Genomic DNA, 71,378 nt, shown 5'->3' with positions numbered 1-71,378 from the left:
GGTGCTGATAATGCTATGATTAATGATGAGAAGTAAGTGTATATACAGAAAAACAGGCTGAATGTTGTGCAAGACCATTTAAGCTTTGGTGGCTCCAAATGGCAACAACACAGTCTTTGACCTTTGACGTGGAATATGATATCATTAAACGAGAGGTGTGGTGAAGAGGTTTTCCCTGTATGGAATTTTTCATGCCTCTCTTGCAATCAAGAGCAAATCTTGTTTCTTGAGCAGGTTAATTTTATGACCGCATCATAAACAAAAACATGAAGCTTCTTTGAGAAACATCGGAGGGGCACTTGGAGGCTGCTGTGGACCCATGGAGTTCTTGAAGACAAAGAAGCAAGTGTTACATTTACGTCCACCATTTGATATTTTAAATCTTTAACAGGGGGGTTTAGGACACAATCACAGTACCACCAGAACACGGGTATATCGCTTGTATCAACTTTAATTTTAGACTTGGTAGAAACAGATAAGCAGCACAAGTTCAAAGTACCAAACACTAGTCACAGGCAAATTTCAATTTTTTTTTAAGTGTTTTGTGCCGCACACACCAAACAGTTACAGGCGAACAAAGATCCAGGAAGTGCAAGGTCGGACTCATGGTCGGGGACAAAAGGCTGAGATATTTACAGGAGAACAGGAAAACAGACTTGGTCAAAGGCAGGCAGGTTAAATACTGGACTGATTGGGAATGAATCTCATCATCATCTCATCAGGTGAGTGGGCAGGTGGGCGTGGCTGGCAGGGGAGTGAGGGTGGAAAAAAACTGACTGAGCAGGTGAACAGCAGATAAGAGACTCAATGTGCTGTGACAAAGTCCAGCATTATTTACATCCACATTTACTAGCCTGCAGTCTTGTCAACTGCCTTTGCTGGGGGACTGCAGCATATCTTAATGCCCTGTCTTCAGTGGTACACTACCACCACTTGAAGACGTGTGGAATAGTGCAACACCAATGATAGGACTGTGCACTGCATCAGTGTATGTGCATGTACGTCCACGGACATGTGTGCAGGACCCACTCATTTTATTAATTTCTAAGATTTAAAATCTTTTATCTTTTTCATGTTCTTTTGAAGGCAACCTCATAATCATGTGTCATACTTATAGATTACTTACAGATACAGATATCTGACAAAAATAACAACCAATTGTTAATTGACTGAGTCATTTGACTAAAAATATTACAACAATATTACTTACTAGTAGAGATAGTTAACTATCACAAGTGAAAGCAAACATTCTTTCAAGATAATATTTTCAGATAAGAAAGAAACTGAAAGACAGTTGCATCAAGTCATCAGGTCACTGTCAAGGATGAGAATCTCAATCGTGCACACAACATCACTCACAGTGTTACTGCATTCACTCATATTGACTGATTGTACATAAATGTGAACAACAGTGGAAACCAGTAACTCCTGCAAGTCCTATTTTAACTCGACCCTTTTCTTAACCACAGACAAGCTAGTCAGATGTTAAGTGAGTTAAATTAAAGGCCTAACAAAGTTTTATCGTTACAAGTCTGCCCGTCAAACCTAACCAGCTACTTTTTGGTGCCTAAACCTAACCACACAGGCTTCATGAACAGATCTCAGTGCAGTTTCTTAACCAGTATTATATCAGTTACACACTAAAAAAGGACAAGACATCGTGAACCACACACCAGATCCCTATTGGATATTTATATGTATATTGATAGAATATTAAAGGAAACTTCATGAAGCAGACACTATGAATCCTTGTAAAGATATCATGGTTATGGTTGAACACAATGTGTATTTTGAGGATTTTACTACCTTTCAGAAAGCACTTCCATGTCAATTCCATTTTGAGAAAGATTATAAGCAATAGGTTTTCTTTTCTTGTCATGGTGATGACACTGTCCCTCTAAACTAAACTTCTGTCAGTGTTTGTGTCAGCAGTGAATCATCTATTCACAAAAGCATGTGCAGGAGAAAACCAGGGATTTATTCTATTTCTCCTTTGAAAGGTTTTCTCAGGAACACAGTTTTCAATATTTGGGATGAAGCAGGTTTTTCACACCACATCCCCAAAATCAGTGGTTCCCTCAGTGGGGGCCTTAATGACATTGTTGATTTCATTGTTTATTGATTTGTGCATTTCTAATAACATTTCATCATTCATCAACAAGGCAAACTTTACATTAACCACGTTTTGTTGTATTTTATAGACACATCAAGACAGAAGAACTAAGCAATGCAAATGAAAGAAATACATTTAACCAATTAGCATACTTGATTTTATGCATTGTTATTTCTAAGCTGAATATCTGCAAAGCACCATATCTCCATCCAGCACCAAAGCCTAAAACTGCTAAATTCTGTCATTCTTAGTGATTAAGAATCCGCCTATATTAGTGGCTTTTGTACCGACATAATAGAATATTGAAACATTCTTATGAAGGGGTGATTGGGGAAAAAATGTTTCGGAACCACAAGTCCTGCAGAGCTGTAAAGTCCCACAAGTAGCTAATAAGTGTAACCATGGTTCTGTTTCTCACTGGAATTTAGCCATATTTACTGTTACAGGTGCTGCCTGTGTTTGACAAGCCAAAAGGTCTATATATGCAGTGACTGGAGTGAAATGGGTGCTGTGTTTGGACTGTGACTGGCAAAAAGTTGGTGAATGTGTTAAACCTTCAAAAGCATAACAGCCACAATGTCCTCTTCACAGCATTTCATTTACAGTATTTTGTCAGGCTAGAGGGGCTGGAAGTCCGCCAAGGGTAATAACAAGCCAGAAAAGAATGATCTGCTATTTTAAGTTGTGATGGAAACCTCTCCTCTGGCTATACTCTGTGTAGTGTCATTTTGTTCAAACTTTGTGGGAACACGGCTACCATACTCTTCCCCTCATCATTTATTTAGACTGGTTACTCTCCAAAATCCATCCTTTCACTGTAATCTTTTCACTTGAGACCACACCAATAAGATATGGAATTAGAATAGTTCATGTTATGCATATTATGCATTTATATTAAGCAGAGAGGATGAAGGTGGGGTGCATAAGAGTTGGGAGGTAGTGGGGTAGTGAAAAGTGGGGTTAAGGGATGATGGATGAAGGATGGAGGCATGAGGGTGGAAGGATGAAGGGGAAGAAGGGTGAGGGATGAGGGGGGAAATCTGTGTCGTGGACAGATGGATCAAGGAGTGCGATGATGGACAGGTGTCAGCTGGCAGCAGGGAGACAGTAGTTAAAGGGGAAGGGAATGGACCAGGTGAGCTTAAATACCTGAGATGTGTTCAAGGTGTGGTCTTTGCTCCTGAGCCTAGATATAAAACTTCATTTAACTTTTGTCCCAGTGTGACGTCCCCAACCTTGAAACTGTTCTGCCAGCCTTCCTCTTTTCTCTTCACTTCACATGTGTCATTGTGTAGATATTTATAGATATTTATCCAAATTGTTTTGAACACTCTAAACACTGAACAATTACCTTACCTCATGCGTCCATCGTACCTCTGATGTCCAAACCTTAAATAAAACACTTTGTCCTGGGCTGTGAGTTCTTTCCTTGTCCTCAATCCAGCCATGACTGGTAAGAGGTATCTGTCTCATTGTTTGGATTGTTTTCTGGCCTGTTTGTTGATGTCTGAATGAATTAGCATCATGTACCAGGGTTTCCAAACAAATGGTGATAGTACGTGAGACAGATGTGTCGTAGTCATGACTTTTGAGGACCAGCTGCAACTAACCAGAAAATAAACATTGAAAGAAACATTGCCTTTAGCATGCAATGCAATTTTTGTTTTCTTTCATGGTAGCCAAACTTGCCATGAATGTGACATAAGGAAAAACCACAATAATGATATGTAGTTTTATTTAACACATGCATTGCATGGCGATTTTGAGGTAGCCTATCCATGGTGCATCCCAGTCCTCCAGTTAAATGATTTGGAGTTGAATAAATCTTTTTACCAACTCATCAATTTCAGCCCCTGAGCTGTCCTCCCCACAAGCCCCCCGACACAGCTGGGATAGGTCATCTGTAAAAGTAACACAGGCATTCATGTAGTCTAATGCTGATCCAAACAGGACTTTTAAGTATATCAGGTAAAGTACTCTACACATGAATCATTCAGCAAGGATGCTGCCACGCTCTGCCTCAACCATCCCTCCTGCTCCACAGGGTACTGGACATCTTATTTGAGCAAGATCTGCTCTGCAGGCTAAAAAGTTTCTGATAAGTATATTCATGATGACTGATAATGCACGCCATTGTTTCCTTCACCTCTACTGGATTTTCTTTAATATTGTCTCTCTTAGACTGGCCAAGTGGACACTGAGCAATCTAAATAGACTAATATCATTTCATAATTATGGTGAATATTATGTTAAATGAATCCCCGTATTGAAATCTGATTAGTAGACAGTATCAGCAGGCATTATGAACATAAAATCACCCAGGACAGCTGCAGAACTTTATTGCACTGTCAATCTGCAGACATGTTTTCTTTCTTTTCTTTCTTTTCATGTTTTCAAAACTACACATTCCTCCCCTCTGTGCTCCACTATTGAACCTTAATGTGTATTCCACCTCATTATTTTGAAGATACCAACTCACCTACTTGCAAATGTCATGCTCCATGCCAGGCCAATAGTAATGATTTATAATGGCACTGTGGGTTTTCTCCACTCCTGCGTCCACCAAAAGAGCTGGAATGAATATTTTGAACTGGAATATTTTCTTTACTTCTTCTGCACTGGACACGACTTTTGCAAGCTATTCTGACTTGTTTCCTTTGCATCTGCAGATGTAGTGCATGTCGCCATCTGGGGTCAAACGTATAAACAATGCGAGCACATGAAAAGTGGACTTACTGCACTATTCATGCAGTTTTTTGAATGTCTAAAAATGCACCGGTGTGATTGTGCTCACTGGGCTGCATCTGTCACATCATGCGTACCGTTCAGTCTTTGGAGTCTGATTGGTATGATGTTGTGAGTTGGTGTGGTGTGAATTTGGGTGGCATTTTATTTAGATCATTTTCCACCACATTGCATTAGAATGTGAAAAAAAAAATCAATTTGATTCAAAAGTGATGCATGATAGTGGGTTTTTTTTTCCAAGCCTTAATTTTGTTTTATCTTGAGTAAATATGTTTGCCACTTAACATTAAATAATTAGAATGATCTTTGTATAAACATGTTAAGATCCTATTAGGAGTAAGAATTACTTTCACCTTCAGGTGTGACCATGTACATGTAACAGATTGTTAAAACACCACTATATGGCCCACATGCATAGTAATGCATTTCTTGGCCTCACGCTTGAAATCAGACCGCTTTTTTAATCTCTTCCAGGATCTGTGCCATTCAACTTGTTTCATTTTGTTGGTAATGCCAGAGCTCAGGCTTCCAAATACTATGATTCAAATCCAGATTACTTCTCTCAATCTGATCAGCCATTATTTCAAATGCACACTTCTTCTTCTTCTTCTTCTTCTTCTTCTTAAAAATAAACCAAATGTTGGCCAGTCATATGCAAATCGAGCAATTGGGGGTGTGTTCAAAGCCATTTATAGAAATTTGTGGGGACGGTCAGAAGGCTTCTGCACTGTGCACAATTTCAGGATGATTGAGAAAAAAAAACCACTTGTGAACAGATGTGCGTGGGGTTTTATAAACCCAACGAAAAGCCTGTGTATGCAGAGTTTTATCATTGCACATGAGTATGAGTTCATGTAGTATGCATGAGTGTCAGCTCTTAATTATGTTTATGTCTTTTCTGGTTAACCGCTCAGGACACCAGTCATGGAGTTTCAGGCCCAGAACCTCTAACACTATTTTGGGATCCATTGTTGAGCATCCAGCCTGTCCCCCTTTCTGCACCCACCTCTACCTGTCTGCTACAGTAGGAGACAGTCTCCTGTGATACCCTTATCTGCTTCTTTCTCTGTCTACCTGCTTACTTTCACCTGCTTACCTCTTTACAAACACAAACCACACTGCCAGAGGCAAAGAGACTCCCCAAGCCTCTGAATCACACTGAAAAATGCACATCAGCCTCTCTCACATACACACAAGAACACCTCAATTATTCACCCACTATCACTCAGAGGGAGAATCACTCTGTTGCAATCAACACTCGATCACTGCTAAGTATCTCTTACTATCACTGTGTAATCGCAGTCCAAACTCCTCAAAAATCAACAGACTTGTGACATGATAACCAAACTAGACTGGTCCACACCCCTAATAGTGTTTTTTTTCCACACATGTGCATCAGTGTCACCCAGTTTCCGTCCCTATTTATTGAGTGAGTTCACCTGTTGATTTACTATAAAGAAGGTTGGTATCTGCACACTTTGTGACATAATCAGCCACAACACAAACATATTGATTACCATCATCCGTTAGGGTGACCTTAATCAGGTCCAATAACCAATCCCAATCAATCTGTAAGCTGTAAGATTTGAGTGTGCATCCAGCATCTGAACTTGAAGCGTGTAGAGCTGAAAAGCAAGTCTGAAGACATATTGTTCTGCAGATTGGTGCATTCATTTTGGTACAATTAAGTTGTATTTTTACTTCATTATTTTGCTTCAATTCCTAAAATGCAGATGTAAACCTACATGAGAGAATACGATGTCAGCTACTATCAATAAACTTTCCTGTTTAGGGATGTATGCCTCTGTTCCAGGCCAGTAATAATGGCTGACCACCACATTCTGTGTATTCTCAACACCACAGTGTGTCCCAAAATGGCTGTAGTGAAACTGTTTTGCCTTCCTCTTCTTCCACGAGGTGTTGTTGCTTGCTGTGAATTCAACAAATGTAGTAAAGAACTCCATCTGGCCAAATAACACTTCATGAATTTAAAAGAATAAATGGGATTACCAATGGCAGTTTTACTTCAGTACAAATTTGAAGCTGTGCTCTACGGACCTAAAGGTGCTGCACTCCCCAACAGGTGTGTTCAGTTGTTCTTTTTGATTAGACTTGTGCTCAGGACAGGTTTAAGTTCAGCTGTGGAGAGAATTACATGTACTGATAAGTATGAAAAAGGGGTTCGTTGTCCAACCAAAAATAACAAAAACAAAAGAAGACAGCGACATATATGCAGCCTCAGTGTGTACCAGTGCCGAGATATTGAGCATGTGCACTTCGACAGCTGCAACAGTAAAGCATGTGAATATAGCAAATATATGTATGGCTGCAGTTTCACTCACAATCAGAAACAAAAAACTGATCTACAAAACAACTAGATGCAGTACCACTCCTGAACAAACCTAACTCATTTCCAATTTAAATTTGTGCTGCACACAAATGTGCTTTTTCTTTGTCACTTTGAATGAGCTCCTGGAAGTTTCAGTTAAACTACATTACTTCATTATGTTGCAAATAAATACCATACAAATGTAATTCCAAGGAGACGACAAAGGAGTAGTAAACATAACACTTACATAACATATTCTTCAGGTAATATTGTGAACTTTTTTGCAAACAGTTGCATATTTACACATGCAGCAGACACAGAGTAATGTTTGTTACTCATCTTGAGTCAGTTCATGAATGTTAAATCAAGATTCACTCTCCTTTTTGCCTTTACTTTGGTCTGCACCTGTACCTGAGGGAAATATTTGGTGCTTTAGCTGATAAATGCTTTAGTATGTTCACTAGCTGTCACTAAGTTAAAGTTGGGCACTGAAACAATGAACTGCTAAAATGCTTCAGAGAGCTGAGGGCACCTGCAGAAATGTGTTCTTAGGTCAGTGGCTTTCAACCTTTTCTGCCAACCATTATCCAGGTCCATTATATCATTAAAAAAGCATGCCATTGAATGCCAGATTACAGATTTGATTTATCTGGAGTTGGAATATTAGACTCATTAGTTTGCAAGGAGCAAAAATGCCATGTGAATACAAACTGTATTTCTGTTGCAGAGAAGTTAGTGTCAGCCCTAGTGCACCTCTGTGACATCACCCATAGTTTCCTGAAGAGCCACTGTAAAGCTCAGTGACAGTGGCTCTGGCCGGCGCCATCTTGGCAGTGCCTGACTGCGCCTACTTCCTGGCTAATCCAAAAATGGTCAAAGAGGTGATGCGTGGGTGGAGCTGAGGTGGGCTGAATGAAGCCTGCTTGCTGTCACCGAGCAGCTGTCTCTCAGAGTGACTATGCACATAATTATGCAGAACTTTAAGCCTTAATATGAAATAAGTGTGTTATATAATTTCCCCAAACAGTTATCATGATTGGGGAAATTAGCAATAGATATCAAAACTGATTTTATACCAGGGTGTAAACATGTTTATATCAATTGTAAGGTTATCTAGAAATAGATAATAAATAAATAAATACTTAATTGTAAATATCTTGTGTAAGTTTGTAGCCATGGCAAAAACAAGGCATTCATGGTGTTGAATTCAATGCTTTCGAGAAGTAGAAACTCAGGGAACACCAAGAAAGAGAGTGTCCATTTTCCTGAGCTGACACACTAAACGCTGTGTTGGTGAAATTTTATAGACTGTAGTCTGACATCTCGCTCCTGTGAGGACAGCAGGAACTGTACTACAGAAAGCTGGACCTGAACTGAAGAGTTGTTGCTATGGAAGCAATATACCATCTCGATTAATGGCTTTGGTGTAAACTAGCCGGTTTTAGATCACTGTAGAGCACATTCTTTTGCAATCAGGTGCACGTTTCAACTCATCTTGTTGTGAATCCTTGCTGTAAACTCACCTTAAACATCAACCCTCTTTCAAAAATATTGCTGTTGGTGCCCCCTGACCTTTTCTGAATGCCCCTGTAGAGAAGCCCTGATGAAGGTGATAAATCATCAGTGTAACTACCAACTTTAACATACCTGTAGTCATTTCCTCTTTCATTGGGTAGAGTACATGTCAGTCCAATGATATTTATGTAACTCAGAAACTAAATCAGAGTAACAGGACTCAAAAAATGAGTATAAACATCAATGAGATTCGTTAGGGACGTAATTATACATGGTGGCCCATCATGACTGTCCACCAGCAGAAGAGACGGGCGGTGCTGTAATGAAGTTGAAATGCCAAGCAAATGTCATAAAGCTGAAATATCACAGAGTTGAATTGGAGTTAATTATGAAAACAAACAGCCATGTGATCAAAGATGGAGTGTGATCTATTAGAGCGAGGGGAGGTACTGGTCCCGCGAGTGGAGTGAGGGACCTGCAGTTTATTAATATGGATGAGGCTCGTTCTCTCTGAAGTTCTAATTCAGTCTCATTTACACACTTATGCACACACACACACACACACACACACACACACACACACACACACGCACTCATAAACAGCCTCTCTCATCTCTTTGTCAGTTCAGTTCCTTTCAAAGATTTTTTTTCCTCTCTGTGTGTTCTCCCATGAGGAGCCGCAGAACAGCTGTACAACAGTTTATTATATCAACGATGAAGACTTTAATTTGCTCAAAGAGACACAACGAGAAAGAGTGGAGGAGGAAGGGGGACAGATTGTGGAATTCGTTAATGATTATCTCATTCATCACCTCTTCATCACCCCAGCCCTCTTTGTTTGTACTCTAAATTTTCAAAAATCTTCTGAGGTTCCCAAATGCAAAACATTAATTTGGAAAGTAAAGTGTTACATTGCCAAAAAAATCACGAAAAAGTTTTCGCTCAAGGTCCGCCGCTAGCTCTTTCCCTTCCACATCTCACGGTCTTCCCTCAGCAGATGGAGTTTGCTCAGTTGTCATCACAAGAAGATAATAAACAAATTATAACAACCTGATGTAAAAATAAACTGCATTTCTCAAATAAATAAATAGATCCATTGTAAATTTTAAAAATGCAATGTGCTCCTGGAGTGGTGGAGTGGTTAAAAATGTACGAAACATTAAAAGTTGCATTACCAGGCCTTTTCCACAGCTGACATTTTGCCTTGTCATAGTCGGGAAAGCAGGTTTTTAATGGCATTAACGATACGCCTTGTGTGTGATGTTTGTATTCATCCACCTCCACTGCAACAAACTGCCACACTCAGATCCTCTTTAATGCCTTCCTTCAGTTGCAGTCGCTTCAATTAAGTCATTTTGGATGCTGTTTGACATGCTGGAAAACACTGTAGATGATGCCTAGTGGGAGGTTAAATTAGCATCCTCGCTGGCAATTAGGTGCAACAGTTCAATGACATTCCCCCACTTTGAGGAACTTGCATACTCATTGCTAGCTAGCTCCTGTTTAACAAGGAAACATACAGCATCAATGAGACTTTTTAGGATTTCTCTGTTCTTCTGTACAGTATCATTGTGGATGATAATGCTCAGCCGCTGTTCATCCAAATCCAGGTCGATTCTGTCGTGTCCAAAAACATTTAATGTTTATCAGAGCCGTCTGGCCGTCAATATGGACCACAGTCTTTTCATGCTTGGTTATCACCAAAGCAAGTTGTTAAAGTCGCAATGTCCTGCATTAGTCCAGACCATGTCGGTGGTGCCGTCTAACAGCAAACATGGGAAACAGAACTGCCTGTTCAGTGTAGCACAAAGCCAATCCTTCCTTTTGTACCATTCAGTGCAAACAATTTTCCGTCCCTTCCTTTGTTGAAGATCCCTTAGGTCAGGTGTTGGCCTCCCATCACTTATTATTTGGATTCTTATTCTTCCAATTCTTCTGAAGGCTGTGAAAATTGTTTTAGCTGCAATAGCGGTGTCATCATGTTGATGAGCCTTAGAACAGCAGCACTAGCACAGTAACATTAAAAGGTAGAGTAGTGATTTAAGTAATTTCAAACTATATGGGAACTGACTATGCATGCACAGAAACACAATGTTAGCTGTCAAGATATTTCACTAAAAAACAAAACTCACAGTGTCGCTAGAGGAAAAATCTGAGAATTGCCAAAGTGCGTGAGTTTCACCCTGAATGTCTGTACAAAATTCATGGTAGTCCATCTATAAATGTTTGACCAACAGACCAATATTTCCACCCGTAGCCACATTGCTATGGCTAAAATATGTGGCTCTTTAGCAGCTAAATGCTCCACTAGTTGCAAACTTGTTTTTCATATATCCAAACACAATTTGTAACCATTAAAGTGAGTTTGCCCGACACTACATTAATGTATTTGTGTGTATATATGTGTGTGTGTGTGTGTGTGTGTGTGTGTGTGTGTGTGTGTGTGTGTGTGTGTGTGTGTGTGTGTGTGTGTGTGTGTGTGCGTGCATGTGTGTGTGAGTGCACTTTTTGTCTCACAGAGCAGAGTTGAGGAAGACAAATCACCTCTCTGGCCTTCCACAGCAGGAGACAGTTCTTTGACAGAGGAGCAGAAATTGTCACACACTAGCACTGTGACACACATACACAGATATACATACACAGGACCCTCACGAGACTCCCGGGTAGGGAGACAAGCGACAAGCTGTCATTGTGCACGCGTGTGTGTCGGTGTGAGAGACGCTCTTCTTAATTAGTGAGCTATCCTGATGACAACAGACTAGGGTCAAACTGTGCTGGGCTGCTCCGAGTGTGTGTGGGTGTTAAGGAGCGCCGTTTGACTTCTCTCCTTCATGACATGTCTCAGAGCTGAAAACACTCCCTAATCACTTCTGAGGCATGCACCCCCACCACCATCACCAGGAAATCTGTGCGCACACACACACAGTTCATGATGCATGTTGATGGATTGCACCCAGGCCAGGCAGAGTATAGCCGCTCTCCCCTTTGTTTCTTGTTTGTTGAACAGATGCTTCACAATGACACAAACACGAAACCTGGAGCTGCTCCACTTAAAATCAACAGGAAATAACCTTTGTGGATACATTGAAAATTGCCACAAATGATGACTTGTTGTGACAAGTCTTTTAATTGCAGGAAAATTAGAGTTTCTTGAAACCAATCAATGTATGATAGATTTGTTTTTACACCAGAAATAACCCGTCTAACCTTGAAGGCATTAGCTCTGTCCACTCAGCTGTCTGGCACTGTGCTCTTTTTCCATCCCATCAACCGAGGCCGCTACATTTGGCCATAAAAATCTGGGGGCTGCAGACAGCCCACATGTAGATCTTTCAATTAATAACCATAAGGCTGCTGGCTGCACAGGAGGCCACTTCCAGCTGTGTATCATGTTTTAAGTGGTTAAGTGCACATGATTTAATGATATCATTTTGTGCCTTCAGTGGTGGTGACTGCAGAAGAGGTCGGTTCAGTGAGTGAATCAACTTGATTAGGGGGTGTAGCTGGGAGTACTGGAATTAGATTGACTTGATGCAACAGTTTATTTAGATTAGGTTTGATGTGTGAAATAATGCCAGGCTGAAAAGTAGTGTGATCCTCGAGTTATGTTTTTAGTGGATTATTCCTTTAATGTTAATTTTGAATATAGATAGATAGATAGATAGATAGATAGATAGATAGATAGATAGATAGATAGATAGATAGATAGATAGATAGATAGATAGATAGATAGATAGATAGATAGATAGATAACACTCAGTGTTACGTTTCCATCATGGATGCATGGCATTCTAAAAGTCTTTTTCCCTCTCGTCTTTAGACAGCATGAAATATAACGATAGCTGTCACTAAGGTGTGAAAACAACTTGACCAACACTAATCAATTCTTCAAAGAGTTTTCCATTTTCTGTCAGTCACAGCCCACAATATTTCAGGCAGCTTATTTATCTGTATCAGACAAATGGGTGGAAGCAAACCTAATTGTGACATTTCAAAAGTTTGAGGTTGGACAGCTTGATAGTCAGGTGGAAACGCAGCTCAGGTGGTGTAGGCTGTCTCTCCTGCCAAAAACTTCCTGCCTGTGTCTTTGAGTGTGCAGCAGCCCTGCTTGTACTGCTGCCCCTTCTGCTATCATTATTTAGCTACTTAACACCATAAAGAGATACAGAATATAAAGAAGAGAATGAGGCCATGAGGCTGCAGTAATGGGCTTGTAATGGACTATAAAACAGCAGTAAAATCCACACACTTATCCTCACAGGCCAAATAACACACACACACACACACACAACCCACATCTTCCACTCACCCTGCTCGACTGTCATAGATCAAACGATAATGACAAATAATACAAACATCCAGTTTGACAATTGCTCTTAAATATATTACAGGCAGAACCGGTTATGTTTGCTTTCTATAACATCTACCATTGTGTGTCAAAGTGTTTTGTAAAAGTGATTTTCAGTCTGCAGGAAAATGTCAATAACCATAATGCAGAAGAATAGAATGGAATAGGAATAGATATAGAAGCAGACAGCAATCACACACACACACACACACACACACAGGCAGAGGGAGAGAGCGCTCACCAGCCCTGATAAAAGAGTCTTTGAGGCTGTAGCCTGAGGATTCGTTTTGAGGATTGCCCTGGGTTGTTTCTCCCCTGTGCTCCTCACTACCCTGTGCTGCCCTCTCCACCACAGTCTGCTGTGCGGATGTCCATTTAACTGGTCCTTTAGATACATATTCATTTTTCAAATTGAACTCAAAACTGGTGCTACAGCTAGATCCAGGTTTTAACATGCTGAAAGATTAAATGATTCCCATAGGAAAATCATTTGCATTGAAAATGTAACAGTGCTTTGTTTAGCTTTTAATGAAGAAGTGGATTTAAGATTTAATGTTGGAGCAAATGACAGTTTAGGCATATATTTATTCACACCAGACAACTGCTTCTGTTTCTAATCTCTTCTGATGAAAAATCAATTAACCACAATAACATTTGCAGTGGGAGAGAAGAGGCTAAAGAGAGCAGTGGGACCAAGATGCTGTTCATTTATTCAAGATTTCCCACTTCTCACACTATCTGGAAATCCAAGATTACAATGAGTCTCTTCAGTGTGCAGAGATGAATTTGATTTCCTGTTTAAAACGAGTCAGCAGGCCAAAATCTGCCGGGCTTAGACATTTGTCACACAGATATGGAAATAAGGCTAAAGCTGTGTCCCAATTCCACACCTCACACTAATTCTAAGAAAGGTTGAAAGAATAGGTTCACATGTTTTAGATGTCTGTCTTAAAACAATACTCACGTGTATGAGCCTTGAACGAGGGTTCAGCAGCTCAGTCCTCCTGCTCGTACTTCCCTCTTTATGTTTTCTTAGACAGGCTATTATTTTAAGACCAGCTGTCATTTAACTATGTTATGTGTTATGTGTGACAAAATAAAGTCAGTATGCATAAAAAAAAAACACTTTAATGCATTACAGAAGGGGAATGGAGTGTGGATGGCTGTACAACAGATTTGTGAGCACAACAGAAAAGAAAAGTTAACAATTAAATCTTTAGATTTTTACATTTGGACTTTAATTGTTGCAGTCAGATTGACACACAGTGGAGCAGATTTTGTATGATTTCCTGCCAGTATAAAATGATTAAGTTGGGTTGGTTTTGTATACTAATCTGCATAAAAAGTCGGACATTCAGTATAGTCTGTATAATTAATACATAGCTGAAAGCTAAATGATAATGTTGGCATGCTAACATGCTCACATCACAATGTTAACATGCTGATGTTTAGCCAGCCATGTTTACCATGTGTATTATCTTTGTCTCCCATGTTGGCATGCTATCCTTTGACATCTGACACTAAACAGCACAACAAACAAGCAGCCGTATCAGAAGGATGCTGCAGTGTCATTAGTTTTGTAGGTATCTGGTCATCAAGATCATTAGGATTCATCCTCTGGGCACCATGAATGTCTGTACCAAATGGGATTTCTCTTGATAGTTGTAAAAATATTTCACTCCAAATTTACTTGTGAGCAGGCTGACTGATTGATAATGCCTTGCTTAGAGCCATACTGCTTGCTTGGGTAAAAGCTGTTTGGTAACAGACAGAGTGTAGGCGAATCACCGTCTCACACTGAGCTACTAAAGAGGGAAATGGCATGAAGTAGACTTTGGACATCATCACTGACCATCTCTTTAACCATAGGAAAGAAAGCCAATGATCCTAATAGGTCCACTGATAATCCACCAGTCAGGGGCAATAATAGTGCATGATGTAACAAACAGTGTAATGGCTCATGGCTTCCAGGAACCACAAGGACACAAAAAACTTGTCTTTCCTGTTTCCGGGCTCGGCGGACTGAAACGTGTCGCATATCATCCTGTCACATAACTGTCCCATCAATCTCTTTTTTCACCACTAAAATAATCTTAAAGCAACCCTTGCAGGGAAGTTGTAAGAGGAGAGGAATGTCTTTGGTGATTCAGGCTGCAGGCAAGACATCAGAAACTAGACACTCAATTTTAGTTTCACAGTAATCTCTGTGCGTCTACCTGTAATCTGTACAGCGAGACACAAGCTTGAACTAAATCTCTCCCTTGTTTCTGGAGGGCAGAACACAATTTGTATGCCTTCAACAACATGCTTGTTTGAAGGCATACAAATTGAATTCAATGCTTGTGTGTTGTGTTGTGTTGTGTTGTGTTGTGTTGTGTTGTGTTGTGTTGTGTTGTGTTGTGTTGTGTTTAGAGCTAATAAAGCTGATGGCTCTTTGAGCTACTGGTTTGATTAAAGAGACTTACTCTGTCTTCTTGTGCGTCTTTGTTCCCTCATTCTCATTCCGAGTCTCTCTTTCTCATTTCCTCTTTCCCTCCGCTACAAACGTTCAGCAAGAAAGGATCAGAGAGGAGAGAGAGCAAAGGGAGGAGAGGCAGAGGAAAGAAGGTGGGTGGTTGTTAACCTTTATAGAGATGCCACTTTGTTGATTTTCCTCTGTGTTTCATCTTACTCTTCAACTAATTAAAACCATCAAACACACACACATGCACACACGCAGAGCTACGGGCATTTCTCAGTCTGCTAATTAAAGCATCTGTTTCTACCTGATCTCAGCTGCTTTGGCCTCGACTGCTCTCCTCTTTCACTCCATCCCTCCATCGCAACAACCTTTAATTAGACGAGAACTGGTCTATCACTTGTATGTCTTGATCATTTATGAGTCCGCTCTGCTTTTGCTGCTTACATTATTTTCTGCGACGATGCAGATTGATTCGGGTTTGTAGATACACTGATTTACTCCTTTCACCTCTCCCTATAATCTTTCCTCTGGCTCTTTTTTTTCACCATCACCTCAACAAACTTATCCTGTGATCCTTTCCGCCCCTGTTGGTGAAGAGGCTCAGTCATCATGAATGAACCCAGCACTAAATTGCCACAGTTTTGCAGAGACTTTGGAAGTTTGAAGACTAAAATTTAATCTTTGCAAGGAGAGGTGAATCTCAGTTCAGCAGAATGGAAAACTCTTCTCTGACGATGGAAGCCTTTAGCATTTTAGCAGTTTTAAAACAAGACATTAACCTGTGATAAGTGACAAGAACGTCAGGCAGAGCTACTAAATACACTTAGAGGTAAATCCTGTTAAATTATCAGCAATAAAATAGGGGGTTTCCCAACATCCATTCCACTGGAAATGCCCTTCTTCTGGGTTTCACACAGACAAAACAAGAGTGTGATATCAGCCAAGGTCTTATATACCATCTTATTTTAACAGTAGCTGAAAATGTATACCACTTGTGTGATCATGTTGAGGAAGCACAATGACATTCCTGTAGTCTGTAAACCAAGTCTGAAATTATTCAGCTCCTGCTAAGATACACTAACGCTTGTCTGGAGACCTTGCAGGGAAGGGTGTTATGGGTAAGGGTCGGTCACAGAAGCTTGCAGAGGAACCAGTGTGGACAAAGCATTGTGTGGAATCACATCAAGCATGCTCAGTGGTTGACCTGATTTCTGTCAGGAGATGAATTTAACAGAGAGAAGAAAAACAAAGCTAATCATGATACTTTTGAAATGCAGAACTTAGCATGGTCTAGCTCTAAAAGCAAGAGCCAATGCAGACTGCAAGCTTTGAAACTACAAAACCTTCACAACTCATCTTAGACAACATGTATTCTTTGAAAGATTGTTGTAGTTGGAGGGAACTGTGAGTGGTGTGAGTAACTGCAATGTTCAGCAAAAACAAGCAGTAAGTGTCCTCTGCCTCTGGCTTCCTGTTAAGAGCTCAATGGATACTCCCATTTCAAGGTGCTGAAACTACAAACACATCTCATTTCTGACTATGATACAGTCAGACTCTTAAGTATGGGGGCCGACCACCTATAAGGCTCAGCCCAAGGGTTGGACATGTTGCGAGTGGAGCAGCAGGTGAAGGCTATCATCATGGCGTACTGACCCTGGGTTGCACATCCTGGGTCAGTAATTCAGAAGTTCTACCACACTGTTGATTTCCCTACTACCCTAAGAATGAGATTGTGGACAGGGATGTGAGACACCCAGAAGGAGATTAGAGTAGAACCAGTGCTCCTTTCAGTAAAAGGAAGAAATAAATGTGCTTTGGCCACCTGATTTTGATGCCTTCAGGACTGAGCAGGTGTGTCATGCCCGTCTAACTGGGAGGACACCCGTCTTCTGATGATATTGTCAAGATGTGTCACGGAACCACTCCACCCAAGCTCTGATTTGAGCCTTATCTCATTCCCAGAGTGTAAAATACAGACACTTTGTCACGCCCCTTAGCATTAAAGGTGGGTACCTATGTGCCACACTGGGCTTTCAACTAACTCCAATATAAACCCATCCGGGTCAATATTAGACACTCAGAGCAAGGTGACGTAGTATATAGAGCAAGAATGTCCATAAATGGAGGAAGGTAGGGTGGATGAATGGGTCAAATAAACACATGAATTTCACCCACCTAGTTTTGCGTTGCTATGGTGAGAACGTGTTGGATGGCAGGAGCAGTTGCTGGTGGTGTTTAATATTGCCGCGAATGGGCTTACATTGGAGGTGGGTAGTGCTTCTTATGCAGATGCTAAAGGGTACCTCATGCATCTGCATGAGATGTTGAGGGGTATGACAGTGTGTTGGTATATGACACTCTGGGCTGCTGGGTCCATGCTAACTTTCTCAAATCTCTAAAATTAGTCTCTGAGAGGAGAATGTGGGTAAGTTACATTGTCTGCTTTAGGCTTAAAAATGCTTAAGTATGTTTGTATGCCTTAAATTAACTAGATACCAGCCAGCTGTTGCCAATAAGACTGATATCTTAAACTAAAGGTCTTGTCTTTTGCCCCCCTCCTCCTTATCCTTAGCTTCCCCTACTCCTTCTTCTCCTTTCATGTGTTGCTGTTTTCATCTGTTCCTGTGCCCCACTGGGAAAATCCATAAATGGCCAAATAACAGATTTTCCCAACACAAATACTTGGTTTGTACTTGGAAAGAAAGAAAATAAGCGGTTTTTCATAGTCTACTGAGCAACATGGTCGAAGCAAACTATCTTTTCTGTCAAAAATCCATAACTCTGCAGGATGTTCATGTCAACCAATCAGAAAGCAAGAATCTTGCCAACGCTCCCCTCCTTCTCCCTGTGTCCCTCAACGATTTTTTTTCTCCAGCAACACACACATATGTACAGTACACACACTCACACACACACACCCTGCCAAGCAAGAGACTCGGGGCTGGCAGCCGACTAGCGCTGTCATTTGTCAGCTACATCCCAGAGGAAACATAAGGGATAGGCCGCACAAGTGTGTGTCAGTGTGTGTTGGTGTGTGTTTGTGTGTCAGCTAAATCGGGCGTAGCAGTGATGTTGTATGGAATGATCAAACAATTGATCCAAAATTTAGTTTGATGTTTCCTGGCTTGTTATTGAGGAAGGGGGGGTGGCGGGAGGGGGGAAAGACAGGGTGGGTCAGAAGAAAAAAGGGGAAGAGGACAGGAGAGGCAAAGAAACAAAGAAGTTGTAGAGATCTTGGAGTAGACACTGAGTTTGAAACACTGCGAGCAGAGATCATAGTCCCAGTCTGAATACATTAAAATGCATTCTTTCTGTTCTTTTTAATCATAGTCACTGTGGCGACTGAAACAAGCCCTGCCTGCCTCATTTGTGAATATCTTATCGCACTGTCTGAAGTTTATTGTTTGGAGAGGGACTTTTCAACTATGGTACAGGTAGTCCTGTGTGATACACTACTGCCATCCAATGGTGAGACTAAAGAATTACTCATTCCCACTGGTGTCACAAACACTACCTAAGGATTAAAAACTTCTCAATGACATAGCACAAAATTAAAAAGACATAATATTTTTCTTTGTTCAGTTTCAGTGAACTTTGGACATTTTCTGTGCTTTATTAGAACTGCATTCCCCTCAAACACACAAAAATAGCTGCACAAAGACACTTAACTCATTAAAAAACACTCAGATACACAAAGTCATTCATACACACACACACATACACACACACACACACACAAACTATAGTGGGCAGTGCAGCCTTAATACCATCCATTACGCTGTGATCTCCTCTAATAGGCCGCTCCAGTGGCAGGCTAATTCAAGAGACTGATTAGCATAAGTGAGCTATGGCGTTCATTAGCCTTATCAAGGATTCATAACGCTGACCAAAATGAATGGGATCCTCGACACACTGTCCAAGACAAGCACTGAAGTCATTTACATAGACTGTGTTTTCTCTCCACTGATACTGATACACACATAAACACTCAGACACAGTACAGTGGTTACATGTATGTCACGGTAATTTTTGAGGCAATGGAGGGCAGAATTACCTTCAGTGGGTAAATGGAGGGGAAATTTGAACAAAATTAATGAATGCTAACAAAACATTCAGCTAAAGTATAAAGTGCAACCAGCATAGAGGGCTGTAAATCCGCTAACGCCTGTGTCTTTCTGCTAACACGGTGGCTCATAAGGAACTGAAACATAAAATATTCAACTTTTTCAGTACAATATTGACACATTAAAGAGATATACACAACCAGCTAAGTCCATACACATAAATTCAGGCAATAAAAAGCTAAGCTAGTGCTCTCTGTGTCCCAAAATATGTATTTTTGGTCAGATTGTTGGTCTAAAAACTAATTTGATCACTATCTTAAAGCTGTGAGTGCTTTGAAAGAAAAAGTTCTGATAAACTACACTGCAGTTTTTAGTGCTGGGAAGATAAAGTTAGCAGCTCAAGAGCCAGATACACTGTATGACCAAAGGTTAGTGGACACCTGATGATCACACTTTAATGAACTTGTTAGACATCCCATTCTAAAACCAGAGGCATTAATATGGAGTGTCTGTGACAATTTGTGCATGTTCAGCCAAAAGAGCATTTGTGAGGTCGGGCACTGCATGATGGACAAGAGGACCTGCCTTCCAGTCGATAATTGCTTTGTGCAGGCCATCAAGTTCCTCCACACCAAACTAACCATGTTTTCATGGACCTGGCTTTGTGCACAGGGGCACAGGCATACTGGAACAGCAGAGGGCCATCTCCACACACAAAGTTGGAAACACCCAAGTGGTCAAAATGTCTTTGTTTTCTGTCGCATTAAGAAGACTCTTCAGTCAATCAAAGGGGCCTAGTCCAAACCCTGAAACAGCCCCAGAACAATATCCCTCCTCTTCTAACCTTTACAGTTGGCACTATACATTCTGGAAGATCGTGTTCTCCTGGCATCCTCCAAACCCAGGTTCGTCCATCAGACTGCCTCACAGTGTAGCGATTCGTCACTCCAACTCGTTTCCACTGCTCCACGGCCTAGTTGCAGTGTGCTTTACACCACTCACTGCTGCTTGGCATTGCACATGGCAATGTGAGGCTTGCATGCAGCTGCTCAACCATGGAAGCCCATTTAATGAAGGTCTTGACACAAAGTACTTGTGTTAGTGTTAGTTAGTGAATAATGCCACAGCTGCTAGGTGATTTTATGCACTTTGTCTGTGGAGATTTCATGGCTGTGTGCTGGATTTTATGCACCTGCTAGCAATGAATGTGGCTGAAACACCTGAACTCAATAATTAGCTGAGGTGTCCACTGACTTTTGCTAAGTTTATTTCCCACAGGACACCAAAACAGAGCTGAGAGGAGAGTGATTTGTTTGTTGGCCAGAAACACAAAATGAATAGCATGTTTAATAGCATGTTATGTTTAAGTAACATGTCAGTGTTGTGTATAAAGGGTGTTGCACTGCTCCTAAGTGGCTGAAAAGAAGGATTCCATGAGGAAGCCTCTTTTACAAGGACATGCCCTTGAGTGGTACTAGTAGCATTATCACTTGAGCTAATATTGTTCCACCACCAAGAACAGGAACTTGCAATTAACAAGTTAAGTGGCCTGAATGTGTAGAAGTCAGTGCAGTCTGACATTTTTGGATGCCTGCTCACATTATTACAAGCATGAAAAGTGAGAGCTTAATTTGGCTGGGTCCTGCTTACAGGGAAGATGAAGCAAAAGGCTTCCTGTTCCCCTCTTGTTTTGGGCTGGCCTGAAGGAAAGTTAAAAACCATAAAATTAGTTTGGAGCAATAAATTTAACCAGCTGAGGGTTTGGTTTTTTGACAATCAATTTTTGGATGAAGTTGCTAGCCATGCTATGCTGCTGTGGCCTGTTCTGAGTCAGTGTAATGCTGAGTGGGATGCAGTGTGTGTGTGTGTATGTGTGTGTAGGTATATTGACACTGGTGTGTCTGGTTGAGTAATGGGGGCATAGCAGAGTTTAGATGGCTTCTATCCTCCTTCCTATCCAATGCTGGAGAAGGTCATCACTCATACAGACAGAGAGAGAGAGAGAGAGTGAGCAAGCGACAGTGCTCATCCAGGCAGGAAAGGGAGTGTGAACAAGACAGAGTGTGTGTGTGTGTGTGTGTGTGTGTGTGTGTGTGTGTGTGTGTGTGTGTGTGTGTGTGTGTGTGTGTGTGTGTGTCCACACAAGCAAGAGAGCATGAATGAGAGAACAGAGTGATGGTACTGAGAGAGACAAAGACAATGGAAGGAGAATGAGATACGATTGGTAGACAGACAGAGATGGAAAATGTGTGTGTGTGTGTGTGTGTGTGTGTGTGTGTGTGTGTGTGTGTGTGTGTGTGTGTGTGTGTGTGTGTGTGTGTGTAGTGTGCAAGTACAACAAGTGTTCTCTCTTTTAGGATACAATAACCATGCCCTCAAACCTTCTGTCATTCTTTTATTTTCACATTTTTCCAATGCAATTTTCATATGCTGACCTGCTTCCCAGCACTGCAGAAGATGTTTATACGTGAGGACTGTTGATAGCCACTAGCTCAACCACTACAAAGCTCTAAACCCTCATTAAGTACAGCAAACACTCCAGTCTGTACCATCCCTGCATCAAACCTAGACTCCATCACCTCATCATACAGTTGTCATACTTGTTAGTTGCTGTCTAAATAAAAATGCATTGGTTTTGGTAGACAGATCATCAGATATTCTCTCTGGTAGGTGGTAATCCACGTCTTGGGTTTCTGCCATTACTCCAGTTTTGCTTATAGGCTTACTTGTTATGCAGCATTTATGTTGTAGTGGGGGAATCCAACATCAGAAATGTGATGGTAAACAGCTCTGCTTTCATGTAGTATGCAGAAAATCAGACCCAGGGGACAAATGATAAATGACCGCAGGCTCTGCAGCTTTTCGTTTTCTTGTTCTCACTTGTTCAGGTTTGGTGGATGATGCTGAAAACAAGCTCCCATGGGTTTTCTAGACACAGGCAAAATTCAGCTTCAAATGGTTTCACATATGTTATTTGAGTAATTCTTAGTTTTAATTGAAACAGGGTTCTCTGCACATCTTCCTGGAACATACAGCTGAATCAGGTGCTTTGATGACAGCACACTTCCAGAGGACAAAAGGGACTGGTGCACACCAATTAACTTAAAGCCTTTAATTGTGCAAGCAGACTTTTGACATTGCTGTGTCTTCATCAGAGTCAAAGTGGATGAACAAGTAAGACTAACGGCATTCAGAGTACAGTCAAGCTAGACCAGGTGTTCAATAGTCATGGGACAATTGTTTGAAAAGGGCTTCAAATCTCTTGGATGATAAATCCAAGGGTGGGAGTTGCCATATTAAGTGGGTCTGCTCCATGACCATGCCGGCATATGCCTGTGGTGCAAGTGGAGTCTGCTCACCTTTTAAAATGCATCTCAGAAAGCGCATACACCAGATGCCCTACTCAGTTCAAATGGCAAAGGCAGTGTGTATCCCAACCTCAACCACCTGTTTATATATATGTATACTGTATATAAATATACACAAGCCTGTACACAAATCTACCACATGACTGCATTTGGAGGCTTTACACTTCTGTCTCCAGAGCTGGGACCACACAGCCGTTCTGCCCGATCAGTTTAGCATTGATCTACCTACTTTGGTCATGAAAAAACACTATTTGTGTGCCCAATTATAACAATCTAGTCTATTCTTTTTTCTTTTCTTTTTTTTTTCAAGAGAGAAATTTTGTTTTGAACCCTGACAAAGACACACATTTGCCCAATCTTGAAGTCAAGTTTAATGAGTTTAACAAGTTAATAGTAATCTGAAAGTTACAAGAAGAGAATGTAGCACCAAAGACGTTATGGAAAAAACGAAGGACATGAAATTCAGATTTGTCCAGTGAGGGTACCCTCCTGAATGGACTGAGAGGGTTTATGAGATTGCACTGAGATAACCCTGCTTGGAATAGTTGAAAAAAAAAAATGATACAAAAAAGGAAAAACCACTGATTCTCCTCACTCACATGTCATAAAATCTGTATTTAAAATGAGATCCCGAACTAGCCCCGATTTTCAAAGATTTGTTTGTAAACTGAGGGGGGAAAAGACCAGAAAGTTGTAGCAACATTTAAGTGAACATAAAAGTGTTACATGTAAAAATGACTGATATTATCCTGTAGTTGTGTATTTTAATGTTTAAAATCATGACACCTCTACAGTTTTGTTGTACTGAAAAGGTCATCCAAGAGGTGGCGATCTTGAATTGCTGTTAAAAGAGACATGAACCTTTTGGAGCTTCACTGTACAGACCTTGAGGTTTAAATGACACTGTTTGAATGTGCACTGGAACAGTGCTCTGAGGGCAGTGAATTATACTATTCCAACTGAATGAATGAATACCAGAAAATATACATAACATACAGCTGAGCAGCCAACAGGTGATTGCTGGTATAACTTTTTTTCTGTGTGACGTCATCATCCTGTCAGCGATTAATGGAGCAATAAACTCTGATGGCTCTAAAAGATCATGCTTTGTTTAAGGTGACGCCTCCTCCCTCGCTGCTTGTCATCACTTCTCTCTGGATGGCGCCCCGGCTGAAGGAGAAGGAGTGCACTAAATGTCCAACTGCTACACCCCAAACACCAGCGTAAACATCCATCAAATGTGACACATTAGAGGAAACATGACAAATTCACTTCTTCATTGATGCCAAAGGGCTTCACTGTGTTCAGAGTGTGAATCCAATGTGCCTCTCTGTGGAGCAGGGAGGTGATGATGTCCCCACCTCGAGGAGAAGGATGAAGAAGAAGCTGATTTGGTTTCCATTCCCCAGAACTTTGATGATGCTGCGAAGCCGTGGTGAGCCTGTGCATAGTGTCAAGCAGTAGCATAATCCTTGTTTTGTGTACACATTGCAGTCTTATGTTAATCTTTAAATCTCTTTTTGTTGGTCCAACATAAACCAGACCACAGGAACATTTCAGTATATAGACACGCGTGCTGCTGTGGTTGATGTAGGATTTAATGGAGTATTTTTTACCAGTACATGTGTAAAGAACTCGAGCAATCTCAAGAATTGGCCAACAGGAATATTGCAAATTGTTGTTCTGGATGGTTACTCTCAGCTTTAGTCTCAATAATGCTGCTGTTTCCTTTGTAAGGTCTAGAAAGTGGTCAGAGGTTTCATGTTGTTCCATAGTGAAAGAAAGACAGTTAGTAATAGCATTTATATATTTCAGAAAATCAGACATCTATCAGACATCACCTCTACATATAACCACAACATCATCAACATGTTTTCCACAAAGCAGTCTTGGACAGAACTATGTTTTTGAATGGGTTATCAATGAATTCTCTTCCCATAGACCCGAAACAAGACAAGCAACAGGATGTGACAGAAGCACTGCTCATCGCTGTGCCACAGGACTGCAGTATAGGAATACTTCAAGAAGTATGTGGTAAGAATCATTTCTGACTGTGAAAGAAGGAACTCATTATGAGGCAAAATAGAAATTTGATGACTAAATATTGTGGTCAGTTACTCAAAGATCTATTGAAGTAAGAGATTTTTTTTTAATGTGATTTGAAAATTGTTAAAGTAGGTTGATGACTTCAAATGTGGATTTAGTGAATTCCAGAGATAAGGGCCTCTAAATTTGATGGAAAAATGATGATTTGAAGTGCGACAGTCAGGTCGAATGAAAGCCCTTTGAATGTCTTGCTGAATATGAATGAAAGTGTGATAATAAAATGAAGAAATTATGAAATGTATCTGGAAGGTTATGCCTATGATACATGAATTTAAACATAAACACACACGTTAGATAAGTATTTACAGAATGAAAGGACAAGATGTTAAAGTTCCTAAACAAAGGTGCTGAAGGCTCTTGAGGACTTGAGTTTGAATTCATTCCAAGAAATTTTTTGGGGATAAAATATGTCTGATTAAGATGTGAAGTATATGTCCCATCTTAAACAACATTGCAGTAATTAATATATGGATATATAAAACTATAATACAGAATTACATGCACAGAAGGCTGAATCAGAGAGCAAACCTTCCTCAATATTCCATCATTTTCGCTGAACTTTTGCAAACATATTCGATGTGTTTATTGTGGGGTTCATAACATATTACATACATATATATTTTAACATATAACAATAACTCTGCATTTATTTTGTAATTTCGATCATTCATTAATATGTTGTCAAGTGTTGTCTAGTTGATTCAACTGATCTTCATTCTAGAATTGGCATGATAAATTAGCATTTTTTAAAATAATCACGATTATTGTCAGGATTTAAAAAAAAATTCCTCATAGATGCCTGCATCATCATCATTTCAAAGGGGTTGGTAATCCAGTTTAGGAGTCAGCTCATTAGTGGATGTTTAGTAAGATGAGAAAGCCTGTGTTATGGTTTTCATGTCATCCATGCTTTTCTCCTTATTGGCTTTTAAGTCATCCAAGTCAGCTTGGGAATACTGGAAACGGGCTTTTAGGCCCTGAATATCCTCAGACATGCTTGTAATGATCTTTTGATGATGTGAATTATAAATGAAGAGCTTGCTCTGAAGAGATAGTCAATGAGAGGAGGTAGGATGAAGGTGATTCCGGTAGGCCCGGGCTGCTAATCCATCAAAAATCTCTTAGTGCGTTGACCATCCACACATTAGGAACTCATCACCTTATATTATTTAGATATTTAAGTCAAAACTGTTCATATGATCTCAAAATATATTTAAATTGTCCTGAAAAAAAAAAAAAAAAAAAACTAGATATGATCAGAGTGGCTTGTGGTCAAAGATCATGCTGCTGACAGGAAACAGGAAGTTCCAACTCAGAACATACAGTAGCTTAATAAGATACTCAACCTGTGTTAAAAGGTCAAAAGGTGTTTGAGATGCAGCTGTATAAAACATGTGAATGCAGAGACTCTGAGATGTTAATCTCTGTGTTTTCCTGTTGCACTCGTGTGCCAGAAGAATCCCATTTCTTTCATTTGGAGGTCTTTGATGCATCTGATGAGACTGAGTAGATTCCTCCGATTGGTTGTAAAATGTTATTAAAAGGGAAGTATGGAGCCATGATGTTTTGTTCCCTGTTCAACCAATTAGCCAATGACAACTGTAGATCTGTCTTTGGTTGACTGATCACTGTATGTTGTTTGCCTTATGTCTTCATCCACTTTGACTCTGATGAAGACACAGTTATGTTGAACCGGACTCTGTTTGCACAATTAAAGGTGATGAATGCACTCCAGTCCCTTCTGTCCACTGGAAGCTTAGTTTTAATTTGTGTCTTTGCTTTCAGACAGTGAATAATGTAACGGCTGCTTTGAGACTGACTCTGCAAGATTTCATTGATATTTCATGAGAGTATTTAATAGCAGCAAGCCCCAAAAACTGTAAAACCTGTGATACAGTGATACAAAGAGTCTGCAGCCACACAATTAGCTCTGTGAGACTATACTTAGATCTCAAAAATGAAATGTAACTGCAGGTTCAGCATTTTCTGTCTCAGTGCCTTGACTCAAACAAAGCAGCATAAAGTTGATCACTTCATAGAATTTCTTCTGGATGGTATCGTGTCAACCCAACAGCAGATGGGAAAGTCTTGTTGCTTCAAGGAAAGAATGATTTTCTGTGGACTACTTTCCCTGACTAGACATTAATGCAGTGCTATTGGCAGATGATGTATGGCCTGGAGGACAAAGGTCCGATCTGTAATGGCATTTCATCTGTATTTGATACAATATGAAAATCTGGAGAATGAGATTTTTAAGTTTCTAGGTCAAAAGTTAATAGTGAAAAATGACCAGTAGGATTCAGGTATAGACTGTAAAATTACTGTTTCTTCATATTCTTTTTACAATATGTCTTCCATAGTTGAGTGTTCACACTTCATGTTTGACAATCGTTAACCGCAGCCATCTGTTTCAGGAATAAGTTAACATTTTGGGAAGTATACTGTTCACCACAACTTTTCAGACAAGAAATAGTGCAAAGATTTTGTCACATTTGAACAGAACAAGGCAACAGTTGTAGTTTTTCCCCATTTCCAGTCTTTATGCTAAACTAAGAGACAACACTGGCAGCTGGCGATGGCTTCTTACTGAACAGGCAGACATAAGAGTGGTATTAATCTGATAATGTCTTTGACTTGGCAAGAAAGCATAAATGCATTTCCAAAAATAACAACCTACAATATAGTTAACATGAAGTACATGTCAGTGAAACTTCAATGGAGGCACTAATCTCTATGTAAACGGTTGTTAATCCCACAGGAAGTGTGGCACACTTCCTGCTGATGGAGTTCTATCTAGGATTAAACACAATGTGTTGGAGAACATCTGGTTTGTAAATTTGAGGCTGTGATGCAAAGAAAATACACAGTTCATATAATAAAAATAGAATTTATTTAAGAATAACTTAGTCATTAATAGATAGATAATAGTCATTAATAAAATAGTCAATTCCTATCAAAAAAGAACACCTAGTTCTCAGCATGATATCAGATATCGAGGTTCTCTGATGTAAACAATAGTTTAAAGGTCCAGTGTGGAGGATTTAGAGGCATGTAGTGGTGAGGTTTGCAGCTAACTGAACCCTCGCCTCACCCTCTGCCACTGTGGCTGCGAACTCTCTGCAGATATGAAGAACTCATTCTTAGTTAACGAAAACAATGTTTGCTATTTTCAGGTAATTATATGCTAATGAAAACATGTGTGAATATTATTGTGAACATTATATTCCATTTATGCCATATTCTGTCCAGAGATGCCCCTAAATCTTCCACCCTCACCTATCATGATTCAGATGTTCCTATTCACATTATTTATTTGTCACAAAAGCCATGAGCCTCCTCATGGTCACTCCAAACATTTCAGAGCGTCCGATGTTCCCGGCTGCATCCAGGGATCTGTGGCGACAGTTTCTACAGAGCTCTGATGGTTAGGATTGTGAAGAGAAAAGCGAGGAGGGGAGGAGTCGTCATCAGACAGATCCAGCAGTCCTGCAGAAGACGAGCAAAGAGACGGAGTGAAACATTCAAAGAGCTGAAAACCAAACTTTACATACCCACTTTGTCTTTGTCGTGAAACAAGTGATTGCGACAGCAAGGTGTCTCGAATATACTAAATAAATATTTGCTGAGGAAATATTGTTATTATTATTCTTTATTAGGGATGTAACAATATATCGAATCTCACAATATCACGACAGATATATGGATCGATGACTGTGACACGATCTATTGTGACATTACATGGTCATTCACTATCTCTCCTTGTCAAAAATTGTATTGTTTTTGCTTGAACAGCAGAGGGTGCAATCACAGTAGTCAAGAAGACAGACTCCCACCATCCTTTTCATGCAATCCAAGCGGCTAAAAATAAAGCCAATGAGAAAATGACTGATGAACATGCCAATAACAAAAAGAAATTGAAGATGCTCCACTGACTTTTAGAGTGGATGTGTGCCAACATTTTTTAATATTGCGATAAATATCGTATTGTCAACTTTATATCGAGGGATTATTGTACCGTGAGTTTTTGGTATTCCTACATCCCTCTTCTTTATCCAACTAACATCAACAGTCTCATGCTTATTTGAATATTGGCTGAATTTAATGGCTTCTGGGCACAAATGTTACAATTCTGAATCACTTAATTCCTGAAAATTTCTTTCATGTGTGAATATGTCCAAAAAAACTGAAATAATTACATAAAACCTAACAAGCGGCAGAACTCAATCTGTCAAGTGATACCGGCTGTGTTGCCATGGCGACTGAGCGCCATCAGACGACCCGTCCTGTCCTGGCTCTTCGCCTCACCGCCGGCCTCTGCTTCCTGCTGCAGTCTGTTACCCGTGTAGTCATCATGCTGGTCAAAGTGCTGGCTGGAAGCAGCTCGACCCTGAAGCAACCAGAGGACATGAAAGTAACGTTGTGGCTTACTTGGTGAATTCTTGAGCTCCACAACAACACATCCATCAGACACCTGTGAGGTGTAGTACCTGGTGGTGCTGTGACTCTTTGGCCAGCCTCCTCCTCTCCCTGGCTGACAGCAGAGGGGTTTTCTCAAGTTCTGGAGTACGCGGCACTGGCAAGGCATCGCCTAGGGGGTCTTAACAAGCCAAACACACAACAAGCCGAAAAGCCAAATAAGCCCCAGGCATCTCAAATACACTGACTTAGAGAGGATACACTGTGCTGTAGCAGCTCAGTCATTATCAAACGCCTGCACCTCAGTGATGCCAGACGAAAAATGCTGCACATCTTGATTCAAATAAAGACAGTAAATATGCCTCCATTAAAATAATTGTATCATGGCAGTCTTACCAATGAAAGCACTCTCTGACTCCAGCAGACAACCTCTTGCAGACCCCGCCATCACACTCTTCTGCAACACAGACAACTCGTTTCAGAATTCCACTCCAACAGTTACAAGTTAGTTGTTACATTACATATAAAGCAGGTGGATTTTATAGCTGGAGCACAGGTGCTTCAAGCCAAACCAGTATTTCTTTTCAGCTCACCAGATAATTACTTTGCTGTGGTGGGGACAGGTCAAAATAATCTGCAACACAAGGACATTATTTAGTTTCTCTCTTTTTACTGCTGTGTACAGCTGCATTTACACAGCATTAACATGTGATCTGCATATCTGGATATCCCATCTCAATAAGGAAAGAAGCATGTTGACGCAGATCACAACAGCGAGGCTACATCTGCAGGTGGTCTGGTTCACACAATGCAATCCATTGAGCATCAGCACATTTTTAAGAAAAATATCTGCTAAAAGTTCTCTAAAAGTTCAAAGGTCACTAGCTCTGTCTCTTCCTGCTAGCTTAATTAAGCATGGTAAAAAATACATATAGCAGCAGGAGCTAGCAAGTCTTTCCTTGCATAAATGATGCCTTTCCATGACTTCAACAAAAGCAGTGAGCTCTAACCATCCTGGGCTGTTGACCTCTGGGTGCCCAACTGGTGACATGGATCTCTGTAGTCCCTCCTTCTCCTGCTGGCCATACCCACTTCCTCCATTTTTGGAACCTCACTGAAGCAAAGCCTGGACTCACCATCTGTCTCATTAACACACACACACACACACACACACACACACACACACACACACACACACACACACACACACACACACAAAACAGTCACAGCTAATAATCTCTTAATAATTAGAGTGCAGCGAAGACTGGAAGGCTCGTGTATTACCTGAGTATTTGAGCTGAAGGGAGTCGTGGATTTGCAGCAGGTTTCTGGGCCCCATGTTTCTGGAGTTAGGTCTTCGGACCGGAGCCTGGAGCCGCAGCCTAGCCATATCAAACACGTCCACAAGGGGGCGCTCCCGATGTCTGGACAAATACAGGCAAAGACACACAATAAAACTTAGTAACTGCTATCAGTCTCTCACACATCACAGCAGAATGCTTCCACTCATTGTTAACATAAAGTCTGAAAGTAAAGGGCCAATCATCATGGCTGTCCAGGCTCTCTGATCTCACAGTATTAAATAAATAAAACTCCCCCAAAATCTTTCCATGTATACCCAAGCAGCCGCACAGGTACCCCCTGGGGTACAAGTACCACTGGACAGGATTCAAAGTGTAATGCACAGCAACAGATCCACAACTACCAGTATATCCTTTTGTAGTCGGATTCATGTGTCAACACCGAAGGTAAGGAATCAGTACATTTCCAAACATGTCCACCAAAAACTGCATTTATGAGACTAAATATAATCAGTCTACAGTAAGAGTGGTGCATCTGCCGGGGTTTGACCTGTCGCTCAGAGGAGAGTCGAATTCCTCCCAGTCGCCTTGCTGCAGTCGACCCTCCAGACGCTTTTGTTCACTGCGAAGCTGCCGACGCAGCGCTGACAGCTCACTGAACACATCATGCTGGTCACCTGAAACACACACAGACTACATCTGATACAGTCTTTTCACCACCAATACTAATTATCAGCGCTAAGCTTCAACTACAGGATAATCAGCATATGTGTGGGACAGACTGCTAAAGCTGCAGTGTCTTACTGTTTGGTTCAAACAACTAACTGCATAACTTCTACAGTACCTGCAGCTCGGAGCTGATTCCTACGAGCAGGGACTGGAGGGGACTGGAGACCAGACAAGGAGCGCTCCTGAAAGACAAATTTAACAGTATGAAAACAGAGACACACAGAGGGGGAGAGAACACAGCGCTAACCTTTACTTATTCAGGGAAGAAGATGCTGAGAAAAAATCCTCTTTTAAACAAAGACAAAGTTTGTGTCAAGTGTGTGTGACTCACAGACAGGGGGGCAGAGTGCTGGCTGTCAACAGTGGGGGGCCTGGGGATGTACTGGTGTTGCCCATGTTTCTTCTGCAGAGTGGGGATTGGAGGCGATGGCTCCCTGCAGACCTAAGAACACACAGCCGCCCGTTCTCTACATGAAAGTTTCAAAAACTATGGTTCAATTAAATTCAACTTGATGGTTGTCGCCCACTATGTGTGTTTTGGTGTCAGTGAAGACGACCAAATGGGAAATGCTAAGACTGGCTACAGGGGACATATAAAGCATTTATCAAATGTTTATATACAGCTCATCAATATTAAATAGGGTAATTGACAGTGTTGCCGGTTACTGCAAAAAGTGATTTCAGCCAATCTACTTCACCACATGATTTCTGCTACAAATTATCTTTAGAAAAACATTCAACTCGTGCTCAAGTGAAGCAACACTGCTGCCACAGGCTAATCCTTCATCCAAAACAGGTTCAAAAGAGAATTTCCCCTTTGGGTGATCAATGAAGAACGTCAAAGCAGAAGAAATATTACCATTTCCTACTTCTTAAAGAACCTGTCACCTACTACTGCATGTTGAAACTGGAGAGCTCTGTGGCTGGTCAGCTTCACGCCTTACACAGATTCATACTGTGGCAGTAACAGTCGGCTGCTCTCTGTTGTTTTTCAAATTGTCAATACAAACAACTGACCAGGGTTTTTTGGCCTCACTCATATGAAGAACATACATGTCAGCTGGCTGTCAGCTGAGAGAAAAGAGAGAATACCACTCAAACTATTCCTGAACAGGTCCAGGTAAGGTTACACATCTAGTCCTGGAAACTTGCTGATTATCACTGGATGCTCTTTGTTGTATAGTGAAATATTTAATAATAATTACATCATTTACATTACAAGAGTATTGACATTTTCAATACTTGCCAACTTGTAATTTCATGTCTGCTGTTGGAACTTTCAGTGTCACTAAATTGCAGTGTGATGGTGTTTGTTTTGGAGCTGTCTGACCTCCTCCATCCGAGCCTGCCTTTCCCTCTCATACTGCCTTCTCAGGACAGCGCTCTCCTTCTCTTCTGCCTCCTTCTTCTTCCTCTCCGCTTCCTTCCTCCTCTGTTCAGCCAGAAGAATCAGCTCTTCATTCTTGGCTTTTTGCTGAGGAGCCGAGGCAGTGACGGATGAGCAAGGAAAGAAAGAGGATGGCGGAGGCAATGGGGAAAGAATTGGAGGTTCAAATTTAACTTCTCGTTTAACTTCAAACACAAGAGTAAATGTTTGTTTAACTACTCACCTCCATTTCCTTCCGCTTCTTCCTCTCTTGCTCTTCCTCATACTCCCTCTGGATGCGAGCCCTCTGCTCTGCCAGCCTCTTCTCCTCTTTCTCCTCCTCCAGTCTCGTCCGTTCCTTCTCCTCTGCCTTTTTACGCATTTTCTCCTCAATCTGTAACCAAACCCAGGTTAATGAGACAACATAAACCCATTGACATGATCCCAAAACCCAGAGCAGCTCTTTACTCGCAGGCAGGAAGGCTGAGGCAAAATGTTAGCAAGGCACGAAGCAAACCTCTTTCTGGTTTGTGCCGGTAAACTCACTCTACAAGCAGGTAGCTACACTTCTAGAGAACGGGATGGTCGACAAGACAAGCCACCATAAGACACAGCCAGCAGGCAGCAGCTGTTTAAAGCAGTACCTGCTGTTTGAGGTAAGCTTTGTACTTGTCCTGCTCCTGCAGCTGTTGTTGGGTGGGCTGGTTTGCAAACACATTGCCTCTGGCAAACTGGGGGGTTTGGACATGGGTGAAACCTACAAAAGAACCAGGAAGAAATTCTATTGTGAGTTGGACCAAAACACATTCTTTTCAAAATAAACTTTCCTCAAAGTCTAGGAGAGATCTCTCTGGGCAGGAGCCAAAGCTGGGACAACATTAGAAGATGACTTTATGCTGTGGTGCTACAGTGTATCAGAGCTCCATCCATAAGACCAGCTGTTGTACGTATTCTACTCCGTGTTTTATACTTAATTTAAGCTGTCTGTTCTTTTTCTTTCTGTATTATTTTAGTGCAGGCTGCAGTGCTAGTAGTGCTAAATACACTGAGAATGAAGATGGTTCTGGTACCAGAGAGCCTGTCACTACTGTCATGCATACTGCACTCTGCTACAGTACCAGAGACCCTCTCGTTGGGGTCAGGGAACTCTGGTCGGCGGGCCGTCACGGCAGCCGTGGCTCTCCTCTGCCACTGCTCCGGGTTGCTGTAGGCCTCCTCATTCAGCTTGTGCATCTGGTTGAGATCAGCTGGGTACAAGAATAGGAGATAAGACTTTCTCATCCATGAAGAGGATGTGTGTATGTGTTATTATCTTGCATAGAAAAAAGTTTTATGGTGCCTTTGTCAGCAGTGTGGGACATACCGATGAGATTCCCAGTGCTGTCTCTGAGTGGGGCTCCTCCTCCGCCTCGACCCCAGGGCTGGTGCTTCTTCATGTCGGCCTCCAGCTGGGCCTCGTAACGTGCCGTCTCCTCCCTCTCCAGGAGCCTCCGTTCCTGTTGCTCCTGGATCTACATTACAAGTGTTTTACAGGTTACATCAGATTTCTCTAAAGTCAATTGTTATTCTCTAAAACACTAGGAAATATTCTTTATCAGCAGCCAGTTTTCTTCACAACATCCGAGCTTGCATCAAAATGCAAGCACAGGCAGCAGTAGAACAGACTTTTGCAGTTTCACTATCATACAACAACCAGAGGAGTAAGAGGGAGGACTGGGATGGGACTAAGGTGGTACTGGGGTATGAAGTAACACCTGACTAGAGGGAGATCTTGCAAACACTTCTACTGCCAATGCTATCAACACATTAATGAGGAAATAAGGGTGTAGCTTCACTTGCACTGGAGTCTAAACTGGATCACCTTTACCTTGTTGTAACGTTCGCTGCTCCCTCTCCTGGAAGCTTCCTGCCAACATATCACAGACTAGGATGCAGTGAAAGTTAAAAGTTACCTGCAGCCACTTTATTTCTGTTACTCCCTAATAATAAACTGGATCCAAGCCAAGGTGATGCTGTTCATACACAGCCATTATGGTCTGTTTACCCCACGATAAAGGCTGCAATGTGTTTCAGGCAGCCAACGACATGAACGTAAACCTTTTACCATTTTTAACTTTCAACATTCAGACCCTTCATTTTTAAAAGCATCTGCATTTAACGCTCAACAACAGAACTGACTCAGCAGCATCCTCTGAAAATGTTCAGACATATAGATCCATATCTGTTCCCTCTGCTTTTATGCAGTAATCCATTTTGATTAAATTGACATTCATCAACCTTTTGTTGTACTTGTACCTTGAGTGTCAATCATTGTTTGGGTTTGGTGATTTCATCCATACACTTATTAGGTACAGTCAATAGAACTAAAAAGCAGGAGTGGAGTCACTTGTGTTTAGGAAAATTATAATTATAATGAATGATGATGGCAGCGTGGAGGCCCATCTGTTGAACCAATCTGAGAAAAGACAGCACTTAAATAGAGAGTGAAAATGAGTTTAACCCACCTGTTGATTCAGAGCCTCCCTGTAGCTCAGAATCCTGTCCCTGGTTGATCTGGATCTCTCTGGAGGGAAAACCCTGACTTGCGAGTTCACAGCAGCAGTCTCATTGTTAGGCCTGTCAAAAAAGATTCAGGCCCACACTGTCATATTCATATCCACTGCAACAATCTGTTTCACTGAAATCACTAAATGATAAGTAAGATGCCTGTGTGCTGGCAAAGCAGATAAATTCACTGCCACTTTCATTTGGCTGCTAATAATATTCTGAACCTGCTTTCCAAAAGTGAAGAGGATATATTTACTGTAATAGGGGCTCAGGGAAGCTGCTTCCACTGTGCTGGCTGTGAGGACTGTGATTACCAAACTGGCTGGGCACACCTCCCCCTGGTGGTATGCTCCAGTAGGACATGGGAGGGCCAGCACCAGCAGCAGAGAAGTGACCATCTGGACAGAAAAATGAAATGAGTTCAAATCATGATGATGATGCTGAATGTGGCAGATTGATATAGCCTACAGCCAACACCACAGTTAAGACAGTTGTTTTACTCCCATTTAACAGAGGAGAGCAGCACTTACAGTAGGCCATGTTTGGGTCAAGCAGGTTTCTGGTGCCATAGTAGTGATTAGGCTCTCCATACGGGCTCCTGTAGGCTTCACTGAGAGTTGAAGGAGGATGAGGAGGGAACAAGGGGATTCTGGAGATGCAAAGTAGGACATTGAATAATTAATGAAGTAATGTAACCCTTCAAATTTTCATGAATGAGTCTGCCATCCCCATGATGGATTCAAGTTACTATCATACTCACAAGAGATCAACAGGAAATGATGCATGCATGCATGCAGCATCAACTGTGTCTAATCTCACCTCACTGATTGTTACCATCACTATTCAGTATTGACTCTGCTACGGCCATATCAGAGCTGTGACAAGTGTAACAATACCCTTCTGCTTCACATTAACAGTGTTCAATCAGCAAACACAGGGGGGGCTTTTATTGTGAAGGTGTCACCGGAAACACAATGTATTTGTCACTGAGGGTGCTGCTAACTGCAGTCGTTCAGCAGCATGAGTCTACAAAACAAGACATGAGCCATTTGTGGAGCTATCATTTGAAATATTTCAGGAAGGAGAAGCCACAGTGAGCTGTTAAATGAAGCGCTGCACACCTCCAACTCTCAATCAAATTAACTGCACTGTACTGTGTATAAAGACAGTTTCCAGTCCCTTTATCGACCTCTTTATCAAATAATGTGAGTTTGTTTGGCTGCACTGTAGGGTTGGGCGATAAAACAATCTCAATCCTATGATAAAATTGTGTCATTGTGTTATGTTGATAACGATGACAAACTTTGCAGTCAATGAACACAATGCTCATTATCCATAAGAGCAAGAAAGCGAGACAGTATGATCACTGTATCAAAGACCTGTTGAAACTGATCAGTGCTCTGATTTCTTCAGGCTTCAGTCATCAGGATACGCTTCAAAATAGCACTGCACTTGCAGTTAGCACAGTGACCACCTGTGTACCCAAATTAACCAGGACTGACATCTTGAGGATTATAACTTCCATGTGGTTTATGTTTAAGGATACCTGGGTGTGTCCAGGGCTCTGGGAAAGGACGGGGCTGCAGACTGGCTGTTGGGAGACAGACCACCTCCCCCCAGGGCAGGGCTGTACTCCAGCAGAGGGGACTGGAAGGCCACGTGGGGCTGCTCAGGAGGAGGCGTCTCTCTGCCTCTAACACCTATCTTCTCATTGTTAGGTAGACTTCTGGATGATGTTTCGCTCGCTCCTGTTGCAGAGGGCTCCAAAACCCAAAGGTCTTTTCTCCTGTGCAGTCCAAACTGTCTGATTCTGTCTGGCTGGTTTGTGGATAGAGACAAAATTGAAAGGTAAACAAATACACTGGAAGTAGTAACACACTGAAAATCCCTTTGATATCTCCCTTTTGGTGATCAAAACTGATATAATCAACAGTCTTCTTGAGGGTTGCTTGTCAGTTGCCAGCTGACCTGTTTCTCTGGATCATTGGCCCCTGTCGCTGCGACTTTCAGCTCCAAATCTTTCTCCCTGTAACAAGGACACACACATATACACAGCTGTTTTGCAGTTACACACATAATAAGCATGACACTGATCTGCATGGATGTTCAACAAGTCAGCAAGAAGTACTTCAGGATTTTGCTTTAGGCCCTTGACAGGCACATTAGCTGCTGTCAGGATGGTAGCTGGCTGTATCTTATAATGCAGCCTTTCAGAGGCAAGTTACTCTAAATATGTGTCATCTACATGACTAAAACGTATTATTTAGGTATTAAATTGTACATAAAAAGACAAGGATTATGACAACGTACCTCTTCTTGTTCCTGTGCTGTTCAGCGATCTGCTCCTGCAGCTCCTGTCTGTAGCGCTCCTTCCTCCTCTGTAAGGCATCCTCTGTGTCTGCCGCTCCTGAACAGATGAGAAACAAAGAGACCACGTCGATGCAGTAGTTTAGTTTGAGTCTCTTAAACTAGTCATGCCATCAAATGGGTAATCTATCATTTCAGAAAACCTTTTTCTTTTTTTAAACCAACAAATAGCTCTGACAGGGACTATGTTTTCAGGAGTAACAACACTTCTTGTAAGCCTTGTAAAGGTTCATCCAATGCTGGAGCTTTTAAAATAAAGTGTTGCAAAAGGTGAAATGTCTAACCTATTACAAGGCCAGTGGCAAATTCAGCATCCACATTTCTGACCAGTGCTTTTGATCTCCTGCCTTCTCTGACTACATCTGCTGGGCTCTCCCTCTTCTCTCTGGGAAACACATAGATAAGGACAAACAACAAGTCAACTATTTTACAACATGCTTTTAACATACACACATAAATAAAGAAAATAATGGACAATTCCCCTCAGGTACCTGCCATCTGTCTTATTGGCTCGTCTTTTCTCATGATCGGCTTCAACCCCTGTAAGCCTGTGCCTTCTGGCTTCCGTCAGATCCAGCTCCTCCCTAAAGTATTCCTCCTCCTCTGACTCCTGGTCCACCGGCCTCCCAAGCCTGTCGCGATGCCTGGGAAACCGTGGTGACGGCTCCTCATCCTCCTCAGGGCACAGTCTCTTCACTTCAGCGAGGCGCAAAGCTCTGTGCAACCCTCTACTGTCCTCTGTCAGAGTGGCTGCATCCCTCCGAAGGGCGGGCCGCTGCTTGGGAAGAGCACCTGCCTGGTCTTCAAGCAGGTGCTGCAAAAGGAAACATGATTGTAGAGGGCAGCAAATGTTAAAAAAAGAGGGTATGAAGCTATCATCATGTCAACATCAACCATCTGAAGTATGAAGTTGGGTACAATCACAGCACTTCATTTCAAAGCAACAGTTTCTTTTGTCTGATGGAAATCAGTGATTCCTGAACTTTTTTGTACCAACACAGTTCTGTCACATGAGCTCAAGCACCCCATCATCAACAGTTTCCATCATGTTCCCAATGCATTCATTTGAACCATTTATACATAACCGTTAACTATTTCAACTTCCCTGCTCACTTCGTAACTAGATTTCACCATGTGACACTTGTCATTTCTATTTTTCCATTTTGAACATGTTTTGGGAAACAAAGAGAGGCTCTTTGGATCTTCTTCTTTTACAAAGAATGAATGCGGAAGTTTGTGCTGGGTCTCTGCATCACTCATTCCTTTCAAGTCTGCTCTTCTACAGATTTTGGCAGCCATCCAGGAAAAAGGAGGAAGTTCACTTACTTTCCTTCATTAAAAATAGGTTGCTCATAAAACAGAAGAGGTTATTAGTTAGACTTTTGTGTAGAGTCAGATTTTTAGAAAAACATAATTAACCTGTCCAATTAAAGACATCATTTTCAAATCATTAAGTCATTAAAGAGAGACATTTACCTTGACACACCTCCTGTTATCAAGGTGAATTAATGGTCCAGGCTCTGCAAAGTGTTTTTTCTGGAACATAAAATATCACCATCATGATTCTAAAATTAGCAGTGTTAACCAAAGCACCAAGCTAGAGCTGAAATCTAAAGCTGAAAGGAGTTAATAGCTGTGCCCCAGCATGACCACTGGAGACTCAAATGAACCCACCTCTATCATATTGGTAAATGGAATACCTTAGTTTACAGAGTAATTAGTGTTAGTATGCAACTTGAATACAATCAGTATACCAGGTTAATGGTAAATATATTTATATATCACAGCTTTTTCCAGAACATTTTGTGATTAACAACATATCCACAACAAGGAGTGGTATTTATGCTGGGTTTCCACATTCAATCACATCATGCAGAAGCTTTTTCATGGGTCAAACTGCCTGGTTAACACAGCTTGGTCATGTGATACTTCCAGACTGTACACGTCGCTGAGGATACCTGACCACTATGCCGACGATAGGATACTGACCTCATTTGGAGGAGCCTTACAAAATAGAAAGACACGGACACAGTGTAATGGACAGCAAACACCAAACATGCACAGATGCACACACTTCAGTGGACCTCTGCAGAAGTGATCTCTTCCTTCTATATAGAACTAGTATCAAGTATTGAGCATGAGTAAACAAGTAAGTCTGTGACAGTCACCTGAGCCATGTAGCGCCTGTAGTCCATGCGGAGCTCATGCTGCAGCCTCTGTTTCTTCCTCTCATACTCCACACCAAGGGGTAGACCCACGTTGCAACTCTCCTCTGACAAAACACATCCATCCATTTTTAATGTAGACACAACCCAACATCTACCCTGTCAGACATTGCTCACATGACATGGGTTAATAACAGTGATAGACTTAAGGTATTTGCTATGTCCTAATGAAAAAACTTAATTAAAAGGGGGTAATGTGGTCAGGTACTGTACCTTTCACCTGTGCTATAGACTTGGGAGGGATGTTCTCCTTAACAGTGGACCCATAGGCTCTGTGGGGTTTTGCCTGTCAGTCAATTAGAGAGAAATTAGGGGGGGTAAGTGAAAATGTCACATGCATCACAATTTAATAAAATGCCTATGTCTGTGTAATATGTATTATTCATCCACAACCCCGACTCTGAACCAGATCAAAACCAATAACCAAACAACCATCATTCCAACACACCTTTATTTCCATATAAGGAGGGTCTTGCTCTAAACTGGCTTTATCCTCAGCCACCCTCGCCTTTCGCTCCCTGATGAAGTTCTCCAGCTCTTCATCCATCTCCAAACTGACAACGCAAAATGCCCCGATTGCTTATATTCATCACTACTGCAGAGAAAGCATAAAGTAAGACAGTGTAAAATTATGACATTTATTTACGCTTTTATCTGGAGAAGATTAGAAATAATATTTGACAGGCCTAATTATCCTTTGTAAAGGGTGTTCAACTGTGTGCCATAGAGGGCCAAATGTATATTAGTTTTAACAAAATCAAAGACTACAGCAGGTGATTTCAATGATTAGTTCCTCATTTGTGGTCTAATGAGTGGTAATAAATTCAGTCACTTGCTAACTGGATTGCCTATCGTTTTCAACTGTTGAGGCGGTGGGCAAAACAGTGATCACGCGCACCAGATTATATGGTAGAATGACCATAATCATTGTCATCATCATATTACGGAATTACGTTAGTTACATGTCACGTCGACTCTGTATTTGATAGTAACTACAGCAATTAACACATACTGATTAACGACCGAGTAGGTAACGTTACTGTCTCTTTAATTTTCAGTTGTCAGGCAACCACAATGAACGCGATAGCGTTACATTCCATACAGATAGCCTTAACCCGCTTAGCTAACACTAATAGCTTAGCGACTATCATTATGTCAATACAAACATTATGCGTATGACGAATAACTTCAACACTTTATATGGGCTGAATGTTAAGTTAGTTTAGCGTAGTCTGTATGTTACGTTAAGTAGCTAGTTAGCTTTATCTAAAGGAAAAGCAAACCCACATTAAAACCAATAAGAATGACAAAAAACAATAGGAAAGCTAACTTTGGCTAATGACGAGCTTCTCGCCCAGCTAGCGTTAGTTTTCCATGGTAAATTATTAGTATCATTATCGTTAGCATGAAAACTTACCATTGAGCGACGTTTGAATATGACGTTACCGGATAAGGCAATGTTTGCTAGCTTGCAAATGTTTATGGCGCCTTGGTATCTTCGTTGAGTCCAGCATCACGTTGCATCCATAACACAACATTGTAGTACTTCCGGTTTCAAGTGTCAAAATAAACCCGTTGAAAAAAACAGCTGCAACAAGTGTTTCCTTAGGCTTACAATTGTTAATATTGTTTTATCTCAGCTGGTTACACAATTGTGCAACATTGAAAGCACTTGATGACCTACATACATAGTTTTCATCTCATTTGTCTGGAATCCACTTCTTTCAAAATGCTGTTTTGTGACAGTGGACCAGAGGCCAACCAAGACATTACTGCAGTTATCCATGCTAAAGGGATTGACTAGTAGCAAAACCAGCATCCATCAAATAATGAGCATGCATATACAAAATTGTGTAGATTGTCGTATGACAAAATCTATTTGCTGCTACGGCTATGTCCATTTCAGAAACATGAGTACATGTTACTTTATATATCCTTTCAGACACACATTAAGGTTTACCACCTCTTTTCTACTACACAAGGTTGTCATGACCATACTTTCCCTCAACTGGGTTGGGCAGGTTTAGGTACGAGGAGTGATGACTGGTTAGGATTAGGCTGAGAATATCAGGGTGAGCCCATCAGAGGCACAGTGGAGTGTGTCATTCTTATCCTACAGGACAGCACGAGTTATTCTTTCCAACTGACTTTGATTCTGCTTCCATTCTGAACATTTTGACACAATTGAGTAACATTATTGCAATCTCCTACCTTGTGGAATTGGCAACCATTAACAGTCACAAGCACAAGATGTGAGAGCCACTCAGTTGCATTATTTGAAAATTATCAATACATTTGGTGCAGGCCTATAATTGCTTAATGCAATTTTGGAGATTATGGAATTTTACCCAGGCATGTTATGCTCTTATTTTGAAAGCATACGCTACACTTCCTGTTACGTGACCTAGTCTCTATACCTTGACGATCTATTACCAAGGCGTTATGGCAGCGCTCGCGCCCACTTCCCCTACCGTCTCAGCTCAGTCTGTGGGGAACACATGGTGCATTCACGTCTTTGGGGGGGGGGGCAAACAAAAAACTGTTACACCGTTTTGGAATCACGCTATTCTGTTGTTTGAGGGGGAAAACGGTGCCTTTTTCTTTTGTGTGATGAATGCATTTTAACTTTTTCAAGTACATCTTTTCATGACACCTGATCAGTGGGCAAGCTGTGTCAGTAATATTCATATTTTAAAGAAAGAAAGAAAATCAAAATGCCACATCAAACTTTTGTTTGCAATTTATTGCTTATATAAATGTTCTCTAAACAATTTTTGGTAAAAATAAAATCTATCAATAATAATCATAAATAAAATCATCACAATGACTCTTACATGACATTATATTGCACAATTATAAGCCTTAACAAGAATCACAGAACACAAGTGTTGTTGCTCAGGTTGTGTGTAGAAGGAATGTTCAGAGGTCCATGGGCACTGACAGACACTGATAATCTGAACTTTGACTGTCTTTGCGGCATTTACTTGAGGTCTTTAGTTTATCAGATCTAGAAACTGGTGACCAATCAAATTAAATCAAATTGTTCACTTGCACGAATTGTTAACCTGTCCTTTAACCTATAGACTGTCATCATTTACACAGGAACAGATTTCATCTCTGTTGTGGTACAGATCTGGTTCAGTACTACTGACATAAAAAAAGAAACAGCAAACATGGGTCACATAATGTCAAAAATACAATTTGTTCTCATGTGAATTTGGACTTTCAGTTGGAGATGTGATCTGTCAAGTGAGACGGCTGCCGAAATAGGAAGAAGTCACGCTCCGTGTGGTTTCTCCCTGTTCAAGTTTAGACCTGTACCACATCAAAGTCAAACATCAGCCCCTTTCTGTCTGGTGTCAGCCCACCTTTCCATCATTTCACAGCAAAGTTCAACCAAGAGAGTCAGCGTGCGTCTCAGTTCTGACCAGCACAGCTGCTTCCTGTTGGAGGTTTCACCAGACGGCCATCTCCCTGTCTCTTAGCTTGGCAGTTTATGATTTGGTCAGCTACAGAGAGACTGCGTGTGGTCAGTGATATGTGTGTGTGTTCAGATGTTGTCCACCTCCGCGTTGAGTTCAGGGCACATTTCCTTGAGTAGCATTTCCATCAATACCTAATGGAGACAGTGAGACAAAATAATTTGATGAAATGTATTTTTTATGACAAAGATGCTGTTTGATATAATATGTATTTTTCTTACATAGAGGAGATGTTTGTTGGCACTAGCCTCCTGCAGGGCATTGAAGATCTTGATGATTCCATAGCGGGCATTCTGTTGGCCAACTAGATTTGCTAGTGCATCTGAGAGAAAAGATCAGATTGAAACAAATAGTAGAAGTCAGATGATACACATTTCAGGTACTCTGAGGATCTACAGGTCATGTTCGTGTTGCTACCTGGGATATTGTCAAGTAGTTTCTGTTGAGCCCGCTCCTTGGTTTCACTGCGTTCACTGTCAGTTCGGACCTTGACTTGTGGTGCCAACTTCCCATTGGGCCAGAAGGTGTCCCTGAACACACTGATGTAACACACCAACATCTGTTCACAGAAGATCCAGTTTACTGTGTCCCGGATCTGTCTAAAATAAAGCAGAGGGGAGGACGTTAGTCTCGTAGATCCAATCTCAAATCTCAAATCTGTCAATAAAACAACAGCAGGAGGTCTCTCATGCACTGCAGCTGTCAGGCTGTTACCTGCAGGAACATTACCACAGCAACAAATCTGAGGTCACCTGGTAGCTTCTTACTCAAATCAGGTAGCAAAGGCTGCTTCAAATTGATTCAAACGAATTACGTGTTCATTGTTATTCATTAAAACTTGCCAATTTGCTCGAACTTACTTGTTGATAGTTCGTCCAAATGTCACCTGGACTAGTGCAATTAGAGTCTTCCTCACCCACTTAAACACTGAGACAGACAGACAGATAGGCGGGTAGTGAGAGAAGGGAAATGATTAAATAAATTCACCCAGAAGCAGTTAGAATTCAGTCTTTGGTCCCAAAAAGTCAGGACCTAGCTAACCACCTAAACCACAAACAACAAAGATATGCCCTCATGTTTTAAAATGGACAATGCAACAGCAATCAAAAAGTCAACAGTGTACGACTCACTTCCTCTGAGTTCAAAGATCTCTCCTATGAGCATGAAGCAGGGCTCAGCCAGGGCATCTCTCCTCCCGTCTGCCTCATCCCCGTAGTCTGACAAGTCACTGTCATCGTCAGCTTCCTCCTGTAAACAGCAGTCACACACAACACACAAGATCCAAATGAGGATTAGCTCGAGTGCTGAGACAGTCCACAGTTTACTGTTGCTTTAGTCATGAATGAGTGTGTACCTCAGTGTGGGAAAAGAAATCTCCAGGAAGCCTCTCCAGGAAGGAGGCCAGAGAGAAAGACGATTTCTTCTGGATTGACATCACCTTCAAACATCGAACAAGACATAATCACTAAACAATATAGTGTTTACAACACACCAATGTACCCACACAATAAAATATCACTATTGGTTTACATCTGGTGTGACTCATTAACACTCAGTTAGTCCTTTATTTTAATAAATAACAGGACAACACACCTTATGTGGTAGCTCTGAGGCGGCAAAAAGGTTTTTCTATATGATGCATGTTTGCATGACACAAGACAATAACATATAAATCGTCTTGTCTTATTTGAAATCCAAATACGAGATGTGAATTACCTTGAGATGCTCTGGGGACGGGCTGAGGAACGCGTAGAGAGCCTCTGACTGGCACAATCGCTCATCTGTCAGCAGACGCTACACACACACACACACACACACACAGACACACACACAAAGCTGAAGTTGTCATCAACATTACTTAGCTGGAATCAACAATTAGAAAGAGGCAGTGTGAACTTGTTCCAGCCAGAGACCTATTTCAATATCTTTTCAAAAACATGTCCATTACTTTTAGCAAATTCAACCAATTATCCAATATTCTAACTAACTATGTCAACCATTTATTCTACCCTGAATATCAGCTCTAGTGTTTTCAAATTTGTTTGTCTTCATGTTCAAATGAACACAGGTTTACTTGCAAGTATAAAGAGAAGCACTTTTAAGTCTAACAGACTGTGGAAAAGGCACGAAGCACTGATATTATCCTCCTGTCAAGTTAGCAGTGATATCCGCCAAGTGTGATATAACTTGCATATTTACATGTTTACCTGGAGAAAGGCATTGAGCTGAGTTTTGCTCTTGTCTAAGAATTTTTGGTCGATGGATTTGAAGGGGAGTTTACTGAGTGATGGTAACTGGAGTTTCTTCAGTGATGGAAAACACTGAAAAAGACAGACACACAGAGATTGAACTGTTATTTCACAGGCATGAGAGATACAGCCCACAAACTGAGGTATTTTGGAGTACATTTCCGTTTGTCTTCCTTCATTCTAGATAAGATAGTTTTGAGTATTAAATGTATGCTATAAAAGCTGCAAACAGACTCCAGTCTCCGGTTTGTATGATGTGCAATTTGCAATAAATTTACCATCAAATCAACAGAGACTGTGACATTTCTTTGTTTAAAAACAAAAAGTCTTTCTGCTGCAGTGCTGCATATGGAGTTTGCTTCTCAACGCTGCAGTGAAATACAATTTGCTCTCATGTGGAGGAGGGGGTGAAGCATTGGAGCAGCAAGGCCAACAGTTAGATATTTCTCTACTAATACACAGTGAGAACTGCTTACTGATGTTCAGAAAGGATTAATATCCACACGGGTTTGGGGTTTGGCGTTACCTCAGTAAGTTTGCGGTGCAGCATCTGGAACTCGGTGAGTTTCCTCTGCACGCTCCAGCGACTGTTCGCCATCTCCTCTGCTTCTACCAGGCTAACACACACACTGTAACAAGCTACTGTCTCACCACCTTCTTCTGTAGCCTGGAACACACACATAATTTCACACACAAATGACTACATATTCACATTAGCTTCATATACCAGATCTGACAACAACCATGAATACATATCTATATAATGCCTGCAACATCAGGTGTAGAGAGGTTAAAGGTCAGTGGTATTAAATGTACATTTGTCTGCTCATCTGTTCCTTTTTTCACAACTTATACTGACTTGAGCATTTCCTGCTACGTGATAGCTGTGTGTTTACATGTGTGGTGTACTTAATGTTGCCAGGAAATCATACAAATCAGCAGGTAACCCAATGATGGGAAATTTATGGCTAGCTTGTTTCTTCAGCATTAGAATTAGAATCAGGTGTTTATTATTTGTGATCAAGGAAAATGGATTTTAAAGTAAAACAAAGGCACATTACCTCGGCAGTGGTGATAGTGGCCCTCCAGTGGCCCAGGTTTTCACACCACCAGTCAGTCCTGGTGATATGTTGCTGGAGTTCACTGTGTTCTCTCTCCATGGCTCCGATCTCTTCCTTTAGTTTGCTCACAATCTACAAACAGACAAAGGCAGATTTTAACAGTATGTAAATCATAGAAATAAAGAAATGGCATTCAGATGACTAACTGTGTAAGGTGGTTTTCAATTCAAAGATTCTTGAAATCTAATCAGATCATCATGTGCCATCAGTGCTGTGGATATTCTTTCATGTGACTGACATCCAAGAACACAAAGTATACAAATGCACATGAGCATCCCGCACACGGACCGATTTTAAAAAATGGCAGCCTGCAAAACCACACCATGGTCACCTGACGGAGGGCAGATATTCTTGTTTGGCTGCTTATGAAAGGATGTTCAAAGGAAAGGATGTCCTCTATTGTTCCTGTATTTGTGTCACACTGAAGATCATGTCATGGCAGTTTCGACCAGCATCACTGTAATTAAAGAATCTGGCCTACACCACAAGGGTACCAGCTGCAGAGGAACAAAATCTTGAAAAGCACCTAGTGCTAAAAGCACGCTGAGCTGAGTTGAGCTGATGCAGTGGAATGAAGAAAAAATAAGTTTATGCTACCCTTGTGAATTTTTGGATTGAGTTTTTGACATTTTGTCACATTTGCTTGCATTTTCTTACCTTTTTGTCTGGTTTGGGTGCATTCTGGATAGAGCCCAGGGCCTGTCGCTTGTACTCCAGTTTGTCGTACAGTTGGCGGAGTTTCGTAGCAGCGTAGCTGGCCTGCTCATTGATTCCTTTACTGCCTTCATCACCCCCATCCTCTCCTGCATCTAGACCCTGACACTGCAGAGTAAAATCATAGATTTATTAAAAGAAGCAACAGCAGAGATATACAAACATACACATGATTAAAAGATGAACAATTTTTACAACATTGTATATGTCTGACCCCTTCCTCCTTTTCCTCAGTGCTACACTGTGATTGGCTATGCTGCTCGTCTCGTCTGATCAGCCTGTCGTAGAGGTCAGAAACCAGGAAAGAGGGGTAGTAACGCTCTCTCATCGTCTCAGCCACCTAGAAGATGTATGACAGTAACAGAGGTGCTTTATTGTCCTTGCAGAACATTTTGAGACTGTGAATAACTACAGTTGTAACTCAAGCTCCCAGTTCTTTTGACATTTCTGAAGAAGACATTCTCCACTACAGCTGCAGTCAGTTAGTTGCAAAAGTGGCAGTTACCTGTTCCTGTAGTCTAACAAAGACCTGTGTTCCTCTGTTCCCCACCAGGCTCTGCTGGATCTCCTTAAGGAGAAACTTTTCCACTGGAATCTCTCTGCTCTCCACAAAGAACTTCTGGTAGATTTCCCCAACAATTTGGGGCACCTCATTCTGTCACACACAAATACCCAGTTACTCGTATGCTTTTTCCACCTCCTTAATGCGCTTTACTATAGAACTGATGTCAAAGTACAGGGATATCTTCATTTCAATGGCAATACTACAAGTGTAAATAACACCTGACACAATGTGTATTCTGATGGAAAGGAACAGTGTCAATATTTGCAATGTGTGGAAACAACACCCCGGTTCAGCACCGGCATACAGCTCACTACCTCAGCAACAGGAAAACATCATCACTCATTACCATATCACTGTTCCCCTAATACCATATACTATGAGCAGTGTCGGGCTAAGCCCTGTGGAATGTGCATACACGTTACCTTGTTGGCAGTTTTCAGTGTTTCCACCAGTTCCCAGAAGCTTATCAGAGCCCTCTTATCAACTCTCTCCATGTAAACTCTGAAATGCTCCCTGTACCCTGGATTACACATGATGTCATCAAACTGCAAAATCTGGAATTGAGGGAGGAGAGAGACAGAATGACAAAACATCAGAGATGTGGAACATGCTTTAATCCAAAGCACACAACATCGAACAAGAAATACATAATCAAAACTTTCAACATCAGAAATAATATTCTAAACAATCCCTCAAATATAGTATTGGGATTTTTAATCATTTGGCAACTTGACAAAAGCTTCTTTTCAATCAAAGCCCACACCAGCTGTATCACAGTCCACATAATATGAATCTTACCCTCTGACTCTGAGGCTCGTCGCTGTCTTCAGCCCCTCCTTCCTCATTATTCTCATAATTTGGTCCACCGAGTAGGCGGATCCGTTTCTCACACTGTTTCTTTGCAACAGTCAGCTGATTGATGTATCGTTTCATATCTCTGGCCCTGAGCAGGTCTGCCTTCATGGCTGCTGACTCCTTACCTTTTCGCTCTAAGAGAAAGTGAAAGCAGTGGTTGAGAGAAACGTGTGGAATCAGAGTTGCAGAACAACTGGTTTTCTCGCGTATCAACAGCAGATCAGCTCAGTTGTTTAGATGCAAGGGATTTTTAATTGTTCTGGCTAACACCACAATGCTTAAGTGTCCACACTGTTTTGATGAATCACTTTTGGGCCTTTCTGTCAAATGGGTAAACTGTAGTGTCTCTGTACCTTTCTGCTTCTTGAGCTGAGGCAGGCTGCTGATGGTGGTGGCATGAATAATCTCTACCACTATCTGATACCTACAAAGAGACAGAGACACGTTCAGTTTCAATCCACTGTTGGAATCACTCAATAAAATGCAAAACGGGCTGTCTTAGGATGAAGTAAATAAGATGTGAATACAGGATGACATGACACAATGGAAACATTTTACATGCACAGTTATACTAAAGCAAGTACAACATATGCAAACATGGAGGTGACTGACATGTTTACAGAAAAGCAACACGTCAGTGTTGAGCCATTATTTCTCAGACTAATAAGACAATACAGCTGTAACATGCCTACCCCACAATTAGATATGTCTGTTCCCATGGTAACTCCACAGCAGCAAATAGACTAGTGGTTAATACTGTCTAGCTAACGTGTGTGTATCTATGCAAATCTATATGTATTTAAATCTACATATCTACATATATAGTGTGGTTCATTAAAGGAAGTCTACGCAAGTACAGGGTAGTCTCAGATTAACAAAGCAGTGTGTGTGTGTGTGTGTGCGCGCGCGCGCGTGCGTGCCGTTCGTGTCATGCCTGAGTTGTTTGAGGAAATTGACATCAGCAGAAGTTGATATTAGTTTGATGAAGTCTTCATAGGAGGCAGCGTAGGTGTAGGCTTTCTTCTGCTGCTCAGCCTGCTGCTCCCTCTGCTCCAGCTGAGACAACAGCATCCTGTTTATGGAGTCTGGATCGCTCAGCACTTCTACCAAAGGCTTCAACACTGGAGCACACAGACACAAAGATATAAAGGTACTGTATTTATAAATAGAGAAGGCGAGACTTCTATGAAATGCTGTCACCTTTCAAGCTTAACCGGTTAGGTACAGTACAGAGAAATGGATCCACATGCCACTGATATGAGATGAATCCATCTCCATGATACCTAAAGACCACTAACACTCCCACCTCACAGTTCTCTAAGATCATTGCTATATCAGTCTGTCTTGTGCCAAAGTCTTTACCCCATCAAATAGTCTTATATAATCTTATGTCTTATATAATTATATAATAGTTGCCTTGTAGTTTTGGGGTGTCGTGTTGCAGGAAACGTCATTCTAACGCTTCTTTGGGGGTCAAGAGGACAGACTTACTGGATTTTCTCTGGACAAAGGAAAATGACTTTTGTTGTAATGAATACTATAGAATAGGAAGGGGATCAAGTGATAGTGCAGTAAATTGACTCTATACGGAATTTAAAAATTCAAAAAAGTGGCTGTTTAAGCATTCAGAGGGCTAAATTTGTGGGAAATGTAGTTGTAGAGACAGATTCTCAGCTAGATATCAAGATAATGGATAATGGATTTTTACTCCCATATAATGTAATATACAAACACTGCCAGGAAGACAGCTGATTTACTCTATTACCAAACCACAGCAGGAAAAGTACCAGTGTAATGAATGACACTAATAAAGACAGTTGCATCCAATTCAGGTTTTTCTACTTCAGGTATTGTCCTGGCTTATTGGGATGTGACAATGAAACAGAGCCACTGCCGACTTAGCTGAATCAATATTGGTACTATACAGGAGGAAAGGACAGACGCACAAAAAAGCAGCAAACAGACGTTCAGACACTATAAACACAATAAAAGTCATAGGTATCAGACATATTTGTCAGAGTGGTTTCTAATGAGAATGTCTAACTTTATCACAAAATAGCTGAAGACACTGCAAGCATTATGATGTTACCTACATGCAGTATTACATCTGTCATTGTCAGCCGTTACATGGTAAAAATGCACCTTTTTCTTTGCAGACATTATCACTTGTCCTTGCAGGTACAACAACTGGTCGAGCGCCAAAGTGAAATGCAGCCTTTGTTAATGTCAATAATTACACCTGTGCTTCTCCTGCTGTCATGTAAAAACATCTGCCATGAAAAAGGTTTATTAACACACGCACGCACGCACGCACACACACGCACACACACGCACACACACACAGTACCTTTAGTAGTGATGACTTCTGTGAGGCAGCAGCGTAGTGTGTGTGACTTGGCATCCTTTTGTGGCAGCAGACATAGCAGCAGTATTCTGGCTACACAGCGGAGGAAGGCCAGCTCTGAGTCCGGACTGACCAAACAGGGATGGAGAGGAAAAGGCCGAGCACACTCCTCTGGTCTGGAAACACACATGAAAGAGAAGCAGATTAAGAGTGAGATATAAACAGAACAGACAGAGTGAATTTGAATTGTTATTCTGGCAGAGCTAGATGTCAGATGATATTATAGGGGATAGAAGAACTTCACTGGCAAAGCTAACACTGTCATCGTTATTCATACTTCAGCTGTGCCGCATCTCACTGGCTGTGCTTCTAAAACTTGACTAAACAAGACACACTGCTGCTCCATTGTTCCCAAACTACTGAAGACAAGGTAGGCCAGACATCTCAGCAGTATGATCAAATCATACGTCTCGCCTGACTTGCCAGGAGAATGAAAGCACATGATGTGTGAACCATCCTTCTGTTCCCTCCCTCCCTCAGGTGCTGCATGGAGACAAAGGAAGTGACTGAGGAGGATTTTAATGTCATCTAAGCTGTGGTGAATTGCCATAATTACACCCCATCTGTGCGCATAAAATGATGGTACTGGTTATGGACACTGGTGGGAGGGGAAAGTTTTCAAAGCTGAAACACAATTTCTATTAAACATCAGTGTCAGAACACTGTAAAACGGAAACTGTACTCAGAAGTGAACATCTATTACTAGCTTTCCCTTCTATATGGTTGATAAACACATTGGGACACACAAGCATTAATGAAGCAAATGTGAATTCAACTATTTACAATTATAAGTGAGTGTGTGCGTGTGTTTGTGTACCTTGCAGACGCAGCCTTGAGATCAGTGAAGTGTGTGTGGAGGATTCGGATGGTGTCATAACACACCACATTGACGAGGTCAATGTCAGCAAGCCTCGATCTTAACTGGCCAATCATCTGCCACCAGTCCTCTGACAGCATGGAGTACAACTGGCCCTCATCGCGACTCAGAGGGATGTACCAGGACAGGATGTAGTCTCTGTAGGCATAGTCAAACACTGGGGAAAGGCAGAGAGAGAGAGGAACATCATTTTTAGCTGCATCAAGCTAAAGACTGTAGCAGAACTGGCCTCTAACTGACCTTCTCTTCTCCTCTCTGCATTTCTCAGGACAAATGCAGTTGTAAAACAGATTAACTTTTAAGGATTATTTACCATCTGGAATGTCCACAAGTAGAGGTTATCCCATAAAAGGAAACAGGATGTCTGGGTCAGAGACATCTTACCAACGCTATTACCAAGAAGGGAAATTACCAACGCCTTCACATCAAAGACTACCTTGCTCACAATGTTTGTCATGAGGATCCTAAGGCTCCCTCATGATGGCCAATAGGAAATACGGACAATAAAACTGGCCAGCAGAACAAAGGCCAGGCCTCAGAGAAATCCACAAACCAGATCATGCTGATGGGTTGTAAATTGGATAGGCCTGAAACAAACTGTTTGTAGATCTGGGTGCCTTGTCTTCTAGCATACCAGAATAACTGAATCTCTATATTTGACTTGACTTTGGATGTTTTCACATTACTAAGCTCATGATATCAGCATAATATCAATGCTTTTCCCGTGTTTGTAGCTTATAAAATGACAAAGCTGTGATTTTTACTTTCTTACAAAATTTGTCTGAGGTTCCACCATGGAGCCATCCTGCCATCTTAGGGTTCATAGGGTTTAAGTTGATTGTGCTTTATGAGACATGTCTTAAGGAGTAGTCATAATGGTGATAATCATTTCAGGCAAATGTAGTCTGCCTTTCTATAATTTCATTAATATGTTATGATAATTATCCCTTGAACAATCATATACATATTACAATGAGTGTTAGAAATTGTTGTCTTGATTATTGTTGAAGATTGTTATCCACCCATAAGAGTTGCCTAATGCCTGTTACGAACAGTGTTAAAATGCCATTGAAAAATCGTCCATTTAAGATATACGTGATTGACTATAGTGAGAAGCAGATGAGCCCCTCGTGTGAATCATTAGTTACTCCTCGCCCCATAAAACGAAATTGCGCGTCTACGAACCATCCCTCGTGAAGGACGGTCTAATGGTTAAGCCCGCCCCGGACCGAGATTTAAACGGCTGCAGACGCAGCGAGAAGGCAGTGCGCGTTACTGTTAGTTTTAGCTGTCTTTTTGTTTCTTCTTGTCTAGTTGTCCTTTTGTCTTCGTGTTTTTGTTCCTTCATTTCTAAGTCTATTGCACTGATTTCATTCTTCAGAAGACATATTTTTCTAGTTTGCCTTCCTTGAAACTTTAATTTTACTCGCCACGCTCAGCCGCATGATTTGTTTTGTCTTTAGTAAATTCTCGTCAAGTAATAATAATTTTGGAGACACTTTTCGACCGGCCATCGATGAGGTTATCAATCTTATTATTGTTAAATCTAAAGTCTTGCTTCGCAGTTATCAACCAAGCTAAAACCCTGCAGCCTGCTGCTAACCCGCTGGTCCGAGTCAGATAACCATCCAAAGCCGTTCCTCGCCTGTCACCGAAGCCGTCGAAATTCAGTTCCTGAATCATCACTGTCCAATATCAGCTCTCAACCTTGGTGTGCCTGGGTCTTCCACCGGACTGCCGAGCAGACGAGTCAAGGACAGACACTGGAAGCATCTTCGGCTAGTTTGGAGCAGGCCTCTACAGAAGCGTTGCTGACAAGTAGGCATGCATTAAGCGGGTTTGAATAAGAGTTGGTCCGTGAGGTTACGATACTGTCAGTTTATCCAAATTCTCTCAACTATTCATTTAATCCCCTAACTTTACGTTATCCCTTTTCAACTACTTCTCACTATCGTCAACTTGTTTTGCCATTGTGTTGCCATAAGTTTCTTTTGTGTTCTGTCATATCACCTCATATCTTCTGTCGTACTATTCATGATACATTATTCATTATCCATAATTGCACTAAATAAATGAGATTTTGATTCAAGTCCTGGTTAGACGGTGTCCTTTTGAGCTGAATATATACGATCCCTGTATCCAGAGTTTACACTCATCCAGATTATCAGACTGGTTTACCATTAGTCCATTCATTAGTATTTTATCAGCGATATAGCAGTTAATTTCTGCAGTCCTTCTTAGCTGAGGAAGGTGGTGCCCCGATAGTTTATCAACGAATGCAACATCAAATTAAGTTAGTTCCCCTACAAGACTTATCTATGTTACAATTTCAATCCATTTTGTGCACCAATACAAGCCCTCTGTCGTCAAATGGCTGCTGAGACTTCAAGCTTTCTAAACAATAAGAGGGTCTGTTTCATTGTGAATGGTCTAACCTCCCAGCCCCTCTGAACTACCCACTGTGTGCGCTGTACTAGATTTCATTTCCCCAAAACCACACTGGTGCAGCATTTGAAAGGTGGAGGAAGCGTCATCCATCCATTTTCTATATGCACTCATCATGTGCAGGGTCACAGTGGCTGGATCCTATCCCAGAATTAGGAGTACACCATGAACAGAGACACATAAAGACAGATGGACAGACAGCATCTCACACTCACACTCACATTCACATTCACATGAGGTGACTACAGGTAATTTAGAGTCACCAATTCACCTGACCTGAATTTCATCAGACCAGAGCACCTGGAGAAACCCATGCAAAGACAAGTACAACAGGTGCAGAACAGGCGGCAGTGTAGTTTCTGTTTACACAGTATTAAACACATACTGTAGATTAGCCGTTTCCAACCCGGGGGTGATGTGATCCTTTCAAGAGGCCACAAGATGATTATCAGTGGAGTAAATGAGACAAAGCTGAGTCATGCAACACAAAATTGAGGGGAGGGGGGAAACTTGTTCTGTAATATTTGTCTATCTTCTTGTTAAATAATACTTGCTCTTATTTCTTTGCAGCTCTGAAAATAATGTGATGAGAGGTTGTTAGTACACTGCTTCACATTAAAGGGACACACACAAAGAAGTGGTCACTGCATTTTTAGCTTTACTCTTAAATTATTGTTCTTTTACTTACAATTTGCACATTTGCATTTGTCTTTGGCACATACACTTTTGCATATTTTTACTATTACAATTAGTAATATAGTTAAGTCACCTATACACCTTAAAGTAGTTTGTACCTTAGTTGTTTTCTTTTTTCTTGCTTTGAAGTTAAGAGCGTGGCTCCTCTCCTTCTTTGACTCATTACTGAAGTGAAACTTCATAAACATGAATCAAATCAATCTTTCTTATCATCAATAGGAAACATCCTCTAGCCTTTCAACTCCATGCACTTTAAGGGTTTTTAATATCTTAACTCTTTACAAAGATAACTGAAGACCACACAGTGTTATCACACATGACACTAAGGTTACAGCAAGTCTAGGCAGTTTTAATGAATCCAATCAGAGCTAAGACCGTCACTCTGTATATATACACAGTCAGCTTTGGAAGGTAGATGCAATTTTGTTTCCCCATAAAAAAGGGTTCTACAAATTTCCATTTATCTGCACACATTTTATCCCTCCTCTCAGAGTCCAGGTCTGTAGCACAGGCAGGTTGGGTGAATTGGTGACTCTACTGCCTGTAGATGAGAAGGCGTTTGCCTGCCTGTATGAGTTAGTCCTGTGACAGACTGCTGACCTGTTGAATATGTGCAGCCTCGAGCCACCATGTGCCTGAAAAGGATCAGTGGTTCAGGAAAAAGAAGGAGAGATCGGAGAATGTTTCCATTTTCATCACTCAGTTGGTGTAGGATTGTGTATGATTAAGATCCATGTGCAGTCAATCGGTGTGGTAGAGGGTGAGGGATTCAAAGAGCTAGTTCAGTACCTCAAGCCTAAATACCTGATGCCATTAAGAGCTACTGTGGCTGAACACATTGAAAATCAGCTGCTGGACAGCTCTTGCAGTGAAAGCTACATCACAGCAACCTTCACTTTATCAGTGCTGACTGAAAACAGGGTTTCCGTTATCTGGTAATTGCATTTTTTAACCAGGGAAATATGTTGGAGCCTGACATCTTTAAGTTTCTCCAGTCAAAACATCCAGTGAAAATAATCTCTGAGTTAAATGTGAAAAGATGGTTTCTGCCACTGCTTGTCTGATGTTCACGCTCTCTCACTCCTCTCCCAATTAGGTGAAGTAAAGGTTTGTTTGAACCAAACCAGAGCTGGTGTGACTTAACCTTTAACCTTTTAAGAAAAAGGTCTCTCTGTCAGCCTCCTGTCCATAATGTTGTCAGATACAAGGACACTTACAATAATCTGAGCCTGTCAGTGGAAAAAACAAGCACTTTCAGTGGGCATTGATGATTGTGCATAAACACACGGAGGGATTACACTGCAGCCCATTTCGTGGCCGCAGTGAAAAATTGGTGTCCCCATTGGTGACTTACACACAAAAACATAGGAAAGTAATCCATAACGCTATTCTGTACAACAATTCAAATAAGGTTATAAACAGTGCTTGATTTAAATCCAAGAACTGAGCAAATCGGCAACAGAAACACTGTAAATCAAAATAATTAACGCAGCAGCTCTTAATTGCAAACCTACTAATATCATCACAAACTAATACCACACGACCAAAAGAACCTTTTCAAAACACACACGGGAGCATGTGCAAATACACACTGTCAGTGTAAATCCTGGGGCCATCTGTTGCTTGGCAGCCAGACATACTGTTCCACTGACTGTGCCTCTGTGTGTGTGTGTGTGTGTGTGTGTGTGTGTGTGTGTGTGTGTGCGCGCGTGTTAGTGTGTGCATAACTGTACTTGTTCTTAACCAACAGAGTGAGGACATTTTTGGAAAGTGAGGACATTTTGGCCAGTCCTCACAATTTTAAAGGTCTGTTTGAGGGTTCAGGGGCATTTAGTTGCGTATGGTTAATGTTGGTCAGAGAGAGAGAGAGAGAGAGAGAGAGAGAGAGAGAGAGAGAGAGAGGGAGAGAGGGAGAGAGAGAGAGAGAGAGAGAGAGAGAGAGAGAGGGCAAGTAAGAGAGGGAGACGTTATGACCAGGACGTTCTACTGCTGTAATCCACTATGAGTGGGAGGGATCACTGACAGGTTATGGTGTCTGACAGAAACAAAGCTCCTTCAGTCAGCGGTTTTCTCAAAAGCAGAAGTTGCACGTTTTCCCAATAGTGTCAGAAACATTTCATGAAGAGTCAAGTCAAGCCAGGTCAGCCAGGACACTCATTAAAACGGAGATTCTAGTTTGAACTTTAAAAATGAAGAAAATATTCTCTAAATTGGGAGCTCTTTAGTGAGGAGTAATACCATAATTTAAAGCGGGATTTTTAGAAAAGCAGTAGGAGTTTGCTACATATTATTGTTTATCTCACATGCTAATGCCAGAAGCTTTAGGGCACAAAAATACCTTGCAATGTCATTGTCATATTATTGTAAGGCAAAATCCACTGGGATCCAACAATCCAAATTAAGAATTGTGACTTGCTGGAGCACTTTGTTCTTCATTCTTCCTCTGTAACAAACAAAAACGACAAAAGCCACTTGACAGTAATGGTAAAAACTGCTGGCTGAAGTGTCCTGTGAATTCCAAGTAGAAGAGATGTGTGTTTTTCCTCTGTTTTAATGGTTCAGTGTTTACAGCCAACTCTAACAAAACACTCTGGAGCCTGCAGTGCTTACCAAAACGTCTCACACGTAAACAGAGTTTCAAAATGGACATACAGGGGGTCATAAAATACGTTACAAAATGCATTACCTTCCTTCAGAGCTTTATCCACATTGTGTGATACCACCACCCTCCTGCTCTGGCTCGACTCCTGAACTGGCACCACAAAACGGGCCTGAAAAACATGAGTATCAGATCACATCTCTGCACTTCACAGATGGGGATGACAGCACAAAATCAGGAAATATTGGCCAACAACAGGAAGAGAAAGTAGGAAAAATTGAGAGCTGTGTGTCGAACAAGCCTGAAATTCTGCAGCCCCAATCTGTCATGGCTCATACAACATGTCGACCAGACAAATGCTTGTGACAATCTCCCTCCACTGTCAACATCAATAAGTCATCAGTGCACAGCAGCACACAAACACTGCTGAAAGGCAGCCGCTGGACTGGGGCAGCCTGTTAAGGCAAATCGCCAGCAGGTTGCAAGGACACAATCACTTTCCTTGAAGAATAAAATCACCCTACAGTATATGCGTGTGCACATGGTTGCCTGTGTGTTTAAGTACATCTAAATCCAGCAGCATGGCTCTGCCTCATCTATTATAGATCAACACAGTGAGGCTCCTTGGGCAGGGAAGAGGATGAGAGAGGGGAGAATGATGGGGAGGGTTAGGAAATAATTGACAGGAAAGCAGTAGAGGACCAAAAGACAGCTCAGGACAGTTAGGGATGCAAAAATTGAAAATATACCAAACTGCCTGTTCAACATGAGTTCCAGTCTGTTGGAGTTGCCATCAGATAACAGGAGAATTAGCAGATTTTCTCTCCATCATAGAATTCCAGCAGTTGGCTATAACTCATAGAGTAATGTTTGTATATTATCATAGGGGCAGGTGGAGAATGTGTGTGGTGCCAAAGGTGTACTACATGTGAGTGATGAGTTTATGGATACCAGCATCTTACCATAAGCTTGTTGAAGAACTCCAGCTGCACAGCAGACTGCCTCCTGTTTCTGTCAAAGCAGCTGACTTTGAGAGGACTCTTCCTGACTAGCAGAACAAAGCTCCCAGCCAGGAAACACAGTAGGGCGAATGACACATAGATGAACAACTTCAAGAAAAAAGAGGTGAGAGTCAGGCCTCCCCAGGCCAGCTGAAACGCTACTGCTGCCACCACGCCCAGACAGAAAGCCGGGACGAATCGGAAAGAGGAGCCGATAGAAGAGGTGGAGGTGGCAGACATGGGCCCCTCTTCTCCTCCGCCACTGCTACTGCTACTCCCTCCAGCCGTTGGTGTAATGGTAGTTGAGGGGGTGGGCATACTGCGACCCCACCATCCATATATGTGTCACTACTAGTTAGGCTGAAAAGTTGGTCCGCTAGTCTGTATGCCAAGTCAGAAAGGGAGGTATACTGTGTAGACTGGCGTATACCCTCGACTACAACACAGTCTCCAGGACGAGGCATTCCCGCTCTGACATCTCCTCACCGACCCGCACCACTATGTTTTCCACGCTCCTAGCATCGGCCCGCCCGGCGGCCAAAGGCACGGAGCCCCGTCAGCTTAGTCATCCACAACACGACACTCCAGACAACAGAACAGGGCACCAGGCTTGTCTTGGAAGAGACGACAGAAACTGACAGTCGCCCGGAAAGCAGACGGCGAGAGACCCGGGGTGATGGGATGGATGAAGCAACATCCACCGTCACCTTGGAGACAAATAGGTGCAAGGGTAACGTTAGCTTAGTGACTGTTGCTAACCAACTGGGCTAGCAGGAAACTAAAGTAAGAAGCCGATATCTGTCACTGTTACCTGCTGCTTTAAAACAAAAAATACATGCGATGCAACTAACAGCCAGCTAATAATCTTGTACTGCTCTGTTTGGCCACTAAGACAACTATAATAACGCCAGCTAGCGAACTAGCTTGCTTGCTAAGTAACCAATTCAACATCAGCTAATGTTAGCTTACTTACCTATCGTTTAAAAAAAAGGTGTGCGGTAACAACACTGCATTCTCGCTTTCCTCTGTGTAAAAGAATGTATGTATGATGATTTGCAGTGACGAATTAAAAGTATTATAAGCGCAACGACTAAATTTGTCAGGTCCAAAATCCCCGACAGATAAAAACAAGTAAGTTGTTATTTTCTTCGAGCTCCGCTCCAGCTGACTGACAATCTCGCTGAACGCGAAAGGGTGTCAACCAATCAGCGCTCGTGTTAACCACGGACGTTGTGCTTGTTTTAAGAACCAAGACTGTCCGGATGCAGAGGGGTGGTTTGTTTTAACGTTGCGGTGAATGTAGTGGAAAACACATCAACTAACGGGGTGATGACGTATTGTAATCAAGCATACAGGAAGATAAAGGATCATGACACCTCGTTTATCTGGCGAGTGAATATTTTCAGACACTGTCTTAAATGGCCTTTACATAAATAATGGTCTATATTATGGTACAGAGGCGACATGGGGTGGAAATAAAAAAGAATATTTTTAAAAGCAATCACTATATTTCAGACTCTGTGGCTAAAGTATTCGATCATTATATCTGGTCTATATGAACTTTCAATAATGACAATAGTGATATATAAAGTGTGTTACAGGTTATGGTTAAGGTATAATTATTCTTACTGTGTGATACCTACAGTTTGTCAGGTCTCACATGTGGCCATGCAACAATATGAAATAATGCAAAAGACAAAGGACATTTTTTCCTTGTTTTATTTCATGAATTGTGATTATAATGTAAAGATTGAGCTGCAGGTACGTTCACAAGAGAATTTGTGAGACTGAATACAGAGTAGACCAAAACCCTCAAGGACATCCTTTATATCAGTATTTTTCTGTAAATTTCAAGTCACTTGTAACATCCTAACAAATAACTCCAATTTATGTTTATCTTCATTAAATTTGAGAAATCCAGCTGCTGCTTTTATTATATATAAGGTCCAGATCTTGTTACGGCCAGTTTTCCGTGACATGATAATGGTTCCTTTCAGTGCCTTCAGTCCAATGTTCCTGTCTGTGCCTGCAAACTCAGTGATATCAGATTTCCCTTTTCTCAACCAAACCAGACAGCTGGGTGAACAGGCGACTTCCCCTTGCAACATTCATGTCTCTATAATAGGCAGTAAGTTTCACAAGTCCCTTTACAAGCGTGATTCTATATAAGCTCCTAAAGTCTTTAAGGATTTCACTATGCTGTGAAAGTGTACAGATTTCTTTAAGACCACCTCAACCACTTAAGTGATTGAAACTTTCAGTCATCCTGGCTATATTTTCTCTGCTTAGTGCTTGCTAGTCCACATGGGATCTGAGAAGATTACAAGATTAGATTTATGTTTGTGTTTTTAAATTGGAATTATAACTTGACACCACTTAATAAATGTTTGCCAAGCCATTTCTTCCCAAAATAATCAGTCCAAGAACACTGGATATCTGCCCATGGTCACAATATCTGATCTAGGAAAGAAGTGTGTGGTGAACAGCATTGGGGTCATCAAAAGGGTCAATTTTGAAGTCAGTGGGCCGGAGCTTCATGATGCTGGTCTTCAGGGAGTACCACCAACCTCTCCAAGTGTACCAAACTATACCATCATCTGTCAATGCACTGTAGTACCCATTGGGGTAGTACATGCCGTTGAGATAGGCTGAGTGACACCTGGAGATGAATAGAATTGAAAATTTGAATGATTTGTTTATTGTTATGAATGTGAGCATCTTGCTCCATGTTTGCATCTATGTGCATCTTCTTATCACAAAAGGCCATACTTGTTGAACCACCAGCCTCCTTTGTCTTCCTGGGCGCAGTTTCCATTGTAGTTATCATTATCCTGGTCGTAGGTGCTGAATTTGATACCCTGGTGACTTGCCCACTCTGACACACCAGCCTGATAATTTCCAGAGAGAGCATCTCCAGCTGTGCCTACGTAGGTCCCAAAGGTAAGCTGGTAGTGATCCTGCAGAGAGAAATGTGGGGAGAGCTGGTCAATCTGCATGATTGCAGGAAATAGTATTAGCCGTTAACTCCCACTAAAATTAGACTAAATTAGATCCACAAGTAGTGATGATATATACACAGGACTTCAGGTCAATTTCCTCAGCATTACTAAAAATTGGTGTGTGTTTGATATCAAGTGTAAAATGAAATGAGTGGTTAGTTAGGATCAGTTAGGATCAACACCTTTTCATCGTCCACTTTGAAGTTCTTGTACTCTGCATAGCGCTGATTACCATCAAAGTCTTCCAGGTTAATCCTCAGAGAATAGTTCCCTGGAACAAACAAAACAACCATATCCTATCAGCAAGAGAAGAATAAGTGTTGTTTGCTTGTTTTTTGGCAGTTGGGGGTGACAGAAGAAGTTGTAAGCAATACGGCTGAACATGTTCACAAACAGTTGACTATTAACACATTATACAGACCTGGAGCAACATTGATTTTGAGTCATGTTTCTGGCCACATTATGAATAATAAGTCTAACATTCACTTCTCACTGTCTGAGTTCTGATTTTGGTCTCCTCTTACTCGTGCTGTACCATGTTCACCAGCTAGTCGCTAACTTTGTCTGCTGTTTGGTGGTGAGCAGGGGTTCAGTTCAGTTCAGTTCAGTTCAGATCTTTATTGTCCCTCAAGGGGAAATTTGGTTTGCAGTGCAGTTCAACATACAAGGGACAGTCAAGGCAATCAAAACAATGCCAACAACAATCACAACCACGACAACCATGCATAAAATAGATAAGATCAAGCTGTCCATAGAAAAATAAATCTATAAAGGAATAAAAACAATACTAATAGTTGAGTCCCATATGGAGTGCTTGTAGACAGTGCAGACAATTTGAATCCATCAAGACTGAGTGCAAATTAAGAACATTTATTGCACTTGGATTAAAAGAAAATTTAAACCTATTGCTTCAAACCCTGGGGAACCTGTATCACCGGCCAGACGGAAGAAGAACAAGTTCTCCTTCAACAGCTGTTTATTGCTGAAACAACTTCCTGTTGCTGGAAATGAGGGTGACGATAGCACTGAGAGTGAAGCATTAAGGGCTGGAAAACAAAAAAAAACAATGAGCTAAAACATGCTGAAATGCTTATGTAGAGCTGAAAACTGCAGAGTTGGGTGATAATTACCTCTGTCTGTCACTCTGAGCACAACACTTTACATTACACACAGCCATTTGATTAGTGCCTCCTAAATGACAAAATGTAGTAAATGGTTTTTAGAAGCAGTATTGACCTTGTGCGGTGATGTAATGCAGGTTGTCATTTCCGAGCCAAAACTCTCCTAATTCTGCATCCATGTCTCCAAAACCATCCTTATACTCTGCCCACGACCTGATAGATAGATAGATAGATAGATAGATAGATAGATAGATAGATAGATAGATAGATAGATAGATAGATAGATAGATAGATAGATAGATAGACAGATAGACAGATAGATAGATAGATAGATAGATAGATAGATAGATAGATAGATAGATAGATAGATAGATAGATAGATAGATAGATAGATGTGTTGCTTTTGATATGATTTCATCACTTTGCACTGGTATCTGTCACTGACACACCTGTTAAAGTTCTCCATTCCATTGATCCGTCTCTGAATGATGATCCAACCACCTCCATCACTCATGTCACAGTAGACTCTGACTGGAGAGGGGCTGCCGTGGGGTTTGATTTTGTAGAAACCGCTGGATTTGGAGCCAGAGCTGTAGAGCTGGGAGCAGTCTGACACACACACAAATACACACTCTGAATGTTCTACATTATCTGATTCCTGTTTCTGCTATATGAGACCTGGAACAAGACATTTTAAGCTTAGTTTTCAAGCATTGTTCTCCAGTCCTGAGGCTGTGGCCCTGACCTGTGTACTGGGTGTCCTGGTTCTGGTCAGATACTACTTGGTCCTTGTTGCCAGGTTGGTTCAGCAGTTGTAATCTGTGTAGCAGGAGTTCTTGTTTCTGAAGCTGGTCTTTCAGGAGCTTCTCCCGCTCCCGCAGATGACCCACCTCCTCACGGCACCTGTCTGACGCCTACACATATTTGGATACTATATTTGTGAGGATTATCACTTACATTCATTCCCTAACTCTGAGAAAAAAAAATATAGATTTAAACATAAGCATTAAAGACAAACAGTCTGTGGAAAATTACAGTATTTGTTCTACTTATTTATGTTTCTTTTGATCAAATCACTGATATATAATCTGTGAATGACTGGAACATTTCCCAAGGAGAAGTGGGTCCTAAATGTAAATATTAAAAAATTTGAATATAGACCAGGTTCAATCACTGTTGTATGTATGAGTATAAAAACTGGAAAACGTAGCCAAGCCTAGTTTTATCTTCATAACAGATAATGAAGATCTGTGGCTTAGAAGTGAAATATTTCTGAATTCAGTGTGAAGCAGCAAAGCAGTCTGGCCGATAGTACTTACACAGAGAGATTTAGAACAAGCTGTGATGGCCATCAGTCCTGTGAGCAGCAACAGCTGGCCATCCATCTTCTTCATGTTTCGTTAACACAAAATTAAAAGGTCAGTAGTCGGGAAAGGAGGAAACTTGTACTTCTCAGGATTTAGTTGAATCTGTTTGGTTTACGAAGAGAGCATGTTAGGTATTTGAAATGTTCCCCACCCCTGGATCCAGAGAAAGCTGGCAGAATACCTGATTCTCCACAGTCATAAAATACGTAAAATATGCAGGGAGTGTCAGACAGATGCAAAAATATCTTTTTAAGTCTTATGTAATAGAATAGAATAAATAAGAATAAAGAATCCAGGCATGGCATTGATTTATTAACATAAGGTATGAAAAACTGTAAACATATTCCTCTATAAACATGCATTTGATCAGAGGAAATGATGCCAGCAGAGCATCATAAAGTGTTGCTCAACATCCCCAAATCTCTCTTCTTCTGCCTGTGATCTGCCATCTGTTTCGCCTTCTTTTCCTCTCATATCTCTCTTGTTCTCCACTCACCACCTCTTTGATTTTCCCATTCTGTCATGGCCACTTATCCAGCTAATATTCTCTGAGAGTGTCATGAGCAGTATTCTGCCATTTCCAATCAATGTTGTGAGCAGCTAAGTGCCCCTGAAGGGCAAGGGCGAGTGGAGAGAGGCATTTTGTTTCAAAGGATCACAAAGGAGTGTGACTAAATAATGTGGCTGTGGGTGATTTCAAATGATATGATGTGAGATATGGGGTCTGCCTGAGAAAAGGAGAGAAGGTTTTAATAGCCACAACACATTGACACGGTTCAGACAGTGAAGCTACACTCATAGCAGGTGAACATTTTGGGAAGGAATCTTATTGTCTTTTTTAGCCACTGTTAGATGATTAGATTGATACCATTCTCATGTCTGTACGAAGCTACTGCAAGTAGCCTGTTAGCTTAGCTTACGGTTCATTGTTGGGAATGTCTCCTCCACCTAAACCCTGGCAAAACATGAATTCTTTGAACTGGTCCTCATAACTGATCCTTTACGGCTGATCAGTTTATTGGTCTATTTCACTCTAATAACAAATCTAACACCAAGAATCTTGGTATCATCTCTGATCAATATGTGACTTTTGACCATCTTAATAAGCTTGTTCAGTTAGTTCAGATTGCAGCTGTCAGACTGTTAACTAGAACTAGCCGATGGTCCCACGATACTCCTGTTCTTGCTTCCCTCCACTGGCTTCCTGTAAAATTCAGAATAAACTGCAAGATCCTGTTGATTACCTTCAAGATTCTGCCCCAACTTATATTTCTGATCTCCTCATTCTGTGTTCCACTTCTGGACCACTCCGATCCTCTAATCTCCACCTTTTCTCCATCCCCTGCTTCAACTGCGAAAACAAAAGGTGATCATGCCTTTGCTGTTTTAGCCCCAGCCCTCTGGAATCATCCTCTCCCATCTATCACATTTGCTGAATCTTTGGACTGTTTCAAGCAGCTACCAAACAGGCATTTTTAAGCCTTTTTATTGATCTCCACTCTGTGTTTTGGTTTGTTTTGTTTGTCTGCTCTGTCTCTCATTGTGCTGTTCTATATTGCAATAAATTTGACCTTATATGTCTATTAATTTCTATATTTTTGCGTGTGTGAAGCACTTTGTAATTGCGTGTTTTAATAAAGCTTCACTTAGTTACTTCCTAAGACAGTTTATGTTGGTTTTTCCTTTAATTTTTCACTTTTGTGTATATCAGAGTGTGGTTCTTGTAGGTTGTTACTGTCATACTATAAGTCCTTGTAATAAGCACAGCAGCAGGAACTCCTGAACCTCCTCAATGACTCATACTGCCTCTTGTGAAATGCAGCAGATGGTTTCCTTCAAAGCACAGAAAGATGACCACAGTTCAGTTTTCATTTCCTCTAACACTATAATCCAGTAGGAGGCTATGTGATGATCCTCAAGTGCCCAGGTGTCATTGGATGTTCAGAGATCTCTCATGTAGCTCTACTGGACATCTTTGTAAGAAATTGCAAGATTATTTTTAAATGAAAAATATTTTTGGCATTTGAGTACAAAGATACTGGTTCTTGTTTCAACTCAAGTGGTCTGTCTCTTCTGTTCTTCTTTCAAGATGAGAAATATCTGTAAAAGAAAAAAACTCCATACTTTGATAGTAATTTAGGTTTTGTGCAGCACACCACAAAGCTTTTCAATTATGTTTTGTCATCTAAGAAATATTTTACAATCCATCTTATCTGTTAAACTCACAGAGATCATTTTATACATCTTCATCTCATCACAGCCTTTTTAGTTGCTTGCTACTGTATTGATCAACTCCTCTGTGCAGACCTCAGCTGCCACACTTGGAACCAGTTAGCACTTCCTTTACCACACCTTATTGTTCTTTTGGTTGGATATTATTCACTTTTATGGAACTGATCTATTAACAAGCAGTGCATATTAGTACAGTCTATAAATGTCTATGCATTGAGCATTTGAGTAATACATATATTTCCCTGTGTATTGTGTATCCCAAATAAATAAATAAATAAATAATAAATATAAATGATAAATAAATAAACGAATCTGACAAGGAATACTGGTTAAAATTACATCAGTCAGGATGGCCGAGCGGTCTAAGGCGCTGCGTTCAGGTCGCAGTCTCCCCTGGAGGCGTGGGTTCGAATCCCACTTCTGACATGCAACCTTTTCACTGGAGAAACACTAGTGACATGGTTCTGTGATGACTCCTGTCAGAATATACCCATCATCAAGTTACCTTACTCCATATATGACCACAACACTATGTGACAGACACATCTGTGGGCATTCTGCCTGTGTACAGTGCAAATATAAGAAGCCTTGTTTTTAAGAATTAGAATGTTTAGTTTCTACCTCTTAACACAATAAAGTCATCAAACCCTATAAAATGTATGTATTCAGCTGAAGATTCACTAAGCAGGCCGAACAGTGAAAAAAGTTCCACTTGCACACTGGTCACTACTGCCCTCTAGCGGATTTTCTTAGTACAAATTTGTGTAAACATGCCAACCAAAGCAGACAGATGAGGTACATGCCTTTCACGCAGTTTTGTGGTTATGTGTGGATTATGTGTGGTTTATTTGTGGTTTATCACTTCATGTCAGGTAAAGACATGAATTACCACGACAGGTTTTGATCCACCAAAATGGCGCATGTCGGAAGTGGGATTCAAACCCACGCCTCCAGGGGAGACTGCGACCTGAACGCAGCGCCTTAGACCGCTCAGCCATCCTAACTTTCGTAGTCTCACAGTTCCACGATTTTGTCATGGGCATATTTGATGTGATATCTGCTCATTTTTCAAGTGTTTCAATTGGATATGCTGCATAAAATCATGAAACATAACTGACACCATACAGACGTTCATCTTCCCAGCACCTTAAAACAGTGAATCTGACTAAAATAAATAACTAAATAATTATACTTAATACCTGTAGCGATTAGAAGTTCATGTTCAGAGGACAACCAACTCATATAGCTGGCATTCACATGGTTTTTCGGCTATACGTGGGTGATGGGGGATAAGGTGCCATGCATGTAAGTTAATTTCAAGCAGATTCTGGCAGGAGTCATCACTGCATCATATTGCAAGAATTTCTCGACTGAAAAGGTTGTGTGTCAGCATTAGAGAGCTATGCCTGCTTTGTATCTGGCCCCAGATTGAGAGCACAGTGTATGTTGTACAGTACTGGTGTGTCATCGCACAGTGTTGCCACCTGGGATTGGTAGTGGTAGTAGTAGTAGTAGTAGTAGTAGTAGTAGTAGTAGCAGTAGTAGTAGTATTCAGGCACCTTATCAATGTTATACTGAAAACTTGAGGATTGACTTGACTTGTGTATTTCTATTCAATGCTACTTTTTCTTCTATTTGTCTATGAGAAATATTGTATTTTTTACTTCACTACATTATATATTATTTAGGGCTGTCAGTTTAACGCGTTAATTAGATTAATTAATTACGCTGCAAATTAACGCGCTTTGAAAATTAACGCAATTAATCATGAGTGGCAAGTCAATGCGCAAGCATTTTAAATTTGGCCCTTTGAGTGACCCGTAGGCTGCAGTGAGGTCGCATCCTACCTGCGCCACTAGTCAAAAGCAGGGTGACAACAGACATGGATGCGACACCGGAGAGCGAGACAAGCCTACTTGGACCTTTGAACGGCAAGTTTATTTATAAAAAGAACAAAGACGGGACTATTAACAAGAACGCAGTGATTTGTACCTTGTGTAAAAAAGAATTTTCCTATCACCGTAGCAGCTCCAGCCTGAATTATCATTTAAACGCTAAACATGTAGTTGCTGCTAGTGCCGATAGTGCTACCGTGAGCTCACTCCGCAAAGCCACGACAGAAAAACTGACAAACTCAATCGCAAAGTGGGTTGCTGCTGATTGCAGGCCGATTTCAATTGTGGAAGACGAGGGCCTAAAAGAGGCGTTTCAGATAGCGTCATCTGAATTTCATTTATGAAGCACACTTCACCAATAAAAATGTGGATATCAAATCTTCTCTTCTTGGTGTATTCAATTGATTAGTCATGCACTACAATTTTGTAATGTCCTAGAATTCAAATTCTTTATTTGGGGACCTTTAGCAGATATGAGATTAAAATGCGATTAATTAGATTAATTTTTTTAATCGCCTGACAGCACTAATATTATTATATATATATAGTACACTTACTGTTACTGGTTACTATTGGTTACTACCATTATATGATTTAATGTGGGACTACACTTTGAAGTACATTTTGCTGATAATACTTCTGTACTTTGGCTGAAGTAACACTTCGAATTCAGGACTTTCACTTGTAACTGAGTATTTTTGACCATGCTATTTTTACTTTGACTAAAGCAAAGGTTCTGAGTACTTCTTCCACCACACACACACACACACACACACACACACACACACACACGCACACACACACACTCAAACACACACTCAAACACACACACACACACACACACACACACACACTCAAACACACACACACACACACACACACACACACACACACACACACACACACACACACACACACACACACACTCAAACACACACATAAAACAACATAATCTTCACCACAGACAAAGACAGAAAAACTCCAACCAGTCAGCCATCCTGACTTTGTTACCATTCATTTGGATTTTACGAGAGAACAATTTTCATATTTCACTATTGTTTTTGGATACAGCATATATGCTCTTTAGGGAACTGAGTCCAAAAATATGAAAAAAAATTGAAAAACATTGTGAACACAGGGGAGCACACATAAACCTGAAATAGCTCCTTAATGCTGCATTCACAGACATGACAAACGCCAGATGTTTTTTTGAACTGATGTAACCGCAAAAACTCACTTAATGACAAAGTTGGACGGCGAAGCGCTCCCTCCTCTCCTGTGCGCTCTGCTGCTCTTCCAGTTGACACGGCGCATGCAGTTCGGCATCTCTCCGTCTTAAGTCCCTTAATGTGTCCTCCGTGAGTTCATAGTGACATCCACGTCGTACAGCCATGTTGTGTAAAACGCAACATGCCACAAAGAATGCAGCGACACTCTGAGGGCTGTATGTTAATGAACCACCTGTCCGGTCCAGACATCTAAAACGCATTTTGAGACCCCTGACCGAGCATACTGCTGAAAACACCATTAAAACCACGCTTGTTGAAGGTGTGATATATGGCGTCATCAACCACGTTTTCAGTGGATAGCCGTTATCACCTAGCAGCCACCTATCCAGAGGGGTATCCCCCTGAAAGACTGTAGGGATGCTAGAATTCGCCAGGATGAACGAGTCATGTGCCGACCCGGGGAAAGTGGCATACACGTTTGTCACCAGGCAATATGAGTCACAGATCATGAGACATCCCTGTTTCACCTGTGTACATTCAGTCAGGGTGAGTGACCATTACTCGTGCCGAACGCGCTTGCGATGTGGTCAGATGAGATACTGATCAAAATATATAAATTTAGGTCTGACTGTATATGTTGACTCAGATAGTTGCATTGAATTGCGGCTGTTGCTAATTATTGATCGCATTGAAAAGCCAGACACTGTGGAAACCTGACTGTGAGGTGTTGGTGACGTGAGCGCACGACCGAAATGGAAGGAAAATCCAATTCTCCTTCGCCAGTGGGGTGTGGCGGCGCAGACTTTGGTGTTTTCGTGCACTGTGCCGCCTTCTCATCTCAGTCCCACCCAGCGGCACAAATCGGAAAGATGGAGGAGAGACGGCGTGGAGTGGGTTTGACACAGCTGAGTCAAATCTTCACCAATCACACCAGCTCCTCGCCTCACCTTTAAAAGCGCCGCTGGCGAGGCGCATGGCGAGTTTCGAGGATGACTGAGCCCACGCAGGAAAGTGTCCGACGCCAAAAACTTCTCCCAGGAGGAGACTGACGTCACTCATGTCTAAATATGAGGTCCTTAGATGGTAAATCCTCGGCCTCCTCCTCCTCCTCCTCCTCCTCCTCAAAGCAATGATGTACTCCATCTTTGTAGATAACGTTAAGCATTACAATGATAACATTTGTATTTGGAATGAAATGACGTGGGTAATAGCGGACAACGATCATCACTTCCGTTTTTTCCATGTGTCTGTCTCTCTCTGTGTTATGATCCTGCCTTCCTGTCTCTCCCAGTGTGTCTCCTCTCCCTTTTTTCCCTGTGTGTGTGTGTCTGTCTGTCTGCCCCTGGAGTCGTGGCTAGGCAGCCCCTCACCTGCTGCCAGCTCCTCCCACGGCGACTCACCTGCATTCACTCTCCCTTCATCAGGGAGAGTATAAAAGACATGGACCTTCTCCTCCTCGTTGCCGGATTATTCCTCGATCTCCGTGTCGATGTTTGGTCATATGGTTCGTATGTACAGTTCTCTTTG

At 41.3% G+C, this 71,378-nt stretch overlaps 3 protein-coding genes and 2 non-coding genes across 6 annotated transcripts; 1 reads left to right on the top strand and 4 right to left on the bottom strand.

Annotated features, from left to right (window-relative positions):
• Positions 1-27,920: 27,920 nt before the first annotated feature.
• LOC139331747 (centrosome and spindle pole-associated protein 1-like) lies at positions 27,921-41,539 on the bottom strand. 2 transcript variants are annotated; one of them, XM_070963374.1, is made up of 29 exons: positions 41,418-41,506; positions 40,449-40,595; positions 40,214-40,286; positions 39,944-40,047; positions 39,252-39,311; positions 38,267-38,589; positions 38,060-38,160; positions 37,719-37,815; positions 37,377-37,434; positions 36,955-37,226; positions 35,939-36,057; positions 35,665-35,806; positions 35,366-35,477; positions 34,723-34,767; positions 34,225-34,363; positions 33,980-34,108; positions 33,506-33,618; positions 33,106-33,255; positions 32,826-32,969; positions 31,827-31,937; positions 31,611-31,677; positions 31,317-31,443; positions 30,750-30,889; positions 30,476-30,604; positions 30,059-30,099; positions 29,862-29,922; positions 29,537-29,646; positions 29,289-29,436; positions 27,922-28,535 (listed from the first exon to the last, which is right to left on the bottom strand). In XM_070963374.1, the coding sequence occupies exons 2-29, from the start codon at positions 40,545-40,547 to the stop codon at positions 28,393-28,395; spliced, it is 3,357 nt and encodes a 1,118-aa protein (XP_070819475.1). In that variant the 5' UTR covers positions 40,548-40,595; positions 41,418-41,506; the 3' UTR covers positions 27,922-28,392. The 2 variants fall into 2 exon arrangements, with proteins under 2 accessions (XP_070819476.1, XP_070819475.1); XM_070963375.1 differs by lacking the exon at positions 34,723-34,767 and having other exon boundaries at positions 27,921-28,535; positions 34,225-34,372; positions 41,418-41,539.
• A 1,177-nt stretch (positions 41,540-42,716) lies between these two features.
• snx25 (sorting nexin 25) lies at positions 42,717-60,197 on the bottom strand. The gene is made up of 22 exons (XM_070962297.1): positions 59,982-60,197; positions 58,970-59,715; positions 58,095-58,179; positions 52,208-52,424; positions 51,334-51,506; positions 49,921-50,107; positions 49,340-49,410; positions 48,930-49,120; positions 48,554-48,685; positions 48,072-48,221; positions 47,781-47,906; positions 47,510-47,674; positions 46,793-46,924; positions 46,258-46,398; positions 45,690-45,803; positions 45,199-45,276; positions 44,837-44,920; positions 44,613-44,730; positions 44,343-44,409; positions 43,900-44,081; positions 43,704-43,804; positions 42,717-43,616 (listed from the first exon to the last, which is right to left on the bottom strand). The coding sequence occupies exons 2-22, from the start codon at positions 59,324-59,326 to the stop codon at positions 43,551-43,553; spliced, it is 2,937 nt and encodes a 978-aa protein (XP_070818398.1). The 5' UTR covers positions 59,327-59,715; positions 59,982-60,197; the 3' UTR covers positions 42,717-43,550.
• Positions 60,198-61,468: 1,271 nt separating this feature from the next.
• On the bottom strand, positions 61,469-64,513 carry fgl1 (fibrinogen-like 1). Its single transcript, XM_070962904.1, has 7 exons — positions 64,448-64,513; positions 63,874-64,042; positions 63,578-63,737; positions 63,244-63,341; positions 62,190-62,278; positions 61,778-61,965; positions 61,469-61,667 (listed from the first exon to the last, which is right to left on the bottom strand). The coding sequence occupies exons 1-7, from the start codon at positions 64,511-64,513 to the stop codon at positions 61,469-61,471; spliced, it is 969 nt and encodes a 322-aa protein (XP_070819005.1).
• A 2,557-nt stretch (positions 64,514-67,070) lies between these two features.
• trnal-cag (transfer RNA leucine (anticodon CAG)) lies at positions 67,071-67,153 on the top strand. The gene has a single exon. It is a non-coding gene; the product is annotated as a tRNA-Leu (tRNA).
• Positions 67,154-67,648: 495 nt separating this feature from the next.
• trnal-cag (transfer RNA leucine (anticodon CAG)) lies at positions 67,649-67,731 on the bottom strand. Its single transcript has one exon. It is a non-coding gene; the product is annotated as a tRNA-Leu (tRNA).
• Between the last annotated feature and the right edge of the window lie 3,647 nt (positions 67,732-71,378).

Source organism: Chaetodon trifascialis, chromosome 5 (assembly GCF_039877785.1).
Source record: "Chaetodon trifascialis isolate fChaTrf1 chromosome 5, fChaTrf1.hap1, whole genome shotgun sequence".
NCBI classification, from domain to species: domain Eukaryota; kingdom Metazoa; phylum Chordata; class Actinopteri; order Chaetodontiformes; family Chaetodontidae; genus Chaetodon; species Chaetodon trifascialis.
This window is presented reverse-complemented; position numbering and strand designations above follow the sequence as displayed.

Excerpts from the sequence above, each read along its gene's own strand:
- LOC139331747 (XM_070963374.1), bottom strand. The coding sequence starts at position 40,547 with ATGGATGAAGAGCTGGAGAACTTCATCAGGGAGCGAAAGGCGAGGGTG. Across the intron at positions 35,478-35,664 it reads TTCCCTGAGCCCCTATTACA|GCCTAACAATGAGACTGCTG; the intron begins GTAAATATATCC and ends CTTTTTTGACAG. Across the intron at positions 29,437-29,536 it reads AAGAGTCACAGCACCACCAG|GGTCGAGCTGCTTCCAGCCA; the intron begins GTACTACACCTC and ends TGGTTGCTTCAG.
- fgl1 (XM_070962904.1), bottom strand. The coding sequence starts at position 64,513 with ATGGATGGCCAGCTGTTGCTGCTCACAGGACTGATGGCCATCACAGCT. Across the intron at positions 63,342-63,577 it reads GGAATGGAGAACTTTAACAG|GTCGTGGGCAGAGTATAAGG; the intron begins GTGTGTCAGTGA and ends TCTATCTATCAG. Across the intron at positions 62,279-63,243 it reads GCATTACATCACCGCACAAG|GGAACTATTCTCTGAGGATT; the intron begins GTCAATACTGCT and ends TGTTTGTTCCAG.
- snx25 (XM_070962297.1), bottom strand. The coding sequence starts at position 59,326 with ATGCCCACCCCCTCAACTACCATTACACCAACGGCTGGAGGGAGTAGC. Across the intron at positions 47,907-48,071 it reads TTGTTAGACTACAGGAACAG|GTGGCTGAGACGATGAGAGA; the intron begins GTAACTGCCACT and ends TACATCTTCTAG. Across the intron at positions 45,277-45,689 it reads AGCTCAATGCCTTTCTCCAG|CGTCTGCTGACAGATGAGCG; the intron begins GTAAACATGTAA and ends GTGTGTGTGTAG.